The sequence below is a fragment of the Schistocerca serialis genome, chromosome 1, assembly GCF_023864345.2.
Source record: "Schistocerca serialis cubense isolate TAMUIC-IGC-003099 chromosome 1, iqSchSeri2.2, whole genome shotgun sequence".
Classification (NCBI taxonomy): Eukaryota; Metazoa; Arthropoda; class Insecta; order Orthoptera; family Acrididae; genus Schistocerca; species Schistocerca serialis.
In genome coordinates this window covers 458,773,423-458,845,511 of record NC_064638.1, presented here as the reverse complement: position 1 = coordinate 458,845,511, position 72,089 = coordinate 458,773,423, and positions in this window count along the sequence as shown.

The window sequence follows — 72,089 nt, the reverse complement described above, 5'->3', positions numbered from 1 at the left end:
AACTAAAATTTATTTGCTGCGCGTAATAGACCTCAGGGGATTCATTATGCTTCGATGAATACGTGCCGTAGCGTGCACAGGTCCCCGAGCCGTAGTAGTACTATTTCATCTTTAGTTTTCTGCACTGCTGCTTTCTCTTTTACTATCCTTTATATCTCTCAAAACAGCTCTTCAACTATCGATCTATCTAGAATTAAGAATGAGTAATGAAAACCTGATATGACAAGTTTTACTGAAAGTGACAGTTTTCTTTAGACACTCCCGATGCAACAAGAACTACCAGCGTAATTTTAATACCAGACAAAATTTTAATCATTAGTATGTACAAAATTTTCAGCAGTCGCAAACACATTTTTGGAAACAATAGAGGTTTTTCCCAACAACAGCAACAAAACCAACCGGTTAGCATACCTAACCAACAATGTAATGTGCAAGGTCAACCGAGCTTTAATGTTTCGCCGCCTACACGTATAGCGTCGGCTCCACCAAATAGTAACGCACAGCAGCAAGGATATCAGTACGTACTGAAAACACACCATTTCAACTCATATCGCAATGCACCGTATAGAAATGACTATCATGACAGACGTAAAAGTAATGAGCATAATTTTCAGCGTATGTTTAATAACAGTCGGTCTCATCAGCAACAGAATCATCCGCAACAACAGATTATTATGAATGAACCAGATAGTCGGTATCATCCCGAACGTAATACGTCTGGACGAAATAACAGAACAGTACAAATAGTCGAAATGCCACAGCATCCTCCCGAAAATAACAGCACGTCAGAAAGAATTTGACTAGATACAGTGCAGAATGAATCTTCCAGCAACGCAAGCAATACTTTTGACACAGAGGATCTTGTTCACGAAAATGTTATTACTTTTGACGACATCCGAGACACTCTTTTGCATGAAAAACCAGTTATTCAAAAAACCATTTCACACCCTTTCATTGAAGTAAAGATTGGATCATCCAAATTTTCAGCAGTACTCGATTCTGGATCGCCTATGTCAGTTATAAATGAGGAAACTTTCAACGAATGTAACAAAGAGAATACCTATCCTACATTACCATTAGGCAAAACTAAAGTAAAAGGAGCAGTATCTGGTAAAGGAGTAGACATAAGATTACAGACACACTTATCATTTTGTATTGCAGGTCATACGTTTCACTCAAATTTTTGGATTGTTCCGTTATTGACAACAGACATTATTTTAGGTACGAAATTTCTGGTACAACACGACGCAATTATTGACTTTCAAAATTCCTATTTAATGTTAAAGGATGAAAATGTACAACTGGCATTAGAATTTCAGCACTCTTTATCTGCAGAAGAACAAGCAATTAATTGGACAGAGGTCATTTCTGCATTACGTAACATAGACTGTCATTCCACATTGATGACAGATACGTATGTTCACAACTGTTATACACTAGACGAAGCCGACTATGACGTTATGCAGATGATTTCTGATAAAGTTAAACAGAGCAGTGCAAATACAGACGACGAACGCACGCAACTACGCAAAATTCTTTTACAGCAAGCTCCAGTTTTTGACAACGTCCCTGGTACTATGTCCGGATTTATGTATGAATTTCAAGTTAAACAGCACGACACATTTAAAGCCAAACATTATCCTATTCCATACATTCACAGAGAACACGTTAAGAAAGAATTGCAAGCTATGCTTGACCAAGGAATTATTGAACCGGCAGTTAGTCCGTACATAAACCCGCTCCATATTGTTAAGAAAAAGGATGGTTCACTTCGGCTCGTACTTGATTCGCGTCACATCAATGACATTATTATTAATGAAACAGATCGCCCTCAAACACTAGAAGAACTTCTACAGAAATTTCATGGTACTGCTATTTATTCCACATTAGATTTGAAATCGGGATTTTGGCAAATTCAGCTCCATCCGAACTCCAGAAAGTACACGGCTTTTCTTTGTTTTGGTGACTGTTACCAGTTTTGTAAATTACCGTTCGGTTTAACTATTTCTTCAGCAGCATTTATTCGCGGTTTGAATACTATACTTCCGACAGAATTAAAAGACAGAATCACAACGTATGTAGACGACATTCTTATTGCAGAAGCTAACTGGTCTGAACACAATTTGATCCTTGAACAACTGTTACAAACCTTTCGTGCACAAGGACTCACAGTTAATCTCAGTAAATCTCACTTTGGCAAAACTTCTATAAAATTTCTTGGACATGTAATTTCAGCAGAAGGCATTGCGCCTGTCCCAGAGAAACTTCAAGCTTTACGTGACATTACTGTTCCCACGACGAAGAAACAACTACGCAGCTTTTTGGGTTTAATTAACTTTTTTCGTAAATTTATTCATTACTCTGCTTTAGACACCCCTAGATTATGTCAATTGACAGGCAAAAACACTATTTGGTCCTGGGATAGCCAAGCACATTCTGAATTTGTCAATCTGAAACAAGCTTTGTTGAATGCACCAATTTTATCACATCCAGATCTTACTAGAAATTTTTCCATTGCCACCGACAGTTCTAACACCGCTTTAGGCGTACACATTTTTCAGGAAATTGAAGAAGACGGTACTACAGTAATTAAAAACATCGCCTTTGCGAGTCGCATTCTGTCACCTGCTGAACGCAATTATTCTGTTACAGAACTTGAACCATTATGTGTTGTATGGACATTTACGAGATTTCGGCATTTTCTTTATGGAAGACATACGACCGTTTACACAGGTCTTAGAGCGATACAGTTTTTACTTTCAGCAAAATTTACACACGACAGATTAAGCAGATGGAAACTTTATTTACAGGAATTTAGTTTTACAATTGTTCACATTCCCGGTACACAAAATATTGTAGCAGACGCACTATCCCGTTTTCTCAGCAACAATTAGCAAGACATCGCAACCAACTTCTGCCAAGCAAATTTTAGCATCATGTATATTCAACAAGTTGCATTTGAAAATTTCATATATAGCACAGGAGCAGAGTAAAGACAACGTATGGAAAGAAATTAAACACCTTTGGCAAGATAGGAATAATGTTACCATCAGAAACCATTACACTGTACACAATAACATTCTGTTTCGCTGCTCTCACCCTGACAGCAACAATTGGTTATTATGCATTCCTGACGAGCTTGTTAACAAATTAATTTGGGATACTCATTTAAGTTACGCACATCATGGAGCCAGAAAATGTTTTCTTATACTGAGACAGAACTGTTATTTTGCCAACATGGAGAAACGTATTCGACGAGTTTTAGCGTCATGTAAAATCTGCCAGAAAGCTAAGTCAGACACGAATTCACATATTCCTCCGTTACATCCCATTGTACCTGTTAAATTGAGACCCATGGCCGCTTTAGACATTTTTGGTCCGATTCCCAGATCTAATAGAGCTTTTTGTTACATCTTTGTCGCTGTTGAACCCACTTCGAAATTTGTTACCTTCACTCCTTTACGCAAAGCTACTGCTAAAACTATTTCGAAAGCATTTGTAACACATTTTCTATTTCATGTAGGGCATGTATTGAAAGTAATTTCCGACAATGGACCACAGTTTCGATCTGCTATATGGACACGTATGTTACGAGCAAGAATCGTTTCTCCGATCTATATATCCAAGTATCAAGCTTCTTCGTACCCTTGTGAACGACTAATGAAAGAAATTGGTAAACTGTGGAGAATATACTGCTATAAAAAACATATTTATTGGGATACACACATACTGTCATTCCAGGATGTAATTAACTCCATACCAAATGAATCTACTATGTTATATCCGACTGTTATACTGAAAAATGTTGAACCACCTAACAAAATTAAAGAATTAGTATCCTTTCCTACATCTCGTCGACTACGACACCATGAAATAATTGACATTGCGCTGAACAACATCAAACGTGCCGCAGAGCGCCGGAGAAGACAGCAAAAAAAGGTTTGTACACGCCGTGACTTTCACGTTGGACAGAAGATATTAGTACGTACACACTATTTATCCAACAGAGGAAAGAGTAGATGCAGCAAATTTGAGCTTTTATACGCAGATCCATATCGAATTCGCAGCATTCCTCACCCCAATGTAGTACACATCGAAACTCTGAGAACCAGAAAAAGTAAAGGCAATCACCATGTCTCCAATATTAAACCCTTTATTGAATGAACATACTTTATGATTTATCACACTGTGATGCCATTTTCTAATTTTTATATGACCACTTATACAATTATATTTATATGAACAATTACTGATGATTATCATATTTTTTCTTGGCAAGTGCCCGGCAAGGTAAGGTTTGCAGGTCGCTTTTCTTGTCGTTAGACATCAGACCGTGCACATTTCTCCAGATAAACTTACATATTTTATGATCAATTATCCAATTCTATCTATGTGACTACTTACTGATGATTATTATATTCTTTCTTGGCAAGTGCCCGGCAAGGTTAGGTTTGCAGGTAGCTTTTCCTGTCGTTATATATCAGACCGTGCACATTTTCCATTTTTCGTGTATGTATGATTGTTTTCCTGTTTTATTTGTATGCACTACGAAATCTTTAAGATATAACAAACACCAGTTGACTTTAACATTTTTCCTTATGATATCTCAATATCTTGACTATTCTACACTTTTGGCTACTGCATTATGAGACTGTGTGTACATTTTTGCACCTGAACACTCTCTATGTTTTTGACATAATACGTTTTCTGTCATGCTATGCTGTATGCTTAATTATATCACTAGAAACAAGTTTTTATTTAATGGGTATATGATTTAAATGCAAGATATTAATCCTTATTCATCATTTTCAGAAAACAATAACGTGTAAAAGAAATAACTTAAACAAACCACAGTGGATTACTATGAAATGGAAATTTCACCTTCGGAATGAACGAAATAAAATGCAATACCTCGTCATGAAGAGTAAATGGATCAGAATTAACAAGCATTAACAAGAATATACTATACACATCGTATGATAGCAGTCTTAACTAATTATTTTTCTTTCAGAATACGAGGCGATTGATGCAGGCTGTTAGACAGAACTACACATCTTAGTTTTAGTGATGAAATATGCTGGAAATAAGAAACTCTATACTATGAATAGTTGTATGAAGTAAATGGTAATATGAATAATGAATAATGAAGTGTCTTTTTGCAGATGATAATGAATGATGATGAATAGTTATATGAAAAATATGCTAATATGAATAATGAGGTTTTTCTTTGCAGCTGATGATAGTGATGAAGTTATGGTAATATGAATAATGAAGTTTTTCTTTGCAGATGAGGATAATGATGAAGTTTATATATTTACTGTTAGTTAAGAAATGCTATGTAGTTATTTAAGTATTTGTTGCAGTTCGTTTTGACAGTATGTCTTATGTCGCATGGTATAATGTCTGAATGTTTTGGAAAGGACAGCTAGAGTACATACATATTGAATACACGTTTCATTACCTGTTAATTCGAAGTTCACTACTTTTCAGCATAATATGCGTTTCTTCTTTCAGCTTAATAACCCATTTTGTATTTTTTTCCAGGAGAAGCTATTCATGAAATTAATGTGCTATAAGCAGTTAGTTATTAAACCTGTTCTACTACTTGCATTTTTATTACACATTTGTGTGTGTCATTCATGAATGTGATCACATATACTCTACTTGTTTCATAACCTTGCTACAGCTGACTCATGACGAATGACGTTAGCTATCCTCATTTGCAGCAATAAGTCAGAAGCAAATATTTTCATGCCCCAGCAATTAATTATCGATCCCAACGCTATGCATTGCTAGCACAAAAAAATATATTACCAGTCCCTAATAATGCTGCTAGTTTAAGAGATATTTCTAGTACTAAATATAATGCAGATTTGTCAGATGTATTGAATCCATTGTATCTATGTATTATTGGACCACAGACCTTGAGTAATAGTTACAGTGTGTTACATTTTAAATATGTCCTATGTCACCTGAATGATGAGTTCTGAGTAATACTGAATGATGTTTTCTAACCACAGACCTTGAGTAATAGTTACAGTGTGTTACATTTTAAATATGTCCTATGTCACTTGAATGATGAGTTCTGAGTAATACTGAATGATGTTTTGTAATAATGCATAAATGCTATGCCAATAATTTCTGTAAATAATATTTTTGTTATACTCTATACATGCTATGCCAATAATTAACTCTCATTTTGAATGATGACTTCTGAATAATACTGAATAATGTTTTATAAAACTATATGAATACTTTGTAACTGGACAATGAATGCCACTGTTTTTTATATTTTAAATTTGTCTTATGTCACTTACATGCTATTGTATATGAATACCAGTAGCTTGATGCTACACTCATTAACTCTTGTTTTGAATGATGACTTCTGAATAATGCATAAAATGGTTTGTAACTGGCCAATGAGTGCCAATGATTACTATAATTAGATGAATTATGCAAATACTATGCCAGTCATTAACTCCTGTTTTGAATTATGACTTCTGAACAATGCATAAATATGGTTTGTAACTGGCCAATGAGTGCCAATATTTAGTGTAATCAGATGACTTATGAATAACGTTCTGTAATACTCCATACATAGTACAGAAATGTTTAGTAACTAGGCTATGAGTGCCAACAATTACTCAAATCGGTTGATAGACTAGTGTAATTCTATATGATGACTAGCATAAGACTTAATGTCCTTCACCTTCTGACCTAATTACCAGAAATTAATGCAATATCCGTTTGTCCTGTCTATTCTCATGATCATGGAGCACTATATTTGGATTTTTGCACTAATTCTACGTTGGCGTACCTTACACGAATGTGGTGTTGGTGTTGACACATCATGCTGTCCACCATCTTGAACGATGGAGATGTTATTATGGTCCCACTGTTTGGTGTACCTAATGTACTACCAAAATGATAACATTGAATATTAATACGACATTTCAGTGTCTTGGCTACACTGATTAATACTTCAGGGAAGAGAACTTCAGATTGTCTCACTTGGTGTTGTGCTTCTGTAGAAAGATATGGACTTTCAGTGCAGCTGCGTGCAACCTTCTGTGCTACAACCATGACGCAATCCTTCCCTTTCCTTTCCTAGTTCTTGTAAAACGGTAGAGACATATACAGTGCGTGTGCACTTTATGTCATTTATTAATATGTTTTGTACTCATTGCGTATCCTAGTTCTTGTAAAATGGTAGAGATATATACAGTGCGTGTGGACTTTATGTCATTTGTTAATATGTTTTGTACTCATTGCGTGTACATTTTGTCATTTCTTGATATGTTTTGTACTCAGTGCATGTGCACTCTATTTCATTTCATGTTCTGCACTTATATATATATATATATATATATATATATATATATATATATATATATATATATATATATTCTGTAACTGTAAACTTTGTTTTGAGGTTACACTAAATTAGAATCATACTCATATTACTTATTTTAATTTTGTGGGGAGGTTACAAACTGTCAGCTGTCTCTGTCAGTCAACAGACGAGGTCGACCTGTACGCTTTTGCGCTGTACGTGCCCCTTCACGTTTCCACTTTACTATGACATCGGAAACAATGGAGCTAGGGATGTTTAGGAGTGTGGAAATCTCGCGTACAGACGTGTGACGCAACTGATACCCAATCACGAGACCACGTTCGAAATCCGTGAGTTCCGCGGAGCGCCCAATTCTACACTCTCGCGATGTCTAATGAGTACTGAGCTCGCTGATATGGAGTACCTGGCAGTAGGTGGCTGCACAATGCACTTAACATGAAAAACATATGTTTTTGGGGGTGATCGGTCTAGTACCTTCCGCCGCAGAAGTCGAACACGCGCCAGAACAAATGGACGTGGTCAGCCCATAGAGGGCTCCACCTCCGCGGCAGCTATTCCGTGCAGCGGCTCTCGCGCAGCGAGGGCGCCACCGCTACGCCAATAACCTCTCCCTCCGGTTTCGTATATAGGGACCCGCTCTGACCTAGTCCAGTCCCCCCCCCCCCTCCCCCCCCCCCCCCATCTGCCTTTGGCTCGGGAGTGTCATCTTTGTGGCCGCCCTTTTCGTGCAGTGTTTTACAGTGAGTGTTCTGTGTTGTGTTCTTTGGGAAGTGTTGCGAACGGTCATCATACTGTGGCTGGGTGTGCTTTTTATCTCTTGCGAACAGAAACCAGACTCTCGCCGTGTTTTTTTTAAATTGTGTGTGTGTACTATGTTACTTGTCTGATTCCTGTGTCTTTTATTAACATTGCCAACCTCTTTTGCTTTCTGCTTTAACTTTACTCATTTTCCCGCCATTTACACTTTATGTCACCGTTTTATCGCCTGTTTTTCTTGTTTCTTTTCTTCTTCCGTTTTTTAAAATAAAAGTCTGTAGGCTGTAGAGCGGCGTACTAAGCTGCTGCCAGCCCACCACCTTCGGGGGGAATTGAAAATCAATAAAGGAAAAAAAAAAGCCTAGTCCAGTCAGTCTGGTACTCGCTCTGGATTTTGTTTCTATCTCGGCGGTACTGCGTTCTGGTCGTTGCTCGTTGTTGACATTTGCCGGGCTCTGGTTCCCAGTGGATTTACGTTTGGTGTTTGATGTTGTGGTTTCCACAAGCCTCCGTTGTTTATCTCTTCCTTGGTGCGTGCTCCACCACCGGTGGCTTCCCCGCCTGGCGGCTTCGATCCGAAGCCCAAGGCGTTCCTGCAGTTGGTTTCGGTTACTACATTGGCGACGAGGTAAACGGAACAGAGGAGTATGGAAGAGAAATTACTCACTCTCTTAGAGCAACAGCAGCAGCTCATACGACAGCAGCAGCAGCAGTTGGAGGTCTTACAGACGTCACTGCAGTTGCTCTCGTACAGTGTCAATAAGCGGGATTCCCTCCCACCTCATCTCCCAGGTGCCCCGGTTTCAGACACGTTCCCACGTCCGCCGTCGTTCCCACCGTTCAACGACGCAAAAGAGGATTGGGAAACGTACCTGCATCGTCTGAAGCAACATTTCACGGCCTTTCAGGTGTCGGATGGCTCTCTGCAGCGGTCGTTATTCTTGTCTTGGGGCTCACCGGTTCTTGCTCCGCAAGTTGGCACCGTTGGCCGACACCGTGTCTCTCTCCTTTCACGAGATCTGTGTGTTGCTAACTAACTATTATTCCCAGCGATACCACGTGGTTGCGTCTCGCTTGGAATTCCATCAATACCACAAGCAGCCGGGCCAGTCCTACCGTTCCTGGGTGACGGATTTGCAAGGCCTCAGCCACAAATGCAACTTCACGAGCAACAATCAACAGTGCAAGGCGTCATATGCAGATTCGTTAATTCGGGATGTGGTCGTTCAACTGGCGCCCGATCCGGAGGTCCGCACTGCGGCGTTAAAGTTGGATAACACCTCGTTGGAAGACATTCTACGTATTGCCCATTCCTTTGAAATTGCTCAGGCGGCGAACGAACGTCTCATGGCGCGGCCCCAGGTGGTAGCGGTCGAGTCCACTTCCCGATCCACTCCTTCCCGCCGTCGACGGGGCACAGTCTCCAGTGGGCACCGCCGTCGAGATTCCTCGCTGTCTGACGTCTCTATGGCGTCCGAACCGCCGGTCGCCCCTCGACGTCGGCCGTGTGGCCCCCTCCCGTCGTGCCCCCAGTGTTTCTCGGCCCACACTCGAGCTGGAAGACCTGTTCGCTCTGTGAGAAAGAAGGCCACCTTCGATCAGTCTGTCGTAGTCGCTCGACCCGCCCCAGTCCGGCCCCTGCAGGCCAACAGGAAGCCGTCCATGCTTTACACGCAGTCGCCCCTCGCACCGACACATTGGCTCAAAAGTTATTCCTCACCCTACGCATCTTTAACGAGGACGTCCGTTTCCATGTCCATACGGGGGCCACAGTTTCTTTGGTCAATCTGACGACGTATGCACGTCTCGGGTCTCCAGAATTACCCCACCCTCTCGGAGGTTGGTCGCCTACGGCGACAGTTCCATCCCTCTCCGTGGGCAGTTTTCTGTTATGGCTATCTACAAAAACGTCCGCCGGCCCGTTACCCTATTTGTGGTGGACCACCCGTCGGTTTCGGACATTTTTGGACTAGGTGCCTTTACACGGTTTGGCTTTTCCATTCAAGACGAAGTGCAGTTCGTTTCAACTACGGTTCCATTTCAGGACCTAGACGATCTGTGCGCGTCCTTTTCCTCCCTGTTTTCGGCAGACCTGGGCTGCGCTTCCGATTTCCAGGAACACATCACTTTACTGCCGAACGCAAGGCCTCGCTTTTGTCGGGCTCGGCCTATTCCGGTAGCTTTGCATGCGGCCGTCAAGCAGGAACTCGATCGGCTCCAGGCTGCGGGGGTTATCGAGCCAGTACAATCGAGTGCCTGGGCAACGCCCTTAGTGGTCATCAAGAAACCCAATGGATCGCTTCGTCTTTGTGAGGCTACGGTCAACGCTCAGTCTTTGGTCGAAACTTATCCCATTCCTCGACAGGAAGACCTTCTCGCTAAACTGGCAGGTGACGAGTACTTTTCTAGGATTGATCTGGCAGAAGCCTATCACCAATTGCCGTTGAATGAGGAATCGCAGGCCATCGTCGTCATCAACACGCCTTTCGGTCTCTATAAATACAAGCGTCTTCCGTTTGACATTTCCTCTACCCCTGCGATTTTCCAGCGGTATCTCGAGCAACTTACGCAACCAATACCGGCTTGTGTCAATTATCTCGATGATGTCTTAGTCATGGGGCGCACGCGCCAGGAACATCTAGGCAACCTCAGTACCTTATTTCACGCCCTGTCGACTGGAGAAGTGCAGTTTTTTCAACCGGAAGTGGACTACTTAGGACATTGGCTCAGTCATTCGCCCTTCGGACCGCAATGTCGCAGCCATCAATGCCCTTCCCCGTCCACAAAACTTATCCGAACTCCAGGTATTTTTGGGGAAAGTCAATTATTACTTAAAGTTCTTACCCCAAGCCGCCCATGTCGCGCATCCCCTAAATCGCCTGCGTCGCAAAGGGGTACCCTACACGTGGACTTCTGCCTGCGATCAGGCTTTCACCCGCCCGAAGACGAGGCTGAAATCTGCCACTTGCCTTACACCTTTCTCTCCGGATCGTCCCTTGGTGGTGGCGGCCGATGCATCAGCGTATGGGATTGGGGCAGTCCTGGCGCACAGGAATGAGGATGGGTCAGAACAACCTGTGGCATATGCATCCAAGACGTTAACCCCTGCGCAAAGGAATTACTCTCAGATCAAAAAGGAGGCTCTTGCCATTATTTTTGCAGTTCAGAAATTTCACATTTACCTGTTTGGGGGGCAGTTCACCCTCCTCACGGATCACAAGTCCTTAGTGTCGCTTTTCGGGCCCCATTCGCACCTCCCAGAACGGACGGCTCAGCGTCTTCAGCACTGGGCGTTGTTCTTGCCTAATTACACTTACACCATCCGCTATAAGCCCACCAGTCAACACACTAATGCAGATGACTTGTCACGTCTCCCAGCAGGACCCGATCCGGCATTCGACCAGCAGGAAGTCCTGTGCTTCCACATCGACTCTGCCTGCCGGGAGACTCTCGATGGATTTCCTCTGACGGCTACGCAAATCGCCGCTTCCACGCGCAGGGACCCCATTCTGCGGCAAGTCCTCCGCTATGTGACCTATGGTTGGCCTCCCTCCCTTACCCGACGTTTAAAAACTGACTTCAGCCCGTGGCGTCATGTCTTACACAGACTTTCGGTGATGGAGGACGTCCTCCTGTTGTCCACGGACTCGGACGCCCATCGGGTGGTCATCCCTCCGGACTTACGCCACCGCGTCAATCACTTATTACACCGCGGACACTGGGGGATGTCTCGTATGAAGACGTTGGCTCGATGGCATGTCTATTGGCCAGAGATCAATAGAGACATTGAGCACCTGGCCTGTGGTTGCACAGTGTGTGCGTGTCATCAGGCTAGTCGTCCACAATCTTTCGCGCCCTGGCCAACACCCAGCCAACCCTGGGACACGATCCATCTCGATTTTGCAGGCCCCTTCTTAGGCTCCATGTGGCTCCTCATCATTGATGCCTATTCCAAATATCCATATGTGGTTCGCATGGCGTCCACCACCACTGACGCCACCCTCACTGCCTTGGCCCAGGTGTTGGCCACTGAAGGCCTTCCTCAGATGTTGGTCACAGATAACAGGCCCCAATTCACGGCGTCCTCGTTCCAGACCATCTGCTCCGCTAGCGGTATCAAACACATTCGCTCTCCCCCCTTCCATCCTTCATCCAATGGCGCTGCGGAACGCCTGGTCCGCACTTTCAAACAGCAGCTGATGAAATCAGTGGAGCTGTCGGCCACCACCTCGGCCCTCACCTTGTTTCTCAGCACCTACCACACTATGCCAGTGGCCGATCATAGTCCTGCCGAACTCCTTCACAGGCGACAACCTCGGACCCTCCTCCACCTACTGACACCATCCACTTCTGGGCCCTGCTCTCGCCCCTCCCGGCGCTACACCCCGGGCATGGCCGTGTGGGCCTGCTCCTATGGCAGCACACCTGCATGGACGCCCGCTGCGGTGACGGCGGCTCATGGGCGACGTGTGACGACCGTACAGACACACAGCTCGAGCGTCGCCACCATAACCAACTCTGCCCTCGGGCCCCTGCCATGATTCCTCCTCCACTGCCTTCCCTGCTTCCTGGCGTGGACACGTCCCTCGAGGTGGAGCCCTTCCCTTCAACCTCTATCTCCTCACCGGATCTGCAGACACCCCTTCCGCCTCGCCGGGGTATGGAGACGCCCTCTGACCCCCTGCCCTCTGGTGACACCTTGATGGATGCCGCAGACTGTCTGCCCTCCACTCCACCAGTGGTCCCTCCGGAAGTCTCACAACCCGTGCCCTCGTCCACCAGCCTCGGCATCGTCTGGGGCATTTCCGCCCCTATGCACCAATTTCGGGGAAGGGGGGGGGGAGGGATTTAGTACCTTCCGCCGCGGAAGTCGAACACGCGCCAGAACAAATGGACGTGGTCAGCCCATAGAGGGCTCCACCTCCGCGGCGGCTATTCAGCGCAGCGGCTCTCGCGCAGTGAGGGCGCCACCGCTACACCACGTGCAGACAGCGGCAAATAGCTGCTCCCTCCGGTTTCGTATATAGGGACCCGCCCTGCCCTAGTCCATGTCAGTCTCGTACTCGCTCTGGATTTTGTTTCTATCTCGGCGGTACTGCGTTCTGGTCGTTGCTCGTTGTTGACATTTGCCTGGCTCTGGTTCCCAGTGGATTTACGTTTGGTGTTTGGTGTTGTGGTTTCCACAAGCCTCCGTTGTTTATCTCTTCCTTGTTGTGTCGCTCATAGTCGGTCGTGGTCGGTTGTTGCCAGTTGTCGTTCGCGCGACTGCTACAGTCGCAGGTTCGAATCCTGCCTCGGGCATGGGTGTGTGTGATGTCCTTAGGTTGGTTAGGTTTAAGTAGTTCTAAGTTCTAGGGGACTGATGACCATAGATGTTAAGTCCCATAGTGCTCAGAGCCATTTGAACCATTTGAACCAGTTGTCGTTGGTCTGTCGTCCGACTCGTCCTTTGTTTACCCGTTGGTGCGTGCTCCACCACCGGCGGCTTCCCCGCCTGGCGGCACCGATCCGCAGCCCAAGGCGTTCCCGCAGTTGGTTTCGGTTACTACAACCGGACACTTTTGGTCACATAGTGTAAATTGTTTTCTGCTCACGATGTGTTGAGTTAAGCTACTTTTTTGCTCACTATGTGGATATTATCTATACAGTAGGTTAAGTTTCACTGCTGCTGGACTTACTAAAAGAGAAATCGTATTTGGTTTAGTATTATGTCTCACATTGGAGCTGTAAATAAATGGTTATTTTATGTCAAGTATGGATAAAATAAACAAGTTTGTCAACTGTTCAACGAAAATTCCAAGCTGTTGAAAAGTGAATCAACTGTAGAAGTAAGTGCTACCTGTGAGACATACCTTGTGTGTGTGTTTCTAAATTATTTTTTGTAAATATTGTATACAAGGTGGTCCATTGATCGTGACCAGGCCAAATATCTCACGAAATAAGCGTCAAACGAAAAAACTACAAAGAACGAAACTTGTATAGCTTGAAGCGGGAAACCAGATGGTGCTATGGTTGGCCCGCTAGATGGCGCTGCCATAGGTCAAAAGGATATCAACAGCGTTTTTTAAAAATAAGATCCCTCATTTTTTATTACATATTCGTGTAGTACGTAGAAAAATATGAATGTTTTAGTTGGACCACTTTTTTCGCTTTGTGATAGATGGCGCTGTAATAGTCACAAACATATGGCTCACAATTTTAGACGAACAGTTTGTAACAGGTATGTTTTTTAAATTAAAATACATAACGTAGGTACGTTTGAACATTTTATTTCGGTTGTTCCAATGTGATACATGTATGTTTGTAAACTTATCACTTCTGAGAACGCTTGCTGTTACAGCGTGATTACCTGTAAATACCACATGAATGCAATAAATGCTCAAAATGATGTCCGTCAATCTTAATGCATTTGGCAATACGTGTAACGACATTCCTGTCAACAGCGAGCAGTTCGCCTTCCGTAATGTTTGTACATGCATTGACAATACGCTGACACATGTTGTCAGGCGTTGTCGGTGGATCACGATACCAAGTATCCTTCAACTTCTCCCACAGAAAGAAATCCGGGGACGTCAGATCCGGAGTACATGCAGGCCATGGTATGGTGCTTCGACGACCAATCCACCTGTCATGAAATATGTTATTCAATACCACTTCAACCGCACGCGAGCTATGTGGCGGACATCTATCATGTTAGAAGTTCATCGCCATTCTGTCATGCAGTGACACATTTCTTGGGAAATGAGCATACATTGCACCATTTAGATTGCCATCGATAAAATGGGGGCCAATTATCCTTCCTCCCATAATACCGTACCATACATTAACCCGCCAAGTTCGTTGATGTTCCACTTGTCGCAGCCATCGTGGGTTTTCCGTTGGCCAATAGTGCATATTATGCCGGTTTACGTTACCGCTGTTGGTGAGTGACGCTTCGTCGCTAAATAGAACGCGTGCAAATAATCTGCCATCGTCGCGTAATTTCTCTTGTGCCCGGTGGCAGAAGTGTACACGACGTTCAATGTCGTCGCCATGCAGTTCCTGGTGCATAGAGATATGGTACGGGTGCAATCGATGTTGATGTAGCATTCTCAACACCGACGTTTTTGACATTCCTTATTCTCGCGCAATTTATCTGCTGCTGATGGCGGATTAGCCGCGACAGTAGCTAAAACACCTATTTGGGCATCATCATTTGTTGCAGGTCGTGGTTGACGTTTCACGTGTGGCTGAACACTTCGTGTTTCCTTAAATAACGTAACTATCCGGCGAACGGTCCATACACTTGGATGATGTCGTCCAGGATACCGAGCAGCACACATAGCACATGCCCGTTGGGCATTTTGATCACAATAGCCATACATCAACACGATATCAACCTTTTTTTGCAGTTGGTAAACGGTCCATTTTAACACGGGTAATGTATCACGAAGCAAATACCGTCCGCACTGGAGGAATGTTACGTGATGCCTCGTCTTATACGTTTGTGACTATTACAGCGCCATCTGTCACAAAGCGAAAAAAGTGGTCACACTAAAACATTTATAATTCTTTATGTATTACACGAATATGTAATAAAAAATGTGGGTTCCTATTTTTAAAAAAACGCAGTTGATATCCGTTTGACCTATGGCAGCGCCATCTAGCGGGCCAACCATAGCGCCATCTAGTTTTCCCCTTCAAGCTAGACGAGTTTCTTTCTTTGTAGTTTTTTCGTTTGACGCTTATTTCGTGAGATATTTGGCTCGGTCACTATCAATGGACCATTGATAGTTTCTGTTCTTTGTTTTTCTGTGTATTATGTAAAAAAAGTCATATCGTTTATCACGCTGAGAACAAATATATTATGTAAAATCAACTGGATCAATATGTCAACCATACTTTTCTGTATGGAACCATATGATCTGCTATTTATTTTTACAAGCAAATAAATCTATCTGTTGTACCAAATGAATAAAAAACACCTTATGTACTGCAAATATTAAAAATATATTGTAAGAAAATGAGTTGTTTCTTTAATACATTTGTTCCCCATTTTATGAAACATTCCATCTATGTGTATAAGTTGTTAATTGAGATACTGATGATAATGGTGATAGGTGTCAGGAAAAAAAATAATTTTAAACATATGATTTTATTTTGGCATACATACATACATATTCATGTACAATATTGCCCTAACAATTCATGTTTATATGCCTTGCATTTAGCTTGTATTGTATTGAATACTGTGGGGGCAATGATATATATTGGCATCCTATTAGTACCCAGAGTTCACACTTACATGTGCAACTTTTATAGATTGCAGTACATGAGAATTACACGTATTTATTACATTGCTCTAGCTGGTCTAACTTCACTGTACGCAAACAGGTAATGACATCAGGTATTGCCCCTCTAACATATTGCTTCCAGCGACACAGTCTGTCTGACGCAGTCGTTAATACACTACTGCGACTATGTCGCAGTTGGTGAAACTTGAATGTTTGATGTATATGCTACACCATCAGTTCTTAACTCGAGAATTGCCTCTTCATACTTGTCCACTATTGCTGCATCATCTTTTAACATGTCAACGCTAATAGGTGTAAGCTGTGGACTATACTTGTCAGTCATTTTTCTATGCCTTTAGTCAAACCAAACAGGTAGTCTAATTCTTGCGACATATAGCACACTTTAGTACTGATTCGCTGCACATTCTCTATATCGATGACAACTTGAATACTGAGCGAAGTTCCGCAGCGGTTAGCACACTGGACTTACATTTGGGCGGACGATTGTTGTAGCCCGCGTTCAGCCATCCTGATTTAGGTTTTCTGTGATTTCCCGAAATCGCTTCAGGCAAATTCCTGGATGGTTCCTTTGAAAGGGCATGACTAACTTCCTTCCCAGTCGTTCCCTAATCCAAGGGACCGATGACCTCACTGTTTGGTCCCCTTAGCCAAATCAATCACTGAACCAACAACCTGAATGCCGCCGGCCGCGGTGGTCTACCGGTTCTGGCGCTGCAGTCCGGAACCGCGGGACTGCTACGGTCGCAGGTTCGAATCCTGCCTCGGGCATGGGTGTGTGTGATGTCCTTAGTTTAGTTAGGTTTAAGTAGTTCTAAGTTCTAGGGGCCTTATGACCTAAGATGTTGATTCCCATAGTGCTTAGAGCCATTTGAACCATTTTTTGAACCTGAATGTCCCTGTCTGAAGCCAGCCCCACATTTACAATTGTACCACTTGCTGTTAAATTGTACGTTTTAGTGAAGGCAGCGGCAGAATTTTGCTAGTAGTAGTAGTAGTAGTGGTAGTAGCGGCAGCGGCAACAGTAGCACTTAACTGCTGTTTCGATGCTGCTGCTGACTGTGTTCGATCCAATACTGACAGGTCTGAGATCTCAAACGCAGACCTCTGCTGCTGCTGTGACTGTTGGTTGAATACCAACTGCTCAGGGAGCTCAGCTGCTTTTTCATCTGCTGGTGGCTGTGCGGTGTCATCCAGATATGCAACTTTAATACTACAATAACGTAAGTGTAAGCAGAGATATGCACATACATAATAACCGCATCAGTAATAATAACAATAATGACCAGTTACTTTCTTTCGAATGCAGTCTTATTACTCTTCCCGACTGGTCACTGCAGCTGAAGAAGCTTCACCATGAACCCTACAGCTTCAAGTGCTGGAAGAAAGTGCTGCTGGCAATGTTCACACAATTGATAGCACGAATAGGGGAGATCTCGAGCACTCTGTACATTGTCCGAAAAGCAGAGGCCACCAAGCACTTGATAAGGGGAGAGAGCGAGAGGACCAAGGCAGAGCGACAGCACCATTACATGAGAGCCCATTTGGTAGGTGTTATTATCAGATATCAAGGATCAAGATCATTAAGATAATTTTATCAGTGATGTACTCTTTCTGAGAAGTGTCCTTACCTATCTACTTCTGATACAATTACTTTGTTTAATTGTTCGTGATGTATTATTCACCAATGAATCACAGTTTATTTTGACTTTTAAAAACACTGTCCGTTTGGATTGCTTGTGTTAGTACACTAAAGGCCAATAAATAAAGTAAAAATACTTCAGTTTTCTTGGAACTTATAGTTATGTCAGTATTTATTCACATTATTTTTACTTTCTTTCGTTACATTATCTTGTTGCCAAAGTTGTATTCATAGCTCACATACAAAATTTCAGGGAACTCATGGAACAAGGCTGCACTAAAACAATGTACAGTATTTACCACCAGTTTCTTTATAAGGCCATCGTCTCGTTCCTGTATCAACATCAAGAAGATAAAAATGCCTACATAACCGCAAACTATAAAATATCGTCTAGATAATGACAATATAATAGTATTAGTTACGAAAAACTGGCCAATACAAATTACATGTCAGTCACATAGAATCATAAGATCACAGTACTTATGAAGTTCATCAACAACAGCAAGGTAGACAATGTTTATCCCTCATAAGCAATTGTCATCATACGCAAAACAATAACTGAAGATGTATAGTCAGGACATAACATAACTGAAGTACTTGTAACCTCACAGATAAAAACACGAATATTTCTAGTCAGATGAACACAGAGACACAAGTGTATTTGAGGTTAAACAGTCATAACCATAATCATTACAGTAAAGTCATAAGTAACAATAGTTCCAAAGTGGAGTAATAAGTCATCAGATTAATCACATTTATCATGAATCTGCTTTTTTCTTTTTTCTGAAAAAAATCTTGTTGCTTACATATTACAATGCATTATCTGTCTAATAAAAAATTAAACGACAGTGAGGTAAAGAAGGATAAATTTTGAGTGCAGTATATTATACAGTTCAGTATATAATATGTCCCAATGCTCAAAGACCCAGAAACATCTGAGAAAATGATCAAAACTGAGATTCCAGCTATCATCATTGAGACAAGAAAAAGTGAACAAGCATGACAATAAACGGTGCACAGCGTAAAACAACCCAATAACATCCTGAAATAGTACATAAAAATGCTGTAAATACATGTGTTTCACATTGATTGTGAATTGAAAGTAATCTAGCATATAATATCCAACCTTACAGTCAACAGGAATAGAAGGGAAATACACTTTCCAAAAGGATCTGTACATAACATTACAAAAGTAAGATTTAAAGGTCATTATGGGTGTATTAGGCTGACTACTAATGAACTATTCATAGTTCTTCCAAAACCAGGGGACAAAAAGAGTAATCTGGCTTAGACAGTTGAATGCTTTAATAAGCAGAGGTGAAGCATGCAACGAACAAACAAAAAAGTAAAGAAGTAGATTGAGAGAAGTAACTGTAAGTTAAGCAAATAAAAAAAATTATCCAATGTGATACACAGGACTTAATCTATTGTACTCAAAATTGTGTATGTGAAGACTGTTGGTATCCTTGATTTAATCATATTTCAAAGTTATTTCTCATGGTTACCCTTGCAGTTATTTAGTTTATTGTACAATGTATTAGCTGTCTAACTGAAAAATCATGTAAAGCCATAAGTAACATTTGTACCAAAGTAAAATAATGAGATATCAAAATAATATGTGTGTGTGTGTGTGTGTGTGTGTATAAAATCCCACATCCACCCTCTTTTCTCTTCCCCTCCTCCCATCTTCCCTGAACTGTATGTTCCTCCGATTTTACACGGACATTGGTCTCTCTGGGCATAGCTCTGATACATCAGAAACTGTACAAGACTTACAGATAGTACTATATATATAGGTGGACTTGCGGTAGCGTTCTCGCTTCCTGCGCACTGGGTACTGGGTTCAATTCCTGGTGGGGTCAGGGATTTTTCCCTACCTCGAGATGACTGGATGTTGTTGTGTCGTCTTCATCATCATCATTCATCCCCATTACGGTCGAAGGAAGGCAATGGCAAACCACCTCCGCTAGGACCTTGCCTAGTCGGCAGTGTGGGTCTCCCAAATTGTCCCATACACTCCTCGGATTAAGGGACCTCATCATCATATATACATGCTTGCTTCGAATGAACAGTAAAATGAGTTTTGATGCTCTTGGGCGACAAACTGCCTTGAATCAACTTTTCTGAATGTACAAATAAGCTCTGAATAGTAGTGAATGAGTGTTTTCATTTTTTTTCACTATCGCTGACATATAGATGATAAATGTGATTATTTTGTTATCTTATTATTTTACTTTGGTACATATGTTACTTATGAGTTTTCTGTAATGGTTGTTATTGTTGTTGTTTCATCTACAAATTACCCTTGTATGCCATTGCTCATATCGATGACACATCTTTGTAATTTTATCTTTGAAATTACAAGTACTTTGGTTACTCAGGTTATGTCCTGATTACACATGTTCAGTTACTTGTTTTTGTGTTTGATGAAAACTGCTGATGAGGGAAAAATATTGTCTACCTTGCTATTGTTGATAAACTTGATAGTTACTGTGATATTATGTTTCTACATGAGTGACATGTGATTTGTGTCGGCCAATTTTTCGTAACTAATGCTTTTTCATTATCGTTATGTACATGAAGTTTTGTATTTTGAGTTTCGTAGTCATTTTTATCGTCTTGACATTGATACACGTACCAGACGATGGTATCAGGCCAAAACTGATAGTAAATAATTTGTTCTAATGCAGCATTATCATGAAACATATATCTCCTGCTGATAACAGGGTAAATAAAATATTTTACGCATATAAACATTACTCGTAAACCACACATCTTCGAAACCTATTACGTTTTGAAAAATATAATAATTTCTGCTAAATAAAATTATAATGTTTCAAATCTGTAATGTTTTGATTTTTAGTGTGTCGCTAAGTACAATATATATGGCAGTTACTAACTCTTGTTGTTACTGTCTACACAATGAAATAAATAAAATAACTGCCCAGTTAATTACTAAATAAATATTTTTTTGTTTTAAACTATATTTCACTTCTTGTTGTGTACACGTGACTATGTTTATATTTTTTTACTTTTTTCCTTTTTTCTCGATGCCGCATGATATATGCAGTGAATTTTTTCTTACCGTGTGACCTGTGAAGCTGGCGAGTGATGCTTGCTTCGAATGAACACTAAAATGAGTTTTGATTCTCTTTAGCGACAAACTGCCTTGAATCAACTTTCCTGGACGTAAAGATAATCTTTGAATAGTATGTGAAGGAATATTTACATTTTTTAAGTCCCAAAGATTTTCGGTATTTAATCGCAACGCCCAGACTGTAATTGCGGGGAAGCGATCCTTCATTAAGCAGAAGAGACAAGCAAAGCAGTTTGATGAGCTACGCATTGAGAACAGTATTATTTAGGAGTCAATCATTCCTCACCGTAATTCATTAAAACTCATATGCTTCCGTCATTTATAGCGCTGATATCAACACCTCGCTGCTAATAGATTATTTGTAGAATCTCAACAACTTTAATCAGTGGGTACCACACGTTCGGATTTATACAACTTTCTGCTCGTCATTGAGTTATTCAAATCCATATTTTCATACATACAATCTCTACAAAGTCTCACACCCAACGTCGTTTCTCTTTGCATCCTCCCATCTTTCTTGAACTGTCTGTTCCTCGGATTTTACACATATGTTGGTCTCTTGTTCTGAGACATCGAGGGATCACCAATTTAGTATTGGAGGGCAGCGTGGAGGGTAAAAATCGTAGAGGGAGACGAAGAGATGAATACGCTAAGCAGATTCAGAAGGATGAAGGCTGCAGTAGGTACTGGGAGATGAAGAAGCTTGCACAGGATAGAATAGCATGGAGAGCTGCATCAAACCAGTCCCAGGACTGAAGACCACAACAACAATTGGTCTCTCTGGGCATCACTCGAAAGCACCAGAAACTGTGCAAGACTTACGTACGGTACTACAAAGTTACATATTTGAGGTAACATAAATAATTAGATTAAAGAAAGAGAAGGAAAAAAATATAAATGAATACGGAAAGGAAATTCCATTGCAGATTTTGCCTCAGGTTTTTTCCCCTGTCTGGCGTAGTTGACAAAACACTTGTTTCCAGTTCTTTTCGACATGCAGTTTAAATTTTTCTTAAAGTAAACCTGACGAAATTTGACACGTCGTTGGCGTGGGACTACAAAACTTAAAAAGTGTCCGTTACCGGATTTTACGGTGATTTGCAGCGGCAGGCGACATTCGTTACAAGGAGCAGGGTGGCGGAGTTCGGCGGGTAGCGACCCCACTGCTTCACAGGCTGTTTGCCGGCGCGGCCGCGGAGCCTCGTGAAATAGTGAAGCGCCGGCGAACAAAGCCACGGCCTGTTTGCTCTCCAAGGCGCCCGCCACCGCCTTGAAAAGCGCGACCCGCCAATTGTGTTTGTGTTTTCATTATCTGGCCAAGGCTGCCTTGCTCGCGTCGCCGTTTCAGCTGTGTGTGTGTGTGTGTGTGTGTGTGTGTGTGTGTGTGTGTGTGTGTGTGTGTGCCCGTACGTTCGCCGCCGTGCTTCCAAGGGATGATAGCAACAAGGAGCTACTCAACTATTTAAAGCCATACTGCCTATACAGCTAATAATGGCTTCAGGGCTTCGAGACAAGAATTTGGTTGCTGGTCATTTATCTTTTTCATTTAGTAGCTTTTACAAACTTTCCGTACTTACAGCCGCATCCAAGAATAGCGTCTTTCATTGAGACATACATTTCTTTGAGTCAAACTTTCTTCTATTTCAGTAACTATGAAGAAGTAACTCTTTATCGAGCTGACATAAATTACAACTTTGCCGTTCAGTTTATCGACTACTTAAAGGTCGTCATTTTCTGCTTTTTGGTGTAGAAGATGCTGTTCAGATTTCTCCGTCACGTCACTGTGATGCATCTAGAAAATATTTGGTGTCTCGTCAAGACACAAAAAATGTGCTCTTGTAGCTTTTTAAAAGAGCAAACCGCCATTTGACTGTTTATTACTATATTTATCCTGTTTACTATCTAGATTTCAGCTATCATGCCCTCATCAAGCACAACGCTAAAAGTTGTTAGTCTATTACTACGTCTAATAAGGGTCTAACAACTTTTAGCATCGTATTTGATAATGGCATAAAAGAAGAAATATGGATGGTACAGAAGATAAATACAGTACTCTTTTAAAAGTATTGCCTAACTGTAGCTCAAAACATTTGAAAACATTTTGCTCTTCGGCGTTCTGTCTCTCTGTATATCAATAAAATAGTGTATTTAAACCTAGACGTGAATAAAACACGTTTAGAAATGTTACATGTATCATGGGTCTCGGTTGCCGCCTCCGTTGACATCAAATGAAGCACAACCTTAAAAATTTACCATTAACAGCAACTTATGCATTATTAGAAACTTATACACTGATGAGTGAAGGATTATGATTACTTTCCACCATGAGATTTTGACAGCACGTGACGCGCTACGGAAAGAATAACGTTGGAGCAGAGACGACTGCAGATTCATTATTGTCACCATATGGGCCGAAAATGCCGAAATCCGCTTAAGTAACTGAGTTTTGACTTTGACAAATTGCAGATCGCTGTGACCCATCGCTTATTTTCGGAAACAAAAAAGCAGTTCGGCTGCTCCACTAAGAGCATCTCTGGAGAGTGCTTGAGGGCGGTGAAATCACGATATACTTTTTAAACAGGTACTGATGTACGATTATAAATAGGATCTAAAACCTAAAAATACCTTTTAGCCGAATCTTAGCAATACCAATGCACTTTCTGTAATGTTTACACGAAGGGGAGGAGTAACCGCAGACCACCACAAAATTTTTTAAAAATACAATGTTTTAAAAATTGCCTTGACTTTTATTCACAACATACTAGTTAAAGATCATGTTAGGTGTAAGAGATGTTGTGAACCTGGTAATATTATTATGGCATTTGTTGTGGAAAGTCGCATTCACTACTAGGGCTTAAATTTTTGGTTTAACTTTTACTGAAAAATTTAAGACAAGTGTGGAATGTGGCATAAGAAACCATTAAAAACAACAACTTTTTCTTCTTAATTTTAAAATTTAAAGTACGTGATTGGATTGCAATATTTTCGAAAGATAGGCATTTAGTACCACTGCAAACGCTTTACAGTGGCTGAGACCGAAATTACATTAGAAAAGTTAAAACTTCTACATCATAACTGGGAAATGACGAACTTTAAACAGTTCCTACAAGTTGCTTGTGGTGGCCGTTTTAGCAGCAGCTGTGTGTAAATTGGAGTAGTTTACACGACAAACGGCTTTGGTATGGTGCACATTAAGTGTTTACTTTATTTATACACACAGACGCGTTTCGCTTTTCTAATAAAGCAACTTCGTTGCGTGTTCCGAAATATTATATGATTTTCCGTTGTCACTTATAGGTCGTTGATTTAAAGCAGTTCATGGAAGTTTATCATAATAAAAGGGAAAGTTACCTGCAGATCAGCGTCTTTATCATTATTTGTAAACCAAGCAGCTTCCTCTCGCATAGAAAACTGGTTGAAAATTACCATTTTTTTTGTCACTCTGTTTTCGAAACACAGAATTTTAACTTCCGTTTCTGTATCTAGAGTGTCATTTCCGTTTGTAAGCGTTGCCAACATCTCAAGTTTTTGTTTTGCGTTGATTTTTGTTTGATTGTATGTTTAGTAATGTAAGTTCTCTGTGGGCACACATGTGCAAATGCTCTCTCTCTCTCTCTCTCTCTCTCTCTCTCGCTCTCGCTCTCACTCTAGTGTGTGTGTGAGTGAGAGAGTGAGTGAGTATATGCGTGTGTGCGTACATTCTTGTCAGTTCAGTTACATACTTAGTAGAGAAATGGGACTTGTGGTCATCTGTTTGGATGTTTGTCTATTATATAATCAATTAGTGCAAACAATGAGTGGTTAGTTACATTCACTTTTTCATTTCGCAGTAGCTTCTTTTGTGTCTTTGTTTCATACATGTGATAATCTTCTTGTAAAGTTAGAAGGTGTTTTTCATTATTTATTCTACCGGTTTCCATGACTTATTCTAACTATTTGCATGTCTTTCTCACATGTAGTAGGTTTATGATTCATTTCTTTTAAATGCTCTACATGAGTTGTGTGCCTTTCTGCTAGGTAGACGTCTGTGTCACATAAACTTCGTGGCAACATGCATAGATGTGCTGTTTGAGACTCTCCCGACGTAATAAGTGCTTCACTGGCTCACGGGCGTCGCGTCGGATAATGTTGTGGAAGCTGCACAATATTTCAACGAAACAGCTGCTCGTCATCTTCAGGTGCTTACTAACATGTTGCTTTTTTTTGTGTGTGTGCATGTGGTAGGTTGAGGTACAGCGTCACCGGTGGATCTCGATCTTACTGTCTTAGTGTAAGGGTAGAGTTGTTCTATCCTACAATGATGTACACAGGGCATAAGTCATTTCCGACACTGAGACTCTGCCCGCTGAGCTCGCCCATCTTGAAGCTACATTTCGTCAGAATGGTTATAGTGAAAGACCGATTCAACGTGCATTGCGCTATCGACCAATAGCGCATCGGATGACTGTTAATAGTGAGTCGCCACCTAAGACTATTGCCTTTTTACCTTACGCAGGAAGCACTTCCAACAAGATCGGCCGGAAATGCGATATGAAATGTGTTTTTCAACCTCCATTTAAAATTAAAGTGCTTTGGCGTTCTGTTAAGGATGATCTTGGTTTGCGTAGGACGAGTGTATATCGCATTCCTTGTAGCTGTGACATGGAATACATTGGTCAGACTATCAGAACCGTGCAGGACCGATATACTGAGCATAAACGGCACACGCGATTACAGCAGCGAACTAGCTTTACTACTACCGAACATTGTTTGGATACTGGTCACCCTATGTTATATAATTGACATGCACGTCCAGCTATTGGGATAGTGTTATTAAGGAATCTGTTGAGATTAAATTAGCGAGCAATCTTGTATACAGGAATGGGTGTTTTTATTTAAACCCTGCTTGGAATCCTGCTCACTATATTGTAAAAAAACAGAGGGACAGAGTCAATGTTACCTCACCTGTCAGTTCGCCGGCCGGAGTGGCCGTGCGGTTCTAGGCGCTATAGTCTGGAACCGAGCGACCGCTACGGTCGCAGGTTCAAATCCTGCCTCGGGCATGGATGTGTGTGATGTCCTTAGGTTAGTTAGGTTTAATTAGTTCTAAGTTCTAGGCGACTGATGACCTCAGAAGTTAAGCTGCATAGTGCTCAGAACTATTTGAACCATTCTTTTCACCTGTCATTTCGTAATCTTTCGGTATCGATACCTCTGTCTTTGCTCATCTTTGGTGCTACTAGTGTTCAGTGTGTGTGCGTTATCTTTCCTGAATTACTCGCAGAACCGAGGTTTTAAATTTGCTTGTACATCGCCCGTCCGTTGCAGTTTGTGCGGAGTGTACTCCCGCAGAAATATCGCCGGTCGCTGAATTCCCGTAAGTTGTTTGAAAAATGACATCTTTCCAATGACATCAATGGAGTGCAAGTTGAAGGTGTGGCGGTTGGACACGAAGTTCCATACCACCCTCCGACGGTGGAAGTTCAAGGTAGCAGGTAACAGGTAACAAGTACATAGGTACTGACATTGGTGGTCGTATGATGGTCGACAAATCTCGAGTGGTTGTATCAAGACTGACCCTTCAGTAGTGCCCATAACTGGGCTATCGTTCACCATGGTCGGAATCTGACTCCTCGAGGATGCTGAGAGGAACAGGGTGGCAATGCCAGTGCCGAGGAGGCGTGATGTCAACGCGGTGCAAGCCAGTGACCGTGTCGAGCAGGGCATCCACTTTGTCATGGAGACGCCTTATCCTCTCTCGAATTGACGTCTTCAGAGTTACCATATTTGTTTCCTCGAGGACGGTAACTACCCTCGTGAGGGGAGCGGCATGCAGGTTCCGCTAAAGCACCTTATTCTGTAAGCGCTTGAGAGTCTGCACCCAGGAGGCGCTTACAATGTCTCATGCGGAGGAGCCATAGGTGACGGAAGGGTGAACAACCATCCGGTACAGTCGAAACATGGTTTTTAGGTTCAGTTCCCTGCTGTTGAAAGTTGGGTGCAACGCTTTTATCAGTTTCTGTCCTTTTAGGGTGACGCATTCTGCAGGCCGATGGAAGAGCAGTTTTTTATCCATCCGGACTCCTAGATATTTGGTACTGGCGTAGCATGGGACCCGGACGCCTGCAGTAGTGATGTTGTGACGAAGGACTGGGCGCCGTCTGGTGAAGTAGACTGCCGTAGTTTTGGCGGCATTTATGGCTATCATGTTTCAACGACACCATGTGACTGCCTCTGGAGACGAGCAATGAGCTGGTCCGTGTTGCGGCAGGTCGTTTAGAGCGCGGTATCATCGCCAGGTGGCAATGTGGGATGACGCATATCATTAACATAAATGTTAAAGAGGATGGGAGATAACTCAGAGCCTTGATGGGTACCCATCGACATGTGACGTAAGCGCGAGCTTATGCCTTACTGAGTAACTAAGAAGGTTCTATCATGGAGGAAATTATCCACGATCTTGGCATAGGTATCTGGGATGGTCGTCTGTGTCAGAATTTTGTACACAAGACTGTCCTGCCAAATCCTGTCGTATGCGTTCTGCAGGTCCAGGACAACCTCTGGCGTCGACATGGTGGAGCTGAAGCCCTTACTGACATGTTACGTAACTCTAAGATCTTAGAGTCCGGCCGTCAGGTAGGAAGCGAATCCGAACTGTTCCAGACGGATCATCCCAGACACCGGCAGAGGCTGGAAAATGCGATGGAGAGTCAAAGATTCTACGGTCTTTTCCATGGTATTCAGAATGCTAATGGGTCTATTGTGAATAGACACCGCAGGATACTTCGAGGGGTTCTGGATGGCAATCAGTTTGGCCTGCTTCCACTGTGGGGAGGAAAAGCCGTTTATGAGACAGCAGTTTAGGAGGCTGGTTAATAAGAGCAGAGGCTTGCGTGGAAGCCGACAGGGGTGTTCGTTTTAACGTGTTGCTGTAGTGGCTCGCCAATATACTCGCTGGCTTGCTAGGAAAGCTCAGGCGCCAAGCGTTTGGACTATAAGGTCATCGTAGACGAATCATAGAGCACGGCGACATCCAGTTCCTCCTGCCGTAAAAACGGATCACGGTCTTCGCATGCGCGACGCAGGAAAACCATGGCCGCACATCGTGGCGCAGCGCGCGCGCGGGCAGTGTGTTGGCGCCCAGTTTATGTGTGTGGACTCCGAATCCCCGTGTGTGTTAACTCGGATTCGTTCGTCTGCGGCCAACAATGCCGCCAGTACTGGCTCCCATACCTTGCTGAGTTGAAATCCAGTGACGTATTTCTATGATGACGGGTAGTTGCCTCGTTGATGTACTGGGCACTTCCAAAAATTATCCGACGCCGATGCCTGTGCACCAATGAAGAAACATGCATAAAATTTGTTAATTTTTTCCTGTTGGGTGTTGAGTAAGATATTACGATGGCATTATTTTAATTTTATATCCTTTGCCACGTTTGAAGATGAGAGTCTGAACAATCCGCGTTCACATGTGCTAGGCATTCACAGAGGATGGGTTTACTTGTAGTAATCCGAGCTCCAATGTTAGGCGGATAATGGGACGCTTTACGGATATGGTTGCTATGGAGTGAAGGACTTCAGTGTGAACTCTGTGTACATTCCGGAGAAGTCATTGCAGATGTGGAAAGGATGCTTCTGGATGCCATGAAGAGCATAGGGTACAACCAACTGCAGGTAGTGGTGGCTGATGGCGGAACTAACGACATGTGTCGTTTTGGATCGGAAAAGATTCCCTCTGGTTTCGGGCGGCGAGATGAAGTTGTACAGACCTCCAGTCTTGCCTGCAAGGTGAAGACAGAACTCGCTATCTGTAACATCGTTGACAGCACCGTCTTTGGTCCTTTGTTACAGAGCCGAGCGGAGGGTCAGAATCAGAGGCTCAGACTGTCCTGAAAAGGTATCAGCTGCAGATTCCTTAACTTGCGCCATAGGGTTGTGGATTTCCGTGTTCCGTTTAATAGGTCTTGGGTCTTCTACACACAGGAAGCGGCTACCTGTATGGCGGAGGCAGTGTGGAGGGGAGTGGGAGGTTCTTTAGTTTATAGGGTCTTAGGAAACTATAGAAAGGGAGTCAGTCTAAAAGGGTGAAGGGCAGACACAGAAAAGTATTCGTAGAAACAATCGGTATTTTAGTTGTAAATTGTCGTAGTTGTGTTGGAAAAGAATCAGAGCTCTAAGCGCTAATGGAAAGCACTGAAACTCGAACTGTTATAGGTACTGAAAGTTGGCTAAGGCTGGAAATACGTTCGGTCGTAATTTCTACAAAGGACCTAACCATGTTCAGGAAGACAGATTAAAAACAGCTGTTGTGGGAGTGTTTATTGCCGTCAGAAGTAGTTTACCATGCAGGGAAATCAAGGAAGATAGTTCAAAAATGGCTCTGAGCACTTTGCAACTTATGAGGTCATCAGTCCCCTTGAACTTAGAACCACTTAAATCTAACTAACCTAAGGACATCACACACATCCATGCCCGTGGCAGGATTCGAACCTGCGACCATAGCGGTCGCGCGGTTCCAGACTGTAGCGCCTAGAACCGCTCGGCCACAACGGTCGGCGAAGATAGTTCCTGTGAATTAGTAGGGGTAGAGGTTATACTCGACAAACGGAATAAATTAATAATTAGTTCTTTTTACCGACCCTCAACTCAGATTACACAGTTCAAAGGAAACTTGAGTCTCATTTTAAATAGATACCCCACTCATACAATTATATTTGGGGGTTGACTTCAATCTATCCTCGTTTTGTTTGCGAAAATACGAGTATATATTCATATTCGGAGGTAGGCATAAAACGTCCTCCAAAGTCGTTCTGAATTCGTTCTCAGAAAATTATTTTGACAATGTAAATGGGCGCGAAAACATACTTGACCTCTCAGCAACAAAAAAAAAAAAAAAAAAAAAAATGGCTCTGAGCACTATGGGACTTAACATCTGAGGTCATCAGTCCACTAGAACTTAGAACTACTTAATCCTAACTAACCTAATGACATCACGCACATCCATGCCCGAGGCAGGATTAGAACCTGCGACCGTAGCAGTCGCGCGGTTCCGGACTGAAGCGCCTAGAACCGCTCGGCCACCGCGGCCGGCTGTCAGCAACAAATAATCCTGAGAAAATAGGGAGCATCATGACGGATACAGGTATTAGTGCCCAAAAGATTGTTGTAGCGAGACTATCGTAACATCTGAACACAAAAAACGCAAGGTACATCTATTTAAAAAAGCAGATAAAATTCGCTTGACTTCTTCCTAAGAGACAGTCTCCAGTCCCTCCAATCTGAATATGTAAGCGTACACCACACGTTTAAATTCAAAGAAACAGTACCAACTGCTATTGAGACACATACACCAAATAAATTAATAAGAGATGGTATCGATTCACCATGTTACACTAAACAGGTCAGAACACTGTTGCAGAAGGAACTAATAAAGCAAGCCAAATTCAAACGAACTCAGAATCCTGAAGAGTGGCGATGTTTTGCAGAAGCCGGAAATGTAGCACGAACTTCAATATGAGATGATTTTAACACCACCCACGACGAAATTCTGCCTCGAAATGTGGCACTGTGCGTTAACAATGGTAACTTCACTGATGATAGTGCCAGTAAGGCAGAGGTGCTAGATACGGGTTTTTGAAATTCCTTCACCAATGAAGACGAAGTAAATATTTCAGAATGCGGATCAAGAACAACTGTCGACATGGATAACTTAGAAGTAGGTGGCCTCTGTGTTGCAAAGCAGCCTAAATCACTTAATAAAGCCAACGCGTCCGGTCCTGGTAGTATAACAGTCTGATTCCTCACAGAGTATGCTGATACAATAGCTCCATATTTATCAATCATACAGAACCGATCGCTCTTTGAAATATGTGTACCTAAACATTGAAAAGTTGCTCGAGGCACTCAAATATTGAAGAAAGGCAAAAGGAGTAATCCAGTATATTACAGGCCCATATTATTAACGTCGATATGCAGAAGGACTTCGGAACATATGTTGTGTTCGAACATTACGAATTACCTCGAAGAGAACGGTCTATTGGCACACGGTCAAAACAGATTTAGAAAACATCGTTCCTGTGAAACACAACTGGCTCTTTATTGTTAGCAAGTAATGAGTGCTATTGACAGGGGACGTCAGTATGATTCCGTATTTTTAGATTTCCAGAATGTCTTTGATACCATTCCTCACAACGATTTCTAATCAAAGTATCTGCCTATGTACCATAATCTCAGCTGTGTTCCTGGATTCATGATTTTATGTCAGAAAGATCACATTCCGTAGTTCTTGAAGGAAATTCATCGAGTAAAACAGAAATAAGTTCCGGCGTTCCCCAAGGCAGTGTTAAAGGCTCTCTGCTGTTCCTGATCTACGCAGATAAATAATATCGGTAGCACTCTTAGATTGGTTTCAGATGAGGCTGTCCTGTACTATATTGTAAAGGGATAAGATGATGAAAGAAATTGCAGAAAGATTCAGATAATATATTTGTTTGGTGCAAAAAGTAAAAATTGACTCTAAATAATGAAAAATATGAAGTCATCCACATGAGTACAAAAAGGGATCCGCTAAATTTCGGCTGGACGATAAATCACACAAATCTAAAGGCTGTAAATTCAATCAAATACTTAGTGATTACAGTTACGAATAAATTAAGCTGGAACTATCACATAGAAAATGATACCAAAGACTATGATTTACTGGCAGAACAATGAGAAAATGCAACAGGTCATCTAGAAGAGACTGCCTACACTACGCTTGTCTTCACTCTTTTGGAGTACTGATGTGCTGTGTGGGATCCGAATCAAATAAGATCGTCGGAGGACATCGAAAAAGTTCTCGGAAGGGCAGCTCGTTTTGTATTATCGCGAAATAGGCGAGGAGAAGTTCCACGGACATGATACGTTAATTAGCGTGGTAATTGTTAAAACTAAGGCGTTTTTCGCTGCAGTGGGACATCCTCATGAAATGTCAATCACCAGTTTCTCTCCAGAGTGGGAAAATAATTTTTTGGTGCCCTACTGTAAACCGGGAAATGATCAGCTTAACAAAATTAGAGAAATTAGAGCTCCCACGGAAAGATGTAAGTGTTACTTTCTCACGCGCGCTGTTCGAGAGTGGAACGATAGAGGAGTAGCTTGAAAGTGATTCGATGAATCTTCTGTCCGGCACTTAATTGTGAATTGCAGAGTAATCATGAAGATGCAGAGATAGACACGTTACTTACGTGTGTTATTTCTTCCATATTTTGTGTTATTTCTTCCATACCAGCTTATGGTTACGATGAGCGAGCTGCCGAAAGTTGTTGGCATGGAACAGACACAAAAGCATTTCCCTTCTCGCATCCCGATACCAGCAGTGGCATATCTGCTTTTCATCTATAATTCTCACGCCCCGGTGCCCGGTGTCATCGGTCAAATTTTCGTGCGACTACTGGAAGTATAATACCAATAACTTTCTATGTTACAACATTAATGGCACAGGTAATATGCAATGAAGAGCCAAAGAAACTAGTACACTTGCTTAATATCGCGTAGGCCCCCCCCGAGAGCATGCAGAAGCGACGCAACACGACGTGACATGGACTCGACTAGTGTCTGGAGTAGTGCCGGAGAGAACTTAGGCTATGAATCCTGCAAGACTGTGCATAAATCCATTAGAGTACGAGGGGGTGGAGATCTCTTCTGAACAGCACGTTGCAAGGCGTCCCAGATATGCTCAATAACGTTCATGTCTGGGCAGTTCGGTGGCCAGCGGAAATGTTTAAACTCAGAAGTGTGTTCCTGAGTCACTCTGTGGCAATTCTGGACGTGTGAGTTGTTGCATTGTCTTGTTGGAATTGGCCAAGTTCATGGGAATGTACAATGGATGTGAATGGATGCAGGTGATCTGGCAGGATTAATTACATGTCGCCTGTCAGAGTCGTATCTAGACGTATCACGGGTCCCATATCACTCCAGCTGCATACGCCTCACACCATTACAGAGCCTCCATCAGCTTGAATAGTCCACTACCGACATGCAGGGTCTACGGATTCGTGAGGTTGTCTCCATACCCGTGCACGTCCATCCACTCAATACAATTTGAAACGAGACTAGTCCGACCAGGCAACATGTTTCCAGTCATTAACAGTCCAATGTCGGTGTTGACGGGCCCAGGCGAGGCGTAAAAGCTTTGTGTAGTCTAGTCATCAATGGTACACTAGTTGATGATGTTTCGTTGACAGGTTTACACGCTGACACTTCTTGATGGCCGAGCATTGAAATCTGCAGAAATTTACAGAAGGGTTGCATTTCTGTAACATTGAACGATTCACTTCAGTAGCTGTTGGTCCCGTTCGTGCAAGATCATTTTTACTGCTGCGGCGATGTCGGAGATTTTATGTTTTACCGGATTCCTGATATTCACGGCACTTCGTGAAATGATAGTACGGGAAAATTCCCACTTCATCGCTACCTCGATGATGCTGTGTCGCCGGTCGCTGCGGCCGAGCGGTTATAAGCGCTTCAGTCCGGAACCGCGCTGCTGCTACGGTCACAGGTTCGAATCCTGCTTTGGCATGGATGTGTGTGATGTCCTTAGGTTAGTTAGGTTGAAATACTTCTAAATCTGGGGGACTGATGACCACAGATGTTAAGTCCCTCAGTGCTTTGAGCCCTTTTGATGTGTGTCCCAACGCTCGTGCGCCGACTGTAACACCTCGTTGAAACTCAAGTCTTGATACCAAGCCATTGTAGCTGCAGTAACCGATCTAACAACTGGGCCAGACACTTGTTGTCCTATACAGGCGCTGCCGACCGCAGCGCCGTTTAACAACCATAGAGCCATTCAAATTAAAAAGTTCTTATTCAACAAAAACTCTATAATCAACTATTAAATAATAGATTCCTAAAATAAAAATTATAGTTCTTGAAAAGAACAAAGAAAAAAACTCAGAGAACAAATAGAAAATAAATTCACGGCCTAAGATGAAAAACTTCTACTTGTATACAATATTTGAATACCCATGCCTATACCAGTTTCTTTGGCGCTTCAGAGTAGTAAGGTAAAATTAGATAGATTAGTGATCCATGCTGCGGCTCGCGTTAGTGCTGTTTGTAGGTTTCCGTCGTCTGTTGGAGGCCAGACTGCATCGTTTAGCTGACTTGGTTGCAGTTGTTTGTCTTCTTCTCGTGTTGACTGGCGCCACTTGGTTTCACAAGCGTTTCCCGTCCGCTAGTGACAGCAGCGGCGGTTATCGATATGTAGTAACTGTGGCCTGTCTTTCGGACGACGGGTTGTCATTCCGGGTCGTGTCAGTTGGGGACTCAGGAGGAGCCAGGTCCGCACAGTGCCAGAACAGGCCGGGACCACTGGTGGCGCACATGGACTGCTGGATCGAAGGCCTGTGGTCAAGAGGGTGCACGACCTCGCCGTAAACCGGATCCTGCAAGCTTTAAGTTGAGTGCATTTGGAGTGAAGTAGAGACACCTTCACCATTGCAAGATCTTGCGATTCTCCAGTGACTTGGGTTCGTGTTGCTGCTCGTAGTGTTGTCTAGGCGAAGAGCAGTGAGTGGAGTGCTTGGGGAAGGCGGATCTAATTAGCTTTCCTGGTCTTCTAATTACTATTTATTGCGTTCAGTTTTTTACTATTTGTTAAGTTCAACCAGCGATATTTTTCTTGCCTGGTGGCCGCTAATGCCCCAGTTACCTGCACTGGGGGTCATTGTATGTAATGGCAGTGTACGTTTCCTCGCCTTGCCGTTGCTGTCCGGTGAGACGTGTAGTTTTGACAGTTTTCTTGATCGTAGGTTAGTTGGCGATTCTTCTACTCTGGTGGTAGTGATTCCTTTCTCGTTCCGGGCGCTCTAGGAACAGTATTTAGTGGGCGGAGTCCATACTGCTGGTTCCAGCTTTGCGTATTTTTACATCTTTGCATTTGGTTTATTGGACGTCTGGTAGCCTCAGCAACATTATCATTAGTCATTCGTTAGACTGCCACTAGTCTGAGTTACCATCTTGCGAAGTGAATGCAACTCTTGGCTGCGTATCTCATCGCTCTTGAAGGTGTTTTTTGCCAGACCTACTCAGAGGTCGATTCCTGTTGCACTCTCTGTGACTGGCCCCTGTGTTTTATTATTGTATTTGCTGTTGCTGTTTCTGAAATTTTTATGTAATTGCCATTCATGGCGTCACAGCAGGTTTAAATGACTTTGCCAGCAAGTTTACCATCATATTGTCTCACCTGTTTGGTGATCAGTTGCTTGCCCTTTTAATTTAACCTTTGATGTTGTATTTACTGTTTTGCTGTATATTTTAAATTTTTTTAATATAATTGCCATTCTAGGAGTTAGCAGCTTTAAATGGTTGTGCTACCAAGTTTATCATCATTTTGCCGCACCCGTTTGGTGGTCAGTTGCCTGTCTTTTTAAATTAACCTTTGCTATTGCATTTCTGTTTTACACCACGTTTGTTAATTTTTTTATCATTGCCGTTCTTGGCCTTGAAGGCCTTCAGCCGTGACTATGGTTACTTGCCTTAAAATTTAATTGGGATCACATTGGCTTGATTTAAAACATTATTTGCTGTGTCTGTATTTTATGCTCATTTGGCATATTGTGACGTACTGAAAGCACTATTAATTACACGGTTGTTTATTCCTTCATTAATAACGTGTGATAACTTGATATATTGCTGAGTCTGGAATTACCGTGTTAAAATAAATGTATTTGCAAAAGGGAACCAATAGTAACTGATTACGGCCCCGTCCAAAATCGTAACCGAATCCTGCCTTCCTTGACTACCAGGTTGCAATTAGATACAGTACTTGTTTCAGGAAATCCCCTTTAATAAATCGATGGGGCTATAAAGTAATACGTTCAGTGGTGTCTACTATAAATATTGGCTCTGAGCACTATGGGACTTAACATCTATGGTCATCAGTCCCCTAGAACTTAGAACTACTTAAACCTAACTAACCTAAGGACAGCACACAATACCTAGCCATCACAAGGCAGAGAAAACCCCTAACCCCGCCGGGAATCGAACCCGGGAACCCGGGCGTGGGAAGCGAGAACGCTACCGCACGACCACGAGATGCGGGCTATAAATATTAGTCCGATTTTACCCTAAATTTCCCTAAATCCCTCTCAAAATAAACTAGCCCTAAATCACATATAACAAGACATTTCACGCTAAAAAAAGGGTGAAATCCCTAAAAGTGGGAAGACTGCTTCAAACATCAGTTGTACGCAAACGCAAAGTTTCGCAGATTAATGATCTCGATGGGCGGTAGAAAAGAATCAGTTCCGTATTTTAAAGTCATCATTATTCGGCTTTAGCGGTTCCAGTTAGCGTAGTCTCCTTGTGTGTGCTGCGCAGCGTAGGTGAGCGAGTTCCATGGATAGTCGGCTAGCAGCCGTGGTGAGTACACTGGAAACGATTGCAGACGTCGCAAAGTATGACACTTCTGGATACTATCCACACGGTCCGAATCGAGAGATCTACATCTATTCCGTGATTATATACCAAAATCCATAATTTCCGTGATTCTTTTTTTCTTTTGCCTTTGGTTTTCCACGAATAGTAAACAGAACTGATTCCAAAAGCAGTGCGCTATACTAAATGCAAATGCGGCGCGCAGTGTTGTGTGGTGTCGGTGCGTGTGTGTGTCGGGCTGCGACGCGCCGTTGGCCGGACCACATGTCGGCGGCCATCTGCCGCCGTTAACATTTAACATCGCATCACAGCCGGCCGGCGGGCGTCACGTGCCGGCAACCCGCCACACACACCCGCATCCGCCGCGCTTGTCGGCAAGCGCCGCGTCTGTCTGTCACTCAGGCTGCACGCTCGGCCACTGTGCAGCGCTCCTAAAGCTATCCATCCAATCAGGAGCGTCGTATTGGCCGCCTGCACCACCGACACCAGTAGCTTCTCGTTTCGGTCATTCACGCTACGGTCTTACAGCGTACAGGATACTTCAAAAGGATTCATCCCATTTAACAAGATTACATCTGCAGGTACAACTACATACAATACTCAGCTAGCCACTATACGGTGTACGGCGTAAGGTACTGAAACGGGTATTTTTTATTAACACGATCTGTTTGTACAATTGTTCGTTCATTCTAAAATTTTATTTTGTAAAATATCGCTGATGTGGTGAATGTATGTCTCGTGACTGTAGCAACACGTTCTGCTAATTTACGCGAATGACTAGCGTCTAGGTTGTAACATGATTAGTATGCATGTGACAACATGCGTACCTTACTTGTTCCAGAACGTCGCACATAAGAACAGGTTTTTCCGGTGCTCATACCTCGGCTTCTGTTGGAGATAAAAACGTAGGATCAAATGCACGTGATTATGAAGTATAGAATCAACTGCAAAATCTACATTATGTTTCAGCACAACTTGACATATAAAATTCGAATATCACATTATCCCAAAAGCAGGTATCGCATTATAAACATTTCCTAATGCTCTATCACTCTAATACCATAGGTCTCTTCATTTAATGATCCACCGAGCGTACGTCGCCGATGGTGGAGTTCGTTCCTTATTGCTTATCTTAAGAATTAACACCGAGTTTCGGTTTTTGTTGTTAGTAGTTGGAAAGAAGAAAAATGAAGCAACAATGCAAGAAAGAGTAGCAAAATGAAGAATTAAATACAAAAATTGTTGGTTCACCACAATTTTTTTGTTTTTGTACAGTTTCATGAAAGCCGATACATCAACACCTAAGGTGTCATTATTATTAGTATTGTTAACTACATGATTACATTATGCTCATATGATTCTTTTACACACTCACATGTTTGAAAAGTACTGCAAAGTGAAATGAAGTGTACTCTGTGCCACCAATACCATCCACAATGTCAAGGTCTGAAGTCACGATTTAATAAAACTGTCTGGCATCAAGTGTAATGAGATCCATAATCGATTTTAGGTCCTTCAAATTTGGCGGTGATACTGGTTTACCATTTGGACTTAAAGGTACCGAGAAAGCTGTTAGGATTGGCGAAGACTTTGGGTGGCCTACAGTACGGTTCTGAATATTTACTTCAGCGAAATTCCCATCGAAGTTCTGGTTAATGAATATTCAATAATGTTTCTCCTTGGTTATTCTTATTTGATGAAGTTACAGTGAATTAACTTTAATGTTGTTTATATCATTATTTCTGTTGACTATGCTTTTTTCTGACGGTGTAATACTCAGAGTTTTACACTGCAACCCAGTGGATTCGAAGAATGCCTTGTCGCATGACAGTGATGTAATCTTCTGGGGAATGTAGCCTAGGTTGCATTTTTAGTGCACTTTCCATATCACCTGAGTCACTATCATTCTGTTAGATACGGTGCATGTTCCTACAGAGCCGTCTTCAACATCAAACTCATTTTTACATTACATGTCGTCCTGCAGCAAGAAAAAGAAGGGAACCAGCGGAAAAATGCTCCTATTGGAGCTCGAAATATGCGAATATGTTCATATTTCGTTAAAAGACTTTGATATATGTGGTATCAGTTGCCTCGCTCTACCTTCCTCGGTGCCTTTAAAAATGTTTTCGAAAATCTTGGACTGTGAACATATTCGCGCTTTTTTGTGCTGAGGGAGAAGAGGTCAGTGGTAGTTGCAGAGAGACGGAAAAGTAATAAATACTGGAAGAGAGCAGATAATAGTTGTGTTATAGAAAGAGAGATGGAGACATTGGCAGTGAGAGAAAAAGATAGGGACACAGTGGCAGTCGAACATAGTTGATAGTGACAGAACAAGGCTAGGAAAGAGTGAAGGAGACAGTGACAGTTCTGGGAGGGAGAGGGGGATGGAGGGGGGAGAAGGATAAAGAGAAAATGAAAGTGGGTGAGAGCCAGGGATAATGAAAGGCAGACTAAATGACAACGACAACGAGGAAGAGAGAAGTACTCAAAGTGTGACAGTGAGAAGCGACAGCAGTTGTGGGAAAGAAGGAATGAGATATTGGCGGTAAGAGCAAGAGAGACAGAAACATTGAAAGGAGACAGTAGTAATAGGACATAACGAAGGGGACTATGGTTGCGACACAGGAGACAATGACAGAGACACAAAGAGATACTGACATTGAGTTGGGCTGAACTAATGAGTGAGAAAGAGCAACTGGGAGCGGGTGGGTATGAGCGACTTACAGCGCTGGACTAGTGAGTGCAAGTGAGTTACAGTTAAGGGAGCTTGTGGGAGGTAGAGGTGAGTTTCACATTGAAAAAAGCTAGAATATGTTCACCTGCCTATTTTTGTTGATTTCGAGGAGAGTAGAACGAGGTAGCTGGTACTCCACTTTTGAGTCATTGTCTTTTAAATAAACGAATCGAATTTTTTGTGCCTCCGGAGGAGCATTTGTCCTCTGGCTCCCTTCTTTTGCCTGCTGCAGCAGGGCATGTAACTGATAGGAAAGGAAATATATTAGTCAGTAAAATCTGGATAGTTTATTTATGTGGAACTGAAATAATGCAAAACAAACTGTACCTTTCATACTCAATTTTGTGTTTCAATACAACAACATGGTGTTTCCAGGTGATGATGGTGACACTTCGCAGCATATTTCTCAGTGCTAATTCATTTAATAAACTACTTTATCGCTTCACACAGGATTCTATGTGCGCACTTTGAACATTCGTATTTTGAGAACGGTTAAAGATTTCGAGAAAATTTTCAAGATTTTTTTGAGATCGGGATATTAGAAAAACTTCGTAAAAATTTCAGCCAGTGCTGGGCACAGCGTTCTTGGAATCCTCGTCCGGGTTCTGGTCCGCTCGTGGCGGCGACAATATTGCAAAAAAAAGTTTTTGGATTTTTCCGAGGAAACGCCCATGAACTAATTGTGTCTCCATAAGTCCCATCAGTCCGTGGTAGATCATTTCAAATGCAAACAGAACCAAGAGATTTGCTTAATATCTCTAAGCAGGAGGAGTGTTTAATACCCATAATTTGAACCTGTACAATAGGATACTGACACTAAAACGATCCTTCTGTTGGGTGTACAAATAGTCCCTAGCTCAAGGGTTATCCAAAAAAGGTGTCCCTATCTTTGTATCACTAGTAAAAGCCGAGGTGTGAGCACCGGAAAATCCCGTTTTATGCGCGGCATTTTGAATCATATTATGTTCGCATGGTTTCGCATGCGCACCGATATGCCATTATCAAGAATGCCCATTTTGTCTTGGTGGTAGCGGCGGTCATAGACTCTATTGCAACATCAGCGAGGCTATGTCATCCTCAGATATTTCTTTTCTGATATTTCTCTCATCTTTGACGAAATTCAGCGGTGACAAGGAAAGGTATTACTGAGAACATAATACGTCAACTTTTGTTTATCCACCATCTTGCACTTTTAATATTCCACTACCGCCATCTTCGGGTTTTTAATTTTCTTCCAACGCCATTTTGAATTTTTAAATTTCCCATCACCACAATATTCCATATTTTTTAAAATTTCCTACCTCCATCAATGGGTATATTTTATTGTAAATGCTAGACCAAGAAAATCTTGGTTTTTTGAATTTCTCATCCACTGCCATCTTGACATCCTTTATTCAAAGTCATTAATGACTTCATTGCCCTTGGTATGAAGGCTACCCGCCCTAACACATGCTCTTTTCATGGTCATTTAACTCCAAATCATAGCCCAGCGTCAAAGTAGATATGGTACTATTGGTATGTGTTGTATAGAGTGGCTGATATGTATGCTTGTGCTTACTGTACTGATGAATGGAGAATTTATCTAGGGGTATATGAGAAGTGAAAATCCATAGGTAATATTCCCACTCCAATTTTTATTCACACTTTATTGCTGGGCCTGTTAGTGTCTTACAATTTCCTCTTAACAATAATCCACACTTCAGTTCGTCGAGTATCTGTTACTCTTCCATTTCGGCTACACCGTGCTGTTACAACCCTAGTAGCGTATCTTTGTATTCTTTTGACGACTATTGTCGTGTTTCCATCGTAAAGATCCCTTTAATATCTTGTATGCGTTTTCTTCACAGCAGCACTATATTTTCGAAGAACCCTTCCAAAAAATCTGTCTTCTATACGCCTTCCCTAATTCTGATTTTATACCGCATATTTTTCAGATGATAAACCGCTTCAGTTGGAAATACGGTTCCGTTCCGTATCACGGCTTCATGTGCGGCTGTCACCAGCTCGCCATATGGTTTCCAGTGTGCGGAGGCCACGCTTGTGATGGTTTCTGTTCGCCTGACGATGGGCTTGCAATCGCCCGAAACTGGTTGTTATTGAACCAATCAAACTATTTACAACTGAATTTGTAGAACTCGTAGAATTTTGGAACACGTATTATGTTCGAGTATAATGACTTTTCTGGAGACTAGAAATCTACTCTGTAGGAATCAGCATGGGTTTCGAAAAAGACGGTCGTGTGAAACCCAGCTCGCGCTATTCGTCCACGAGACTCAGAGGGCCATAGACACGGGTTCACAGGTAGATGCCGTGTTTCTTGACTTACGCAAGGCGTTCAATACAGTTCCCCACAGTCGTTTAATGAACAAAGTAAGAGCATATGGACTATCAGACCAATTGTGTAATTGGATTGAAGAGTTCCTAGATAACAGAAGGCAGCATGTCATTCTGAATGGAGAGAAGTCTTCCGAAGTAAGAGTGATTTCAGGTGTGCCGTAGGGGAGTGTCATAGGACCGTTGCTATTCACAATATACATAAATGACCTTGTGGATGACATCGGAAGTTCACTGAGGCTTTTTGCAGATGATGCTGTGGTGTATCGAGAGTTTGTAGCAATGGAAAATTGTACTGAAATGCAGAAGGATCTGCAGCGAATTGACGCATGGTGCAGGGAATGGCAATTGAATCTCAATGTAGACAACTGTAATGTGCTGCGAATACATAGAAATGTAGATCCCTTATCATTTAGCTACAAAATAGCAGGTCAGCAACTGGAAGCAGTTAATTCCATAAATTATCTGGGAGTACGCATTAGGAGTGATTTAAAATGGAATGATCATATAGTTGATCGTCGGTAAAGCAGATGCCAGACTGAGATTCATTGGAAGAATCCTAAGGAAATGCAATCCGAAAATAAAGGAAGTAGGTTACAGTACGCTTGTTCGCCCACTGCTTTAATACTGCTCAGCAGTGTGGGATCAGTACCAGATAGGGTTGATAGAAGAGATAGAGAAGATCCAACGGAGAGCAGCGCGCTTCGTTACAGGATCATTTAGTAATCGCGAAAGTGTTACGGAGATGACAGATAAACTCCAGTGGAAGACTCTGCAGGAGAGACGCTCAGTAGCTCGGTACGGGCTTTTGTTAAAGTTTCGAGAACATACCTTCACCGAAGAGTCAAGCAGTATATTGCTCCCTCCTACGTATATCTCGCGAAGAGACCATGAGGATAAAATCAGATAGATTAGAGCCCACACAGAAGCATACCGACAATCCTTCTTTCCACAAGCAATACGAGATTGGAATAGAAGGGAGAACCGATAGAGGTACTCAAGGTACCCTCCGCCACACACCGTCAGGTGGCTTGCGGAGTATGTAGATGTAGATGTTGATGTAGATGAATTGATTTATTATCTGATCCCACGATGCTCAGTCTGCGGATGTCCCGTTGACCAAATCTTACGCATTTATTTTATTGCCCTTAAATACTTATACGACATGACGTTGTCATGACGTTCACTGCTAATCTTCTAGTCAGATATAATCGAGTCCTCTCTCTTTGTTATTGGAATTATATTTTATTTACTCGCATTTAAAAACAGCTTTAATTCATTACTACAATCGGAAATTTCGTCAAAATATTTCTGCATTTCCTTACGATCGTTCAACTACCAAATCTGCTGTAGGCAATCCCACCGTCAGCGAATATCAAAGTACTGCTGATGTTATTAGATACATCATTTTTGTTCATTGAAAACTTAGAGGCTGCATCACGCTTGCTTGGGGCACAACCGATGTTACTTTAATTGCTAGAGCGAGGTGTCGTTTTACCATGAGCGCCCAAATGTACGATAGGTGAGGAGTGTGTTTATTGTGGTGGTCAGAGGAATATCTTGAATAGCGCTCCGGAAACACGAGTAGTTTTTGTACAGATTACTCTTCTCTGGAACACGGCTCCATGACGCAGCAACAGCCATAGACTTAGAGACGCATGAGATACTTTGACCGACTGTGGCTGTGTAGCCATCGAGATAAGTGTGTTGTCGACAGTTGCCATGATAACGTCAGTCCACGATTCTTCAGCAAGAGTACCCGTTCACGTTATAATAAAAATGTTACCTGCAGCCATTTTCCTAATACAGAGGACCTTGGTTATATCCTATTTGCAGAACTGAAGGACATGGACTGCGAAAGTAACACCCAATCTCTTAACATGGACAAGATGTGGCGACAAAAACGCAAAGAATCCCTTTCAGAGGGGGAAAAATTAGATCGTATAAAGGTTGTGCTACCAACTGGAGTTTACAAGTGTACTGCAGAGATGACTACGGCGTCGTCAGTGAACCTCAGAGGCGTGTTGGCTCTAGGGCTGGGCGTGGCGCGGATGCTGTTGGAATGCCAGCAAGCGTGTATGGCATTTTCGCAAATCGTCATGGGAAGTGTCCTGACCGGTAATTGTCACGAGTTGAAGTTACAGATAACTTGAACAACATTTCAAGTGGAGGCTCGTCAAGCAGACGGTTGTACTCCTTAATGCTGCCTGTCTAGAAGAGGCATCGTTTCCGACCACGAATACAGATGGCCTTATGTCGGCAACTGGATTTAGAATGTGCCCCTTACTTGCTTCCTCCGAAAAGCAGCACCATTTTTAAACGATTATTTACCTAAATATTCTATTTCAAATCAATAAAAGTGTATCCTTGCTAAAGCCTCAAATTAAACATGTTATCTTATAATCGTGACGCAAACAAGAATAATGATATCTTTTGTTGAGTTGAAATGTTATCGGTCGCCAAATAAAAACCCATTCCGTTTATTTTTTCAGTCGGCAAACTCTCGTTGTAGAGGAGTGTCGGGTAGCATCGGCAGCAGACTGTACCGTGCGAGAGCTGTTTGGAACTTACCGGTGATGGCAGCGCCTGTCATGCCGTAGTAATGTTAACTGTCTAGGAACAAGACAGCTCATACGCTTTTGAACCAAAACAACAGTGTCTTTCTGAGATATCTGTTCCTACTGAGTTTTTCGGTGCGTTGGCTTAACGTTGTAGTGCTGCGTTTTGTTTGTAAGTAACTCATATCTCATCTTTATTGTATCTATATACAATACAGCTGTTATTATTAACTGTATTGTGGACTGTGACAATGTCTAACTCAAGTAACGACCATGGGAATGTTAAATTACCACAATGGCTGTCTAGTACAACCGACAAAGCAATTTCGAGTTGTATCAGACAAAACAGATAACATAAAGAAATAAAATTTTTACGTTTTTGTTTCTTTAACGTGAAGTTACGGAGAACTGAGGACATAAATGGGATGAAGAAAATATGAAGGAAACCGTTCAAAAAGCCAGAGATTTTGAAATAACAGTCAGGGAAGCGAGTGAGAGGTAGTCAGTTCCAAGAAGTACAGGGCGTTTCTTTCAAATCCACCACATTTAAAAGGCTCAGGGGAGAAAAGACTACAGCAGATGTGATAATGAAACTATATCGTATGCTGTAGAATCTCATAGAATTTATTTATTAATCACCAGTGCACCGCCAGATGTGAACCATTAGCTGCACGAAGTGTATCAAGTCTACAGTAAGTCTTTCCGCGTCCAGTCCATCGACTGGGAAATTTCGTATCGAGGAACTTGCCAACAGCCATTAACCACTTAGGCGGAGCTCCATCTTATTGAAAGATGATGTTGGGTTACGAGTCATGTATCTGAGCATATACAAACTGCTCCGAAAATATTAAGATATAATGATCAATTCATGGTGTTTTCTGCAAAGAAGAATAGTCCAACAGTCGTCGTGTCGTGCATTAGCTCGCACCAGACATTTAGTTTAGGGCCATCACGAGCATGTTTAGTAATAAATGAAAAGCACCAGTTTGCTTTTGTTCTACAATTTTTTTTTTTTTTGCTCTACAATATTATTTTTATTGCTAACCGATTTTCGGCTTACAAGGCCATCTTCAGACATTTACTGAGTATTATCACCAAAGAAGTTAAATGTTAGCAGACAACATTGGAAGAGAAGTAACACATCTAGAGTGAAGTAGAAACATACAATGAGTAACATCTTTGCAATGAAATAGTAAAAACTGAACAGTATATAAATAACAATGGAGTTGACAGGAAAACCTTTAGCACAAAATAGGAATAGCATGCCTACGTAAGTTTCCATTAATAAACAAAACTAATAAAATAAGATAAAATTAGTACTAGACAAGGCTGCATCAAGAGGTATGAAACATGGAGAGTGATACACAACCAATTAAAAACGAAGAGACAGTTGTCAATGTAAATACAGAATACACCAGGAACTTAAGCAATATCAATAAGATAAACAGAAATTAGTAAATGCAGGAAAATTGGGGTGTTTGAGGGAACCTACAGTTTGAGAGTGTAGTGGTACTGCATTTTAACATTAACATTATAATCAAAGCAGTGGCTGTATACCAGTTTACATTAAATAAATGAGCAAAGTAAAATATGAACAGTATTTGATGAGACAACTACAAGGGGAGTTAAACATGGACAGTAATACAAGTACAAGTTAAAAGCAAACCCTTAACTATTGAAACTACAGCGTATGTGGAATACAAAGACAACTGCAACAAATAAAACAACTTAATGACTACAGGAGAATGGGAATATGTAGGAAGAGAGAGTGTGGGAAGTAATGAACAACAAAGATGATTATATGAAGTTTAGGAGAGGGGAAGTGTTGAGTTGTGTCTGGTCATTTAGGTTGAGATTGTAGAACAAAAGCAAACTGGTGCTTTTCATTTATTATTATAATGTTCTACCAAGAACCGACGGAAGATTCTATTAACATGTTTAGTGATAGCATGCGGATGATGCGAATCACAAATCCGCGAATTATGCCCATTAACCGTTTCTGCTACATAAAAGGTCGCCTCATGTGAGAATAAACTCTTTATAGGAAGCTGGTGCCGAATTCGCATTTTGTAAACACACTAACGACGATGCTGCACGATTTAATGTTGTTCAGGGTACATTACGTGACCTAGATGTCAGCCGAATTGACTTCCAAGGACTTCCAAGAAACGTGCCTGTTGTGCTCCAGTGTCTCTTCCGAAAGACGCTGATGAGCACCGCCACAGTGTTTCAGAACATTTCCAGTTGCCTGAAACTGCAGATACCATTCCACAATTGTTTTCTCATCGGGTGAATCACATCCATGCAACCTACGAAAATGTTTTTGCACAGTAACCGCCGATTTTGTCTCTCAAACCTTGCAATTGCTCGTATGCGCTGCTGTTGAATCGCCACTTTCAATTCATGTAATCACACTGCACTCGACGACAATAGTTGGCACGTCTGACGCGGAAATACAAATTCTTCGAGATGCTCTAAAATATGGCGCAACTTCATCATCATATATACTGTAATTTTCTTCCTTGGCCTTTGAAATGTGGGAGGTTTGAAAGGGGCACCCTGTGTATTAGGTTGTGTAATGCTTTACGCAAAAACAAATAGGCGTCCATGAAACCTAATTCAGGAAATAATTTCTCGTACGAGCAGTGAAGTGTTAGAAGATTATGGGATTCAGTGCCACTATTGCGAGGGTTTGGCCGATGGGAATTGTGCCGATTAGGAATTGAGGAAACTTTACTAAACGTCTGATAAATGTTCCACTAAATTAAAACTTTCTGTAACAAAAATTACTTTTTTACACGTTGCGGTTTTATATACGATACAACCCTCCAAAAAAGTAAACGACCAAAATGCGAAATAAAATCGTCGAACGTATGCTTTTATGACATCGAGTTTTGTAATTCTATTAAGTAACGTTTGACACCACTGCTTATTGTGAAGAAGGCTCAAATAACACTTTGGGAAATATTATAATTTCGACAACACTTAAGTTCGCGACAGTATGTGACTATCCCCCACACTCAAGTTGCCATTTAATGCCAAAACATTAGTTCACAGGTCAGATTGTTCAAATGGCTCTGAGCACCATGGGACTTAACTTCTGAGGTCATCAGTCCCCTAGAACGTAGAACTACTTAAACCTAACTAACCTAAGGAATCACACACATCACACACATGTTTCCCATTTTGGCAATAATTGGAAAAGTTTTCTTTTATTCTTCATACTTCCGATAAAAAGTGTGAGGAACGTCTCTTATGTGTAATTAATTTTTGCAGATGGCTATGAGAAATACGTGAAGAGTGAAATGTTCATGTTCCCGTCGTTTTTATGGGTTACGGAGACTATTTTTTTATCCTGGCTACGCAGGAAATGACTTTGAAGAAAGAAGAGAGAAAAAAATTCAAAACCAAGAACAACGAAGATGTACCGATGGCTGAATAACGGACTGCATAGAAAAACTGAGCAGGCTAGGAAAAACTGGCTAAAAGAAGAGCGCAACGCAGTTGAAGAACTGGTGATGAAGGGAAGATGTGATATACTTTACAGAGTAAAGACTACAACATGGGATCAAAACAAACCAGGAAGTGCCAATAAGGAAATTCTCTGCAAATATGAAAATTGAGCGTACAAAGGTGGCGATAACGTTCTACAGAGATGAGAAGAATGTTTAAGTTATACGACACAAATCACAAACCAACAACTCTGGGTCTTTAGTTGTTAAACAGTGTCAATGATGATGATAAAGGACCAACAGTTATAATGAGAGAAGTGAAGAGTTCAATAGCAGCAATGAAAAAAGGGAACGTAGTACCTACAGATACGATACCAGGAGAACGAAGAAGGAGTGAGAGAGTCTTGAGGTTACCGAACAAAATGTATGACATCGCTGAATGGCCAGAAGACTTTCTGAACAGTAATAATACCGGCATCAAAAAACAAGGAATCAAGAAATGCACCTCATTTCACATAGAGCAAAAATTAAGAATCGTTAATAAAGGAATGGAAAAGGTTGAAGAGAATTTGGTTTCAGACGAAACACAAGCACAAGAGATGGAATAGAAGCAATAAGACTCTTGCGAATTTCGAGAAATGGTTTTATTGTGTTTTAAATACCCGGAAAACGCATTTGATAATGTGCCTTGGGTAATCTTCCAAATACACTGACGGAAAAAAATCGCAACACCGAGAAGAAGTTGTGCAAACGAAAGCTGGTAGGCGTGTTTCTACATCTGAAAGATGATGTCTGTTCCAATTCCACACCAGTCGCATTAGAGTTGCCCTGATGGTGCCACTAAGAGACTGCAAACCGGGTTTGCTTCAAATACTTGCTGTAACGGCCGTGAGCAGTAGTTACTTTTGAGACTGGACTGGTGTGTTGATATCAGTCAAGAATGTCTTTAACGCATAAAAGACGCCATGATCAGCAGCTCACTGAGTTTGAATGAGGTCCTGTAATAGGGCTATGGCAGCGGTGGTCACGACAATGCACGTTTGCAAGAAGCTCGGACTCTGGACAGCCACGTGGCACTACCGAGAGGCAAGATCATCGTGTTCGGCGTATGTCTCTGGAGCATCGTACTACATCTGCAGGAGAATTCTGAGCAGCAGTTGGCACTATAATGATACGCCGAAATGTTACACATCGGTTACTTTAAGGACAGCTCCGAAACAGACGCCCTGTAACAAGCATTCCTATGACCCCAGACCAATGCCATTTGCGATTTCAGTGGTGTCAAGTGGAGGGCAGAGTGGAGATCTGTTGTGTCTTCTGGTGAAAGCTTGTTCTGTCTCTGTGCCAGTGATGTGTGTGTGTGTGTGTGTGTGTGTGTGTGTGTGTGTGTGTGTGTGTGTGTGTGTGTGTGTATGTGTGTGAGAAGGAGGCTAGCTGAGGGTCTGTAAGCAACCGCTCTGCGTGCTAGACGCGCCGGACCTACACCTGGCTTATGGTCTGCGGTGCGATTTCGAGTGACAACAGGAGCACTCTCGTGGTTATTCCATGCATCCTGTCTGTAAATCTGTACGCCAGTCTGGTGATTCGACCTGTTGTGCTGCCATTCATGAACAGTATTCCAGGGAGTATTTTCCAACAAGATAACGCTCGTCCACATAGCACTGTTGTAACCCAAAATGCTCTACCGAGTGGCTACATTTTGCCTTGGCCTGTTCAGTCACCAGATCTGTCTGCAATCGAGCATATATGGGACATCATCGGACGACAACTCTAGGGTCATCCACAAACAGCATTAACCGGCCCTGTAGTGACTGACCAAGTGTAACAGGCCTGGAAATTCACCCCACAAAATAACATCTGGCACCTGCGCAATACAATGCAAGCACGTTTGCCTTCTTGCATTCAATATTCTGGCAGCTACACTGTTTGTTAATGTACCAGCATTTCACATTTGCGAGACTACTCTCGCCCCTGTGATTTTACAATGTTAGTCACTTAACAACGTATTACCAAAATTCCATTACTCTACATTAATTTTTTTGTTACGACTTTTTTCCATCAGTGTAATTGGATAATGTTATTAACTCTTTGTACACTCGTTACAAACCTACTACGTATAGTTAATGGTAGAGGTTTTATTTTTTCCATCGGTATATAGGGGGGAAAAAGAGAGTGGACTTGAAAGCTAGACAACTATAAACTCATATTTAAATCAAAAGCGTCAGTGAAAATTGGGGAAGAAACTACCGACTGGACAGAACTAGGAAAAGATGTAAGACAAGGCTAGCGTCTCTCTTCTAACATTTCAAATCTGTGCTTAGAAAATATGGTGCCCTCGGCCCATGGCAAAGACGCAAAAACTCGAGGAAAAAGAATATGTTGTTTGAGATGTGCAGATGATATGCCCCTTCTAGCAACAGATGAAAAGGCAATACAAGATATAGTGGATACCACTGAAGCTAAAGGAAAGATTTATAGAATGAAAATCAGTTCAACAAAATCAAAAGTAATGGTACGAGGAAGAAATAAAATGCTGAATGGAGAAGTGTTAATATAGATGCAAAGCCTTAAATATCCGGGAAGCTGGACAGAAACCGACTGGAAGAGCAACAAAGAAATTAAAATAATCATATCAGTGGCAAAAGGGTCATCTGATAAGAAAAGGAGAAATTTCTGCAGCAATTCAAACAAAGATTTGACGAAAAGAGTAATAAAATGTTTTATATGGAGTGTCCATCTGTATGGAGTTGAAGAAAGATAGGGCAAGGTTGGATACTTTTGAGGTATGAAATTAGTCTGGGATGGAAGTATAGGTTTAATGGATAGAGTGAAAATGAAGCACAGAAAAGTGTGGGAGACCAAATCCAGTTGGTAAATGTGATAAAGAAAAGGAGACGGAGCTGGACTGGGCGTAGGATGAGTCTTATGAACGTTTAACGACATCCAAAGCGACGAAGATGACGCTAAGACAATCAATTTAAGACACATGGGATTGAAAATGTCGCGAACTACCCAAAAATTGGATGACAGATGTTGAACAAGTTGCGTCACCACATAACGTACATCGCCGTACGTGCAGCTGTTGAGCCTGTCGGTATGTCGCACCTGATATTATCCCACCCTAAGTCAAGCTGTAACACCGAAAATGCAGATAAAATACCTTCACCGCCATCAAAAATTTTTCGTCGTTTAATATCCGTTGATAATTTCTAATTCTGTACTGTACTTCTAATTGTGAATCTGCACCCTTTGTTACGGAAACTATATTTCACATGTGACGGATGTAATCGTATATTTATTTATGGCTGCACGTAATTATTATAAATTACATATTGTAAACTGCTGGGTAATTGCCAAGTGAAATTTATTCCAATGTTCCGATAGCAAAGACACAGTTGCAGTAGCTGGGCCGTTCTTTATCTTTGCGCATGGGGACTGTCGCGTTGCAAGCAGAAACGAAGCAGAGAAACTTGACACATGGAAGAGTGCAGAAGTCTTTGTTGGGCGCTCTTGCAGATGCGGTGTGCAGCTGTAATCGCGGGGAAAGCTGCAGTTCTAGTTATTGCCAGTCCGATAATTATCCGTAGCTCTGGAGACGACTCGGGGTTGTCAACCACCAGCAGAAACAACAGCGGCAGCTCAGCACTATCGGCTACACTCTTCGTCGCCCACACAGCTACGACATCATGAGAATGTTAAGTGACAAAATACAACTAACCTTTTAGATGGATTACCCAGTGGCATTTCTTTCACAAAGTATGACTAACTTGAATAATAAACTGGAACAGTTAAAATTTGTAGGGCACTTGTGTTATCATTGTCCTCATACATTACTACCAAGCAAGGCTCCTTTACTTTCCAAGTAATCATCGAGTGTCGTAAAAATATGAAAACTGATTAACTATTTGCTGTCAGTTTTCTGTGTTTGCTAATGCCTAGTTTCAGTCAGTTTTCTGCCTCAGTAACTGTTCATTCCTGTACCGATTAACAGCGGTTTAACAGATTTGCAATGTTGAGTATTAACTTCATTCACTTAAAGAAACTTAAGATTTTACTGGTAAAACTAATAACTAAAACTACAGCACAAATTAAGAGTGCGCAATTTCATTTATTTTGTATGTAGCTTAGAAAGAGACTGCTGTTGGCTTGGTAAGTATTTTATTGTTCTTACATTAAAAGTAAAATCAATTGCTCATTTTCTTAAAGTAAACTCAATTCAATCTTTCAATAATCGATAGTAACTTTCTTTCCTTTTTTCTAAATTTTGCATTATGTTACAATGAGTTTTCTGATAGTCATTGTTGTACGTAACGAATTTTTAATTAGTGCCAGTTATTTATTTAAGCAGTAACTTCATTTATCTTTACTTTCAGAATTTAGAATTTCAGAACAAGGAACTGCAGTCTCAGTGCTTTCTGATTCATTTATTTTCTCGTGAACTGTTGTGTTGTGGAAAAGCGTGACAGTTTTCTGTTGCCACGTCAGCGATTATTTGCTTCAATTTCTTTGCCATTACCTCTCTTAAGGTTCTGGAGATTCACTGCCATAGTGGGCTGGAGACCGTTTAATTATCCCATTTTAGCTAATCAGTATTTTTTGAATTACAAATATTACGTGGTACCCCCCCCCCCCCCCCCCTGTGTCGTTCGTGAGCCATTGCACTAAAATTCCAGTGTTCAGGTTTAGAATAGATTCTTCCTTCAGAAGTATCTGTTGCACACTTTCCTGCTACGAACCAGTATTATTTTCCTTAGGTAGCGATGCATTTATTTATTGTAAAACGTCGATAGGCATACGCTATCACGATTAATTATATCACAATCCAGTAGGCCGATTAGGAAGAGGGAGGTTATAAACTATTCCCGTCGGAGTGTCTCCGTGCCTACGTGCGCGACTGGCGCGTGGGGCTCATGGTTCAGGTACTGCGTCTGGCAGGCAGTATTTTTTTCATTACGTTAAACAATTATGTGTTTACACTGAGAGAACATCTAATGTTTCATTTACTAGTCTCGCGGTCTCTGCTAGTTTATTGCAAAGTACAGTACAACGAAAACCTACTGTATTGCTTCACAAGTAAATAGGTATAAGCTTCCGACTTCGGTCGTTATCACTAAATGACCTACGTTTTCTTTACTAAATAATTCCTGTAAATAAAAAAAAGTAGGAACTTAAGGTAACCAACACAAAATAAGAACAGTTTTTATTTGGTTGCAGCGAGAACAGTAATTGTGTAACTATTACATTTACAACAGCTCATATGAAAAAAAAATGTGTTCGAAATCTGCACCGTTTGCTCGCATGCAAGTATTGCATCGCTCAGTCATTCATTCACGCCCAAGCTTAACCGCAGCACGTGGGGCGTGGTACGTCATCTGGTGACGTCACATGTTCCTCTTTCTCATCCATATTTGTGGTATTTCCCGACGCGACCCCGTCTGTCTCAAATTACTTGTCTCAGCTTAGGGATTTTTTAAACGTTAGCGAGAGTCACCGTATGTGTTAAAAAAGAAGGTGGGGCTTATAGAAACAGTCTTGGGGGGGAGGGGGCATGTAGAAGAAAAAAAAGAAGGCCAGGGAGGAAGGGATTTCAGATACTGGATGCCTTGTTGGAAAGCAGCACATACAGGAGCATTAAAATGGACGTAATGGTTCAAACTGGCTCTGAGCACTATGGGACTTAACTTCTGAGGTCATCAGTCCCCTAGAACTTAGAACTACTTAAACCCAACCAACCTAAGGACATCACACACATCCATGCCCGAGGCAGGATTCGAACCTGCGATCGTAGTGGTCGCGCGGTTCCAGACTGAAGCGCCCACAACCGCTCGGCCACACCCGCCGGCTGGAAGTAATGTATCGCATGACATGGAAATACAAAGAAACTGTTAAATATAGCAGAAAACTAATTACATTGTTTGACCGCGAGTTGGTAATGTGCGCGCTTCGTAGCCTGTGGCTCATAATTTGAGTAACTTGCTCTTCAGAATATTCTTGACGGGAGAGGCAGTACACCGTCTTACCTTCGCTTGACTAAAATTTTCGGAGGATGCCAAGCGAGAACTTGACGATATAGCGGTGGCGTTGTTGGTGTTTCGCAACTTCAGTGAGTGGAGATTTTAAGAAGAGCTACTCTAACCGTACAAGTTTCGTTTGCTTGTGGCGAAACCCGACCCAGTTCGCGAAGTGAAATTGTGGCTTCTACGGTGTAAAAAAAAACATGTCACACGAAAACGTTTGCTGAACAGAGGTCTTCGAAGTGGAAAAGAGGAGAATGATTAACTGTAGTGAAAGAAACGGAGGATAGCACTAACATCAGTTTGCTGGCTACCATTTAGGCACTCTGTGACGATCGATTACGCAAAACGTAGGCGACTTGCGTGTTGACGATGGCAAGAGAGGCAGAAAGGGTAAAAGTTGACACCAACACCACTCTCAAATAGTATCATAAGACGAATACACTTTAGTTTATAAGGTGCGGACAAACGTCAACAGGCCCCTAGTACTGGGAGGTCGGGGTAACAAACCAACGACACAGACGCAAAGTGTGGCCACCTGTAACAGTACAATACCACATCTCTCGTTTCATGGATTATAGACTTACATCATTTCCGTGCAGAGTTAACATGGAAAAAAGGAGTTGTAACACAGGTAAGGGTCGAAAATAAAGTCAATAATACTGAAACAAATCATTTTTCTGTTATTCAGTATCTAGAAGCATGTGCTTGTTAGATGTTACTACAGAATACTTCTCTAATAATTGTATCAGTTTACAGATCCCCTTTAGGAATCTTCCAAATATTTATGAGAAATCTAGATGGAATATTCAGTTACCTGTTCGACAAGAGGAAACAGTCAATATGTAGTGGAGATTTCGATGCAGATTTCTTAAAAGATACGGACAGGAAAAATGAACTAGAATTATGATTTCAAGGTTTCAGTTTAATTTCAGGGTGCAGCAAAGTAGTAGGATACAGATTGATGACATATTCGTAGTCTGTGCTCAGGCTGAAACAAATAATATGTACTGCCAATGATCTACCTGATCATGATGGACAATTAATGGAAATAAACAGTATGGCAGATTACAGCGCAGAGCAGGTTTCGTACGAGTTAGTGCGGCTTATTAATGAGAAAAGGATACAATGGCTCAAGAGTAAGCTAAAAGGGGTGGTGTCGAATGAAACAGATGCAGAAAGAGATGCTAATGTCAAATTCATTTTATTACATAGTAAATTTTTGCCAATATTTGAAAGTGGTTTTCCTAAAAAGTTTATCCAGAAGCCCCGTTAACAAAAAATAGGTAAACCGTGTATTCTAAGAGATTTAAAATCTCATGTATGAGAAAGAGGGAAATTTATGTAAGGACACTAATAAGTGAATATCTGAAATTACTTGCATACTATAAAAAAACTTGCTCTATTTTAAGAAATGTCATTAAAGTGTCGAGAAGTATGTATGTCCTGACAGAAAAGAGTAGTGTGTGCATTGTATGTTAAACCGGGAACTAGAAACGATGGAGAGGCTTCATTCCTCCGTAGCCCTCAGTGGTTCACAACTCCACAACAGGCGACAACAGTCCACCCACTCCACCTCCGCCTCACAGTGAACCAAGGGTTATTGTGCAGTTCGGTTCTCAGTGAACTCCCCCCCCCCCCATCCCTCCCCTCCCCTCCCCTCCCCACCCCTGGAAATGTCTCTTGCCAGACAGGTGTCACCCCAAATGTTTGCGTGGTAGAGTTAGTATGGTGTACACGTACATGGAGAGAGTGTTGGCGCAGCAATCGCCGACTACCGACATAGTGTAACTGACGCGGAACAAGGGGAACCAGCCCGCATGCGCCGAGGTAGATGGAAAACCGCCTTAAAAACCATCCACAGGCTGGCCGGCACACTGGACCTCGACGCTAATCAGCCAGGCGGATTCGTGCCAGAGACCGGCAAGCCTTCCCGCTCGGGAAGCAGCACGTTAGACCGCTTGGATTGCTAGGCGGGCTGAGTAGTAGCACGAATAACAAGATTAAAACTAGATGGGACATTCTGAAATAGGAGTCAGGACAGCCAGTTGGTGTACAAGATTCTACAAAAAACTAAATGACCATGTCGTAACTGATAATTCGCAAATTGCAATTACATTTAACAATCACTTCCTAAATACAGCAGCAAATATAGAATTAAATGGGCCAGCTGAAGAAGCAAGAGAATATACTGAAAATGTTGTTCCACAAAACTTCAAGCAAATAGAAGTAACAACATCCTTCACTGAATGTAACACAATTATAAAATTTCTAATAAAAGGAAAGCTTATGTGGGGTTAATGGAATTTCAAATAGAATTCCGAAAAGTTATTCCAACTTAGTAAGGATTGTCCTTAGTGATATATGCACTAACTTACTGGCCAGGGAATTTTTCCAGACAGGTTAAAATTTGCAATTGTTAAACACTAAGATATGTGACAAGACAGGCACACTTCAGTGGAAACAATAAGCATATCACAGGTCGGAATCTAGAAGGGTTGCTCGACTGAGAATGCCATATTATTCTCTTAGAAAGAACTTGAGTTTCGTGGAATTGATGGCTTTCCACACAGTTGGTTTGAATTACATTCAACAAATAGAATGAAAATGGTTGTACTAAATAATGAGGAAGGGTAGAAAATTTAAGCGACTGGGGAAAAGAAACGACCAAGGGAATCCCGCAAGGTTTAATTTTTGGGTCCACTCCTATTCCTTATACTGGGTGAGTCACCTAACGTTACCGCTGGATATATTTCGTAAACCACATCAAATACTGACGAACCGATTGCACAGACCGAACGTGAGGAGAGGGGCTAGTGTAATTGTTTAATACAAACCATACAAAAAGGCACGGAAGTATGTTTTTTAACACAAACCTACGTTTTTTAAATGGAACCACGTTAGTTTTGTTAGCACATCTGAACATATAAACAAATACGTAATCAGTGCCGTTTGTTCCATTGTAAAATGTTAATTACATCCGGAGATATTGTAACCTAAAGTTGACGTTTGAAACCTCCGACGTTCAGTTGCGTGTTGTAACAAACACGGGCCACGGTCGGCGAGAAGCATCTGCAGGGACATATTTACGATGACGACCGTGTTTACGAGTGTGCTGTAGTGCACTGTTGTGGTTTCGTCTAGCTGTCGCAGTGTCCGCATGTAGCGCTTGATGCTATTGTTATTCTGCATTCGTCTCCGCACGCAGACCAACTGTAGTACACCGTGTTACCAAACGTGTGTGATAGTGTAGTGTTGTAGGAACTGTGACCATGGTGTATTCGAACTCTGAAAAGGCGGAGATGATACTCATCTATTGCGAGTGTCGACGAAATGCAGCTGAAGCCTGCAAGGTGTATGCAGAACGGTAATCGGACAGAGAGCATCCAACGTGCCGCACATTGCAAAACATCTACCGCCAACTGTATGCAACAGGTATGGTCGTAGCACGCAAACGGGTCCGTAACAGGCCCGTCACAGGAGAAGCGGGTGCAGTTGGTGTGTTAGCTGCTGTTGCCATGAACCCACATATGAGTACACGGGACATTGCCAGAGCCGGTGGACTGAGTCAAAGTAGTGTCAAGCGCATACTGCATCGTCACCGCTTTCACCCGTTTCATGTGTCGCTACATCAACAATTACATGGTGATGACTTCAATCATCGAGTGCAATTCTGTCAATGGGCATTAATAGGGAATGTGTTGCAGTTCTACCTGTTTACCGAAGAAGCGGGTTTCACAAATCACGGGGCAGTGAATCTACGGAACATGCATTACTGCTCCGTGGATAATCCTCGCTGGCTCAGACAGGTAGAGCAACAGCGACCGTAGACTGTAAATGTATGGTGCGGAATCATTGGCGACCACCTCATTGGTCCTCACTTCATTGCAGGTACCCAAACAGCTGCAACATACATCGCGTTTCTAGAGAATGATCTGCCAACGTTACTCGAAAATGTCCCACTGGAAATGTGTCGACGTATGTGGTATCAGCATGATGGTGCACCTGCACATTTCGCAATTAACACTAGGCTGACCCTTGACAGAATGTTCTACGGGCGTTTCATAGGACATGGAGGACGCATAAATTGGCCAGCCCGTTCTCCTGATCTTACACCTCTGGACTTCTTTCTGTGGGGTATGTTAAAGGAGATTGTGTATCGTGATGTGCCTACAACCCCAGAGGATATGAAAAACAACGTATTGTGGCAGCCTGCGGCGACATTACACCAGATGTACTGCGGCGTGTACGACATTCATTACGCCAGAGATTGCAATTGTGTGCAGCAAATGATGGTCACCACATTGAACATCTATTGGCCTGACATGTCGGGATCCACTCTATTCCACTCCGTAATTGAAAACGGAAACCACGTGTGTACTTGTACCTCACCCCTCATGGTAATGTACATGTGCGTCAGTGAAAAAGACCAATAAGAAGGTGTTAGCATGTGGATGTAATGTGCTGTTCCAGTCTCTTCTGTGCCTAAGGTCCATCACCGTTCCCTTATGATCCCTACGTAATTCGGTGCTCTCCGATACACACGATCGAACAGCGGAGGAGTGGTACTCAAGCGTCAACTTTAGGTTACAATATCTCCGGATGTAATTAACATTTTACAATGCAACAAACGGCACTGATTACGTATTTGTTTATATGTTCAGATGTGCTAACAAAACTAACGGGGTTCCATTTAAAAAAACGTAGGTTTTTGTTAAAAAACATACTTTCGTGCATTTTTTTATGGTTTGTACAGGGTGTTTCAAAAATGACCGGTATATTTGAAACGGCAATAAAAACTAAACGAGCAGCGATAGAAATACACCGTTTGTTGCAATATGCTTGGGACAACAGTACATTTTCAGGCGGACAAACTTTCGAAATTACAGTAGTTACAATTTTCAACAACAGATGGCGCTGCAAGTGATGTGAAAGATATAGAAGACAACGCAGTCTGTGGGTGCGCCATTCTGTACGTCGTCTTTCTGCTGTAAGCGTGTGCTGTTCACAACGTGCAAGTGTGCTGTGGACAACATGGTTTATTCGTTAGAACAGACGATTTTTCTGGTGTTGGAATTCCACCGCCTAGAACATAGTGTTGTTGCAACAAGACGAAGTTTTCAACGGAGGTTTAATGTAACCAAAGGACCGAAAAGCGATACAATAAATTATCTGTTTGAAAAATTTCAACGGACTGGGATCGTGACAGATGAACGTGTTGGAAAGGCAGGGCGACCGCGTACGGCAACCACAGAGGGCAACGCGCAGCTAGTGCTGCAGGTGATCCAACAGCGGCCTCGGGTTTCCGTTCGCCGTGTTGCAGCTGCGGTCCAAATGACGCCAACGTCCACGTATCGTCTCATCCGCCAGAGTTTACACCTCTATCCATACAAAATTCAAACGCGGCAACCCCTCAGCGCCACTACCATTGCTGCACGAGAGACATTCGCTAACGATATAGTGCACAGGATTGATGACGGCGATATGCATGTGGGCAGCATTTGGTTTACTGACGAAGCTTATTTTTAACTGGACGGCTTCGTCAATAAACAGAACTGGCGCATATGGGGAACCGAAAAGCCTCATGTTGCAGTCCCATCGTCCCTGCATCCTCCAAAAGTACTGGTCTGGGCCGCCATTTCTTCCAAAGGAATCATTGGCCCATTTTTCAGATCCGAAACGATTACTGCATCACGCTATCTGGACATTCTTCGTGAATTTGTGGCGGTACAAACTGCCTTAGACGACACTGCGAACACCTCGTGGTTTATGCAAGATGGTGCCCGGCCACATCGCACGGCCGACGTCTTTAATTTCCTGAATGAATATTTCGATGATCGTGTGATTGCTTTGGGCTATCCGAAACATACAGGAGGCGGCGTGGATTGGCCTCCCTATTCGCCAGACATGAACCCCTGTGACTTCTTTCTGTGAGGACACTTGAAAGACCAGGTGTACCGCCAGAATCCAGAAACAATTGAACAGCTGAAGCAGTACATCTCATCTGCATGTGAAGCCATTCCGTAAGACACGTTGTCAAAGGTTTCGGGTAATTTCATTCAGAGACTACGCCATATTATTGCTACGCATGGTGGATATGTGGAAAATATCGTCTATAGAGTTTCCCAGACCGCAGCGCCATCTGTTATTGACAATTGTAACTACTGTAATTTCGAAAGTTTGTCTGCCTGAAAATGTACTGTTGTCCCAAGCATATTGCAACAAACGGTGTATTTCTATCGCTGCTCGTTTAGTTTGTATTGCCGTTTCAAATATACCGGTCATTTTTGAAACACCCTGTACTAACCAATTACACTAGCCCCTCTCCTCACGTTCGGTCTGTGGAATCGATTCGTCAGTATTTGATGTGGTTTACGAAATATATCCAGCGGTAATGTTAGGTGACTCACCCAGTATATGCGTTAACATTCAACAAGAAAAATTGGTTCTTTTTGCAGACGATACTAGTGTTGTAATAAGTCCTATTAGAGAGGAAGTAACGGAAGAGATGTTGAATGATATTTTCCAGAGAATTATTAAGTGGTTCTCTGAAAATAGACTCTCCCTAATTTCTGGAAAAAAATATACATTTATTTCTGTACAGCAAATCGACTAATACCAACAACTGATGTAGCATATGTGCATGAGACTAATTAGCGTAGAATGCTTCAGAACTTTGGGTGTATGTATTGATGAAAACTTGAACTGGAAGAAGTATATTACTGAGCTTCCCAATTAAGTCTAGCTACTTTTGCTTACCGTAGAATCACTAGTCTTTGAAACACACAAATCAATCTCCTGATGTATTTTGCATATTTCCATTTAATAATATCTTACGGAAAAATTTTCTGAGGTAACTCATCACTTAGAAAGAAAGTACTGATTGCGTGAAAGCGAGCAGTGAAAATAATATGTAGTGTTCACCAACGGACGTGATGTAGATACCTCTTGAAGCAACAAGTGATTATCACTGTTCCGTCACAATACACATATTTGCTAATGAATTTCGTTATGAATCCATCACAATCTGAAAAGAACAATGACGTCGACACCTACACACTCGAGGCAAAAATGACCTTTATTGCCCATTGTTAAATCTGTCAGTGACTCAGAAAGGAGTTCAATATGCAAAAACAAAAATTTTTCATCTCATGCCGAGTAACATAAAATGCTGACGGAGAGCGAAGCAAGTTTTAAATCTAATTTACAATCATTTCTCCTGGACAACTCCTTCTATTCCACTGACGAAATTCTATTTAAAAAATGCTAGGCAGTAAAACTAAAAAGATAAAAAATTGAAAAACTGTAGTTGAGTAAGACAAAAACACTAATTTTCACACGTATCGTATAAAGTAACTCGTTCCACATCATTACAACAGAAGAGTGGTTCAAATCATCTATGGAACATGTAACTAACTTTCAGTCTAAATACTGGTGATGAACATTTCTTCGCCATTTGGAAAAGCGTTCATTCTCTTCTCCTTGCAATCCTCCAAATCTCACTTTAGGAAGTTGTCACAGCGCCTTCTGTTAAGGAGATCGATCGCTTTCATACTTATTGCTATGGCTGCATCAGTAATATTGATAATGACTGAATCAGATCAATGGTAGTGCTCACCGTCCTATTATGCAGTTTCACGACTACAGGACACAAATTAAGTACTTTTCATGACGAGAGAACCAAAGAGGATTCTAATCATATTTACCGAAGTAATGGAAACGTTGAATTCTAATGGAAGGGCTCTACCGACTAGCAACGATCTGGATTTGAAATCTGTCACGTGAGTACTTTACTGACTTTTCTCCTCAAGGGGTTATTTATTACCCATGTTGTTGTGGTCTCCAGTCCTGAGACTGGTTTGATGCAGCTCTCCATGCTACTCTAACCTGTGCAAGCTTTTTCATCTCCCAGTACCTACTGCAACCTACATCCTTCTGAATTTGCTTAGTGTATTCATCTCTTGGTCTCCCTCTACGATTTTTACCCTCCACGTTGCCCTCCAATACTAAATTGGTGATCCCTTGATGCCTCAGAACATGTCCTACCAACCGATACCTTCTTCTGGTCAAGTTGTGCCACAAACTTCTCTTCTCCCCAATCCTATTCAATACTTCCTCATTAGTTATGTGATCTACCCATCTAATCTTCAGCATTCTTCTGTAACACCACATTTCGAAAGCTTCTATTCTCTTCTTGTCCAAACTATTTATCGTCCATGTTTCACTTCCATACATGGCTACACTCCATACGAATACTTTCAGAAATGACTTCCTGACACTTAAATCTATACTGGATGTTAACAAATTTCTCTTCTTCAGAAACGCTTTCCTTGCCATTGCCAGCCTACATTTTATCAGTTATTTTGCTCCCCAAATAGCAAAACTCCTTTACTACTTTAAGTGCCTCATTTCCTAATCTAATTCCCTCAGCATCACCCGACTTAATTAGACTACATTCCATTATCCTTGTTTTGCTTTTGTTGATGTTCATTACCCATTACCCATAAGTAATCTGAAAAACATCGAAATAAATTCATCGTTACATCAATGGAAATACTTTACTATGATACAAATTTATAGGGAAGTTAAATAGAAATTTAAAGTCAACTAGTAGGAAATGAGTGGAAATACCTGCAAAGCTAGGTTACCAATACGCTAGGTTACCTACATGGCGACCATTCTTGAAAGCTGCCGACTTGTATATAAACTCTAATTTCCATATGTACCAAAGAAAAAATTTTTCCGAGAGAAAATGATTTCATTCATTTGGGCATAGCTTAATTCATTTTCGGGTTACGGTTGATGAAACTGAAAGCTGTCCTATCGAAAATGGTTACGGATGAAGCAACGACAACCAGTACTCTGGCATTTGTTGGTTAAAGTCCATGAGGTATGTGTGAAGCTCGTAATGCTAACCATTCAACGTACTGGATAAAACGTCTATGAAACATGTAGCCTTTAGACGTTTTCACTAGCATACGCCTTGTTGTGTATAATGTGTGATGTAACTCGAGAATGGAAAAAACTGTGCTCAAATAATCGACGAAAGTACAAAAAACTCCAGGAAATACAGAGATAGAAGTTACTTAGGAATGAATTAAATAGGAAGTGTAGGGAAGCTAAGGTGAAGTAGCTCCATGAGAAATGTGAGAGAATCGAAAAAGAAATGACTGTCGGAAGAACGACTCAGTCTATAGGAAAGTCAAAAGAGCCTCCAAGGAAATTAAAAATGGGCGGTAGCGCTAAGAATGCAATGAATTCCACTGTTAAATGCAGAGGAGAAAGTAGATAGGTGGAAATAGCACACTGAATGCATCTGTGAGGAGATGGACTTATCTGATGACGTGATAGAAGAAACAGAAGTCGACTGAGAAAAGTTAGTGAATCCAGTATCAGAATTTAAAAGACGTTCGGACGACTTAAGATCAGATAAGGCAAAAGGGATGGATAACATTTTGTCGGGATTTCCAGAATCGTTCGGGTAAGAGGCAACAAAAAAACTATTGACCGTGGTGTGTACAGTGTATGAGACTGGCGATGTATCATCAGACTTTCGGAAGAACATCAACCACACAATTCCAAAGATAGCAAGAGCCGCCAAATGCGAGAATTATAGCACAATCATCTTTACAGCTCATTCATCCAAATTGCTGACAAGAATAATATGCAGAAGAACGAAAAAGAAAATTGAGGGTCTGTTAGATGACGATGAATTTGACTATTGGAAAGGTAAAGGCACCAGAGAGGCAGTTATCACGTTGTGCTTGACAATAGAAGCAAGACTGAAGAAAAATTAACACAAATTCATAGGATTTGTAGACCTGAAAAAAGCATCCGTCAATGTAAATAGGTGCAAAATCTTTAAAATTCTGAGAAAGTAGGGATAAGCTATAGCGAAAAACGGGTAAAATACAATATGTAGAGGAACCTAGAGGGAACAATGAGAATGGGAAACCAAAAACAAAGTGCTCGGATTAAAAAGGATGTAAGACGGGGTTGTAGTCTTTCGCCCCTACTGATGGCAAAAAAGTAAAGCCTCCTGACTCATTTTCCGGTTGATAACTGCGAGTTACATCCAAGATGGCGGCTTCTGTTCATCTGTCTCTTTTTGTTTTGGATGGATGGCTCCACAAGTATGGACGAACCCGTATTTACTCTTTAACGGAGGTCTTCTACCTGTTTACTACGTGCGTCTGATTTGCTATATAATCTCTGATTTTCGTAAGTCATCATTAAGACTTTGCTGCAACACGACATTTAATGATTAAGTGGAATATACAGTAACGGCAAACGAATGTCCAGCTAACTGCCATAACGCTTGCAGTTTTCCACCCGGAATTACTCGCCTATCATCTTTCGTCTGCCACGCGAAAGAGTTTCGATAGTCTTAGCCCGAAATCAATTTCTCGGCAGTCTTCTAATGCGGAAAGTTCCCCAGTGATATACATTTTCAATATCAGTTGTTTGACTACGGAAGTGCAATGCTTATTAAAACTTGGCAAAGTTTCTGAAGCTTCTAGGCCTGCTGGGTAAACACTGCCGAGATCCGACAACTCCTATCGCAAAGTGGGAACCGAAATACATAACTTTCGTCTTCTACCAGCGCTGTGCAAACGGCGTCCCGCCCCGCCTCGTTCCCCCGACCAGAACTCGTGCACGTCAGCGAAAAAAAGCTGCTACTTGGGAAAAAACCCTCTGGGCGCGGCATTCAGAAGATTATCGTGTAATCAGCACGAGGTAATTGCTCGTAACGTGGTGATTTTTACTAATGAATATTCTGTTGATTTTTTAAAATGGCATCTGGTTTTCGACCATTTTGATTCCATCTTTCGCTCTTCTTATCTTATGATAATTCTCATTTCTTCAACCTGTTGTCACCTTACACGCCAGTCGACTTGCATAAACTGATTTGGACGAACTGTGGCTCTGTGGCCGAGCAGCAAGACGCAGGCACAGTAACTCAGTGTGTTCGGTCTAGGAGCTAGCCATGTTGAGTGATTAAAAATAAATAAATAAAAAATGAAAACGCTCCGTTGAACTTGAGGAGGTTTCATGTGACTTACGACAAAAATCACAGATAAATACAACAAAAAATTGGTGAAGCGACATTACAAATCCAAAGGTACCGGGTTTGCTCTCTCGTCAATCCAAAGATTTTTTGTCACCTATCACTTCTTTCAACTCTGGCATTGTTTATTGATGTAAAAATTCCGAGTTGTACCATGGTTCGGAATCCACGTTAACGCGTAGTTCTCCCTGTAACTGGCTGGTTAAGTGAATTCAAAGGTTAGAAGAAGACAAAGCAATACCACCTCCAACACGTCCATGCCTAGAAAACGACTGTGATATTCAGAACAATCTTCGACCTGATGACTGCTTTACTTAATCTTTGTCTTGCTGTACGGATTTTCCTCTTTACTGCAACTTTAATATTTCTTTATTTCGTAAGTAACGCATTTCTTCTTCTGGTGTATACACTAAAATGCACTTTAAAAATCCTTTTTTGCAAGGGGATGCAAACCGACACTTTCCGCCGACACTGGGCGTCGCATAAAGGACGTGATTAGCGGTATTTCTATGGAGTGTCTCAAGCTACACATAGTAAACAAAAATTTGCAAATATCTACGGGAACATAAAAGAAAATGCTGCTGACAACTCTTGGGAGGAGGAATGGTCAGGGATACGACCGGAACGATGATCCAATAAATTATAGTACACATTAGCTTTAAAGCACTACATCTTCGATACTAAAAAAAAATCTCTTCTACTGCAATCTCTTTGTTTTCCTTATTTTTGAGAGGCGACAGTGCGGGTCAAAACAAGGAAAAAATGACCATTAAACATGGATCCTAAAGTGTATACCTTAAGAGTTGATGATGATGATGATGAGCGTTTGGCGTCATTGGCCGGGAGGCCCCTCGCGGGGCAGGTCCGGCCGCCATATCGCAGGTCTTATTACATTCGGCGCCACATTGGGCGACCTGCACGCCGGATGGGGATGAAATGATGATGAACACAACACAACACCCAGTCCCTGAGCGGAGAAAATCTCCGACCCAGCCGGGAATCGAACCCGGGCCCAGAGGACGGCAATCCGTCACGCTGACCACTCAGCTACTGGGGCGGACTACCTTAAGAGTTAATAACACCTGTTCATCTTTGCTACTGAGAAACACATGTTTTGTATTGAACGAGTGCTCATAGATCTTAAGGGATGCACTTTAGATCCCATTTTTCCAATTTTTCTTCGTTTTGGTTCATACTAGGCCCTCCAAAGATATGGAAAGCAAAGATATTTTAGTAGAAGATACTTCACAACATCTAAGAAGAAGAAGTGCTCATAGTTAAGGTATGCATTTTAAATCCGGTGTTTAGTAGACTGTTTTGCTTCGAATGTTCTTTCCTGTCACATCCCTACAACTTGACCGTTCCTTCCTGAAGACCCTGTATTTGTCTGATAATGGTAACTGCACGGTGTAAACTTCTCTCTTATACTACGAAGAAAGCAACTACGACCGCAGCACATTCTGTAGCCTCAATGTACTAACTCACTCTGAAACAATCAAGTTTCGATTCCACGCAAGGCTTAAAAAGACATTTTTAATACGGCTCTTTACGTTAATGAAGATCTCAAGTTTGTTTTCCTGGTTGCCGGTCTTCAGTTTCTGGAAAGATGTTGTTAGGTGACCCTTATTCAGATGCATTAATGCTGTTCATTACCAAGCACTGTGTAAATGGAGAAGTGGGGCCAAATAACTCATGCTCTTCACCTGAAGCAAGAGAAGCCCCGTGGCTCTAGCTCAGCGGCAGACTTTCATCTACAAGGTATCTCGTAAAGAAAGGCAGTAATGCAGATGTGTGTCTTTCAACGGTGACTGCATATGATGATCAGCACTTCAAATCGCAACCAAAGTGTGAGAAAACTTACAGTAGAAGATCAAGTGCCTCACGTCAGGCCTCACAACAGTCAATCCCATAGTCAGTGAATCTCTCTCTCTCTCTCTCCCTCTCTCTCTCTCTCTCTCTCTCTTTCCCTCCCCTGACATTCTGCAAAATATGCTCTAGATGTTCCTTAAGTTAGACTGGCCAGCTAAGATTCCTTATCTCATCAAATGAACTATTGGTTTGCAACTTTCATTGTTCTTGAACAATGAGCTAAAAGCTACTCACCTGCCAAGGCAGTCCTTCTAAAAGCATTTCTGATTAATGATCGGTTTACAGAGATCTCCTGGGATCTGGTAGCTCGTTTTCCTATTGAATTTTAAATCTTTTATGTTCTGTTGGACTTATACCTCAATTCTGTAATATCGCTGTTTATATGCCAGTCCACAATGACGCGGGTCTGCTTCTCACACTCACAGAGTGCAGTTGCATACAACGTCACTGATTGGAGACATGTTTTCTCCTTTGCATAGACACGCTGCAATCCATTTTTAATTTTGATCTTTGACACAAAATGAATTGGACTGTTTCCATTGCTAAGAAACTATTTGTCGTGTTGTATGATCATGTGACTGTTTTTCAACATTTCACTGTTTCTCTACGCTGTGATATGTTTCATCATACTAGATTAAGTTCGTGGAAGCTGACAGGAAATTCATCACAACTTATTCTTGCAGTCATCTGGAAACTAGAACTAACTGCTTACTGACACTGTCAGTAAGGGCGCGATCTGCAGTGTATGATAACTGAAGAGAACTTCGCAGGCCATAATCGCTGAAAAGCTCTTTGTTAGATGACCGTTTTCGACAGAGCTACGCTGGTATCATCTGATCTGCAAGAAGGCGTACAACTATTGTTAGAAAAATATTTTACAATCATGATATTACAACCTGATAAACTATTGTTACATGACCTATGGAATTTAACATTCCTTATGCTTCAAAATTCTTACAACTTATTGTGCATCAGTGTTGCAAGTCGCTTCACACTGCATATGCAGTTCTCACTGTTTACAATACACTGTGAATAGCAGTGTTTTTTAAAAATATAAAAACAAAAAAATTAATGTATAGTCATTAGAATGAGAAATTCGAAACTAACTATGGACACTCACATGTAAATTATAAACATGACACAGAGTACACCCGAATACCGTCATCCTGCGTGAGGAATTTACTTTTAAAATCTTGTCTTCACTTAGCATATTGCGAGCCTAATTCTTGTTGTCTAACGTATGTCATACATCTTTTATCCAACACAATTATCGGATGTACATACATTAATTACATGTAAAATTTTATATTTTTCTAAGTTGGATTGTATAATAATGTAAGTAAAGATGGTCCTTAATAATGTATTACCAATTATAAGGAATGTCTTATGCTACGTACAAGACAACAATCCAGTCGACAGCCACTGTGACACATGGTAGATATACATGCTTGCAACACTTCTCTGTCAATTGCCAACTGGAGCTGAACATGAACACTTGTAATCGGCGAAGTATAGCTATGTTTATGTTTGTACTTAATATTTTTATCTTTGACATGCCGATGGGTAGTGGTCTTCAGGGCAGTGAGAAGTGTATATGCAGTATGAAGCGACTTGCAACACTCATGGACAATATGCTCTAAACATTTTTAAGCACAAGGCGTATTAAATTCCATAGGTTATATCACCAGACAGTTTATCAAGTTGTAATATCATGGTTGTAAAATATTTTCCTATCAACTTCCGTTCATCCTCTTGCCGATCCGATGATGACAGCATAGTAAAGTCGAAACCAATCACCCAATAAAATACTATTTTAGCCATCTTGATTTGTGAAGTTTTCTTCAGTTATCAAAAAGATTTGAGAATGATGGATGATGTAATACTTGCGATTACTCTGAGAACTGTTAGTTCGATTAATTCGGTACAATTTTATCAACTCAGCCTGATTAAAGAATTGGTGAAATAATACTGGTGGAATATTGAAGATAACAATCTGTCTTTCTCCTATTCCATAACTGTCACTTTCTTCCATACATCAAGATAAGCGAATTCTTATCTCAAGAGATTTTTCCTGTCACCATGAAAGAGAAAGTGTGGGACTTCTTATAGTAGTGCAAGTGGTTCTGTTGAAACGTGCTGTATGAGTTGTATTAGGTGGGACAGCTAGAGACAAGAAACAAAGTGATTCTTAATGTAATTCCGATCTAATTTTCAGCAGTGAGGAGATTTGATGCAGCCTTTCCAATACTAAAGCCACTAATTAACAATACGAGGCTGTGAGTGGAGGTAGCACTGTCATATACGAGAAAAGATTTAAAATGAAGAAGGATTAAAAAGATTAAAGAAGTTGGCTTACTCCAGCCTGTAGCACATTAAAACGATACCTTATAATGGTAGCAGACAACGTAACTTTCATGGATGGGTAGGAAAAAAAGAAAATAATTCGTATTTCTAGTGCACTAGGGGCCAAACTAGACAGGCAGATAACGGGAGTTGTTAACTAGCCATGAGAGATACACAGATTTGTTGCATGTGGCGGCGTACACAGCAGCGCTTACCTGCTTAGCGACAGCACGTTCGAGTTCAGAAGCCGCTAGCATCGACTACGCTGGTGCATGACCTCAGTTCTGGCGTCCGTCGATACCGCAGTCTCGCGATGGGACTGAATTAGTAACAAGGCTGGATTCTGCAAGTCTGACTAATGGAGATCAGTAATGGAGGTCACAGCATGCTGCTGTCCACCATGACGTCAGAGTGCTGGACAAATGTTCACTTCGACAGCGAACGACCAAGAACAGAACGAGACATAGCTGAGTAACGAAAGACATGAGCACAGTGTCGGTGGCCGTTTCACCACCTCAGTAGTGTGCTTTCACGTTTAAAAAAGTAGTCCGTGTTGACAACCCTGCAGGGGCGCTGCAGAGAACTACGCGAGTTAGATTTTCATGGTGGGAGTAGAACTCTTTTTGAGCTTTAGGATTTTCCCTTTCGATGTGGTGCCAACAGGAGGAGAAGTTCACAGACGTCTTCGTCCGCCACTGCACGGTCCACGAACTAAACTCGAACAGAAACAGTTTCTTCTAAAGGCCAGTGCCACGGAATGGCTTCGAGAAAATCATCTTGCTCGGGTTGGTAGCACCTGTTGACTTTTTTTCAGTGTTTGGGAATGAAATTTGGGTTTTTAAATCGCTTCTTATCCGAAACACAGTTTATTTCTTTTTATATTTCTCAGACATGTTCCAACACATACTCCATGTGATCAAAAGTATCCTGACACCTGGCTGGAAATTACAAGTTCGTGGCGCCCTCCATCGGTAATGCTGGAATTCAGTATGGTGATGGCCCACCCTTACCCTTGATGAAAGCTTCCACTCTCGCAGGCATACGTTAAATAAGATGCTGGAAGGTTTCTTAGGGAATGGCAACCCGTTCTTCACTGAGTGCTGCACTGAGGAGAGGTATCGATGTCAATAGATGAGACTTGGCACGAAGTCTGCGTTCCAAAACATCCCAAGTTTGTTCTGTAGGATTCACGTCAGGGAACTGCGCAGGCCAGTTCATTACATGGATGTTATTGTCGTGTAACCACTCCGCCACAGGCAGTGCATAATGAACAGGAGCTCGTTCGTGTTGAAATATGCAATCGCCATCCCCGAATTGCTTTTCAACAGTGGGAAACAAGAAGGTGCTTAAAAGATCAATGTAGGCCTGTGATGTGATAGTGTTGCGCAAAACAAGGGTTTCAAGCCCCCTCCATGAAAATCACGACCACACCATTAACACCACCGCCTCCGGATTTTACTGTTCGCACTACATACGCTGGCAGATGACGTTCACCGGGCATTCGCCGTACCCACACCTTGTTATCGGATCGCCGCATTGTGTACCGTGATTGGTCGCTCCACACAACCTTTTTCCACGGTTCAATTGTCCAATGTTTACGCTCGTTACACCAAGCGAGGGATCGTTTGGCATTTACCGGCGTGTTGTGTGACTTATGAGTAGCCGCTCGACCATGAAATCCAAGTTTTCTCACCTCCAGCGTAACTATCATAGTAGTTGCAGTGGATCCTGACGCAGTTTGGAATTCCTGTATGATGGTCTGGATAGATGGCTGCCTGTTACACATTACGACCTTCTTCAAGTGTCGGCGGTCTCTGTCAGTCAACAGACGAGATCTGCCTTTACGTTTTTGTGCTGTACGTGTCCCTTCACGTTTCCACTTCACTATCACATCGGAGACAGTGGACCTAGGGATGTTTAGGAGTGTAGAAATCTCATGTACAGACGTATGACACAAGTGGCACCCAATAACCTGACCTCGATCGTAGTCCATTAGTTCCGCGGAGCGCCCCATTCTTCTCTCTCTCACGATGTCTAATGACTACTGAGGTTGCTGATATGGAGTACCTGGCAGCAGGTGGCAGCACAATACACCTAATATGAAAATCGTATGTTTTTGGGGGTGTCCGGATACTTTTGATCACATAGTGTATGTGTCATCTTCTGTGGGTCTCGGTTAATTTCTGTAAAATATCTTAAAAAGATCATGAAAGGGTTTCTATTTTAGGCGTAAAACTATAACATCTACATTTTGTTTACTTTGTTTCATTTGCTCACCTGAAACTATATTACTCGTGAAAATAGTTTTACCGGCCGGGGTGGCCGAGCGGTTCTAGACGCTACAGTCTGGAACCGCGCGACCGTTACGGTCGCAGGTTCGAATCCTGCCTCGGGCATGGATGTGTGTGATGTCCTTAGGTTAGTGAGGTTTAAGTAGTTCTAAGTTCTAGGGGACTGATGACCTCAGAAGTTAAGTGCTCAGAGCCATTGTTTTGAAAATATTGTCGGCTTGTTTCTTTGCCTCTTTATCGACTTTACAACATATCGTCTGCAACGTAGTCGTAAAGAAATTTACTAATTATTGGTTATTGGTTGTGTATGTCACTGTTTTACATCTTACGAGCCCTTTCAAATTTCCTTCCCAGTCCTTTACACATTCCGAGCTTGTGCTCCATCTTTAATGATCCTGGCGTCCACGGGACGCTAAGGCAAATCCTCCTTCTATCCTTATCACTATTTTTACGTTTTTTTTTTCACTCGTTGGAGCCACATCTCGGATAAGGCTGTCCGTTTTAAATGTGGCATAAGGCCTTCTGTGATGTCCTTTGGAAGTAACGAATACATTGAAAATGGGAGAGGCTTTATTGAGCTTGCATACAGCCAGTGGAGCCGAGAGCCAGCTTCAAAGTCACCTGAGTGTTTCACATCAATCTCTACTAGACTCCTTTCACATTTGAGAACGACCGTTCTTACACGTTTCATGCACTGCTGTCATTTTCATTCCTTATCTGAGGCTCTTAGGTTCATACCTTTATTTCTCACTCTCGAAAAATTACGCTTAATCCCTTTTACTGAGTGCATTTAAGTATGTCATATTCCTCATTTAATGTAGTTGATAATTAAAGCAGTATAACAGTTGCTTAAAGTTGAAAACTGAAAAGGCATTCATTTACGGAAGTAA